A 72089-nucleotide genomic window follows, 5' to 3' on the forward strand; every position below is an offset into this window, starting at 1 on the left:
TGGTGGCCAAAATCTAAATTACACCTAGACTCCTATCTGAAAGTATGTCCTTTCTATTGCATTTCAAAGATGAAGAAAAATAGAACTAATGTTTTGTTTCTATTATCTTTTACCAGATCTAATGTGCTTAAAATTCTCCAACATTAATTTCACATTTCCACAAACTTCAAAGTGTTTCCTTTCAAATGGTATCAGGAACATGCATATCCTTGCTTCAAGTCCTGAGCTATAAGCAGTTAGATTTGGGTTTGTCATTTTAGGCGAAAATTGAAAAAAAGGCTATGATCCTTGAGGATATTATAGCCGTTTCACCATTTCAGTGAAAAATACAAAATTCCATCCATGAGAGCAGGCTGAAAAACAAGACACAGAAGACCTATTGTAAAATGAAAGCCAAATTCAGAGCTGGCTTTGTAATCCAATTAAACAGTAAACTATGCTAATATTGTTAAAACTCACTGCTCCTTTGCCTCTCCCACATAATTATAACAGACAATGTGACAAGGCATTACAAGAGATAAAAAACACTTTATTTACAAATTTGCCTGCCTGTTTTCTCATGACTAATACGGAATGGTATCGCTCTCATACAGTGTGGGTATTCCTTTGATATTTTTACACAATCCTGTCATCCTGTATAATAGATATGGACAATTTGTCCATCAAAGGAATATACTTTTTAAGCACTAAATAAACAGCTGCTGAACACTGACACTCTTTTAGGATTCAAATCGAGACAGAAAACAAAATCCATTTGTAGCACACAGTTACAGAAAAAGACTTAAAATGGATTGTTTAAACAAATCACACAATGCCAAAACAGTTGAGCTAATTCTATCAAAGGGTTTACTAGGCCATGCTTCTCACGGTTGAAAACCCAGCGACTGCTCCTGTAGACTCTAAAGCACTGATGCTACACACATGATACATTCTACAGAATCCGGCTAGGTTTAAATGACATCCTGTGAGTGAAAACCTTGTGGTAAATATTCACCATAGACTTACCACCACTCACCACAATTCGTTACATTTTATAGGCCTAATAAAGAAAACAGGGCCTAAAGATCGATTCAGAGTAGATGGTGAAGAGGCAATGTTTTGTCGACATCTCGGCAGGAAACCAAGAAAGCTCTCAACTCCTCCTCATTTTAACGCAGCACAGTGAGTGTATTTGTGTATGTACAGTACAGGAGGGTTCTAGAAGGCATAGCGTGTGCGGATGTCCTCCAGTTTCTTTGAGACCTCAGGGGGGGTACGGTCCAGCTCCTCAGCAACACTCTTCTGCTTGTGGGGGTCCATGGAGTTGAACTGCTCACACAGATCTCCATCTATCACATTCTGCACACACACAGACAGGAGAGAGGGTCAGACACAGTAGGTAAGACTGTCTGGATGGCCAAAGAACAAGGCTTCCGATTTCCGCAATCATGTTCAGAGACCGCATGCAATCTGTTAATAATTCACAGCATGTCTACAGTCCCCAAGTCCAGAACAGACTATGGGAGGCGCACAGTAGTACATAGAGCCATGACTACATGGAACTCTATTCCACATAAAGTAACTCATGCAAGCAGTAAAATTAGATTTTTTAAATACACCTTATGGAACAGCGGGGACTGTGAAGCAACACAAACAAAGACACGATAAGACAAACGCTATAGATATGTGGTAGTAGAGTAGGGGCCTGAGGGCACACTTAATATGTTGTGAAATCTGTTATGAATGTATTGTCATGTTTTTAAAATGTATAACTGCCTCAATTTTGCTGGACCCCAGGAAAAGTAGCTGCTGCCTTGGTAGGAACTAATGGGGATCTATAATAAACCCCAGGAAAAGTAGCTGCTGCCTTGGCAGGAACTAATGGGGATCTATAATAAACCCCAGGAAGAGTAGCTGCTGCCTTGGCAGGAACTAATGGGGATCTATAATAAACCCCAGGGAGAGTAGCTGCTGCCTTGGCAGGAACTAATGGGGATCTATAATAAACCCCAGGAAGAGTAGCTGCTGCCTTGGCAGGAACTAATGTGGATCTATAATAAATATAATACTGATCCAGCCAAATGTATGTCAGGAACCACATGCAGTTGGTTCCTGGCATAACTTTTCACCCAAAATATTTGGTATCAGATTCCATTTGTTAATAGTGGTGTCCTCTGGACACATTCCCTCTACATCGCTGGAAGTATAAATTGTGGCTTTCTTTGCCTCCCCATCCTAGGGGAATAGTAATGCAACCTAATCAGGTAGTACCCACCTTTACAGGGAAGTAGTAGGAGCGGAAGCTGAGGTGGTCCCTGCCACACAGAGGGGGGAACTCTGAGCGCATATGCATCTCTAAGTGCTGGAAGAAGTCATGATCCTGAAGACAAAGGCACACCATAGATTAATTTTTGACATCAATTAGGGCTGTCCCGACCCCAAAAGATATTTTGACCAATCGATTGGTTGACATTTTAAAAACATGTGTTTTTCCATATATACAGCGCATTCAGAAAGTTCAGACTCCTTGACCTTTTCCACATGATATGTTACAGCCTCATTCTAAAATTGATTAAACATTTTTTTTCATCAATCTACACATAATACACCATAATGACAAAGCATTAACATGTTTTTAGAAATGTTCGCACATATAATACAAATAAAAACTGAAATATCACATTTACATAAGTATTCAGACCCTTTACTCAGTACTTTGTTGAAGCACTTTTAGCAGCGATTACAGTCTCGTGTCTTCTTGGGTATGACACTACAAGCTTGGCACACCTGTATTTGGAGAGTTTCTCCCATTCTTCTCTGCAGATCCTCTCAAGCTCTGTCAGGTTGGATGGGGAGTGTCATTGCACAGCTATTTTCAGGTCTCTACAGAGATGTTAGATCGGGTTAAAGTCCGGGCTCTGGCTGGGCCACTCAACGACATTCAGAGCCTTGTCCCGAAGCCACGCCTGCATTGTCTTGGCTGTGTGCTTAGGGTAGTTGTCCTGTTGGAAGGTTAACCTTAGCCCCGGTCTGAAGTCCTGAGCACTCTGGAGCAGGTTTTCATCAAGGATCTCTCTGTACTTGGCTCTGTTCATCTTTCCATTGATCCTGACTAGTCTCCCAATCCCTGTCGCTAAAAAACATCCCCACAGCATGATGCAGCCAGGTGATGGTGGCAGGCCATTTTTTATCAAAATGATTTTTTTGGTCAGAAATGCCTTCTGGAACATGTGAACTTCCATGTGCCTTAATATTAAACTTGTATCCCATCCGTAAATACAAATAACATTGCTAAATTACGAGCCTATTTTAGCCACGGAAGAAGACAGGAACCTTCCCACTAGTCATGATTGGCTGAGATAATGGATGGGCTGGACATGCCGAGAGATGAGTTTGGATTGGTCTGCCATGTAGCAGGCTTCTGTTTATAACATGAGCTGCTCAGTATGTGTTGATAGCCATCGAGAAATGCAAACGTTTTGCTACTTTTCTCAACAACATTGATGCCCTGAATTTAGCAGGCACTATTGACAGATCAGTTGGATATAGTTATATGCTACTTTCTGCACACGCCACGGTCAGTGTGAACCGGAGTGACTTGACAACGCTGGCCAAATAAGATGTTGCTACAAACAAAACAGAGTTAAATGGTTCCAGTCTGCCGTGAAGCATTCCTCCATGTATACTGGTAAGAGTCTAGCTACATTTTCAGTTATTACACGTTTCTAATTTTGGCAGAAAGTTGTTTTCAATGCAAGTTAAAAGCATACTGTTAACTAGCGAACGCTAGCTCGCTCGCTATGTAACGTTAAACATATGATCTGTGTCGTAATATCATTCGAATCAGAAATCCATTTGCATTCTTTGTTTTTGCCTAATGTTAGCTATCTAACATTGAACCTGGTTGGTTAGCTTTAGCTACCTGCAGATTCATACTACAGCTATGACTGTTTGTATTGGTTGGTAGTAGTAAGATTTGGGATTATGCCAGTTCAGCTAGCTAGCTAGCTAGCTAGCTACATGTCTAAACAAAATATTTCTAAAATATTTTTATCTGGACACTTTCTATTTTTGATATTGCTACTATGCTATAAAAAAAAATGTTTAATTGAACCTTTATTTAACAAGGCAAGTCAGTTATAACACATTCTTATTTACAAGAAACCATTTCACTGTACTGTTTACACCTGTATCCTGTGCATGTGACATACCAACTTTTTATTTGATATAGTGTGGGTTTACAAGAGACTGTAATGTGAAGAACAATATGACATGCAAAGTCAGATTAGCATATAGGCCAATGACTAGATAGTGTGTTTTTCTTTATTGTAGGCTACTACTTTCACCAATTTTAGTCTTGAAATCTTCAGTTGTGAACTGAACTAATATTTCGGTTTAGCAAATGGCCTCACATGAATCCTTAAAGAAATGGGTGGTGCTACGGTTTAAGAGTGTGTGAAAAAGGCTGAATGGGTGTAGACAAAGAGCTCTCCAGTAGGTGTACCAAAACATTAAAACAACCATTTTCTTAAAAGTGGGGTTACAAGTTAATCAACTTTCAACGCAGAATTACTTAACCAGTGTTCAACTGCAGTGTATAATATACAATTTTCTAGCTCTGAGTCTCTACTTTTATCCAATGTAAAAAAACACCATTTCAAATTTTGCTACATAAGACCGAATCGAGGCAGTCGGTCACATAGACAGTTGTATGCCTTTCCAATCATGTCCAATCAATTGAATTTAAAACAGGTGGACTCCAATCAAGTTGTAGAAACATCTCAAGGATGATCAATGGAATCAGGGTGCACCTGAGTTCAATTTCGAGTCTCATAACAAAGGGTCTGAATACATTTTTTTTTATACATTTGTAAACATTTCTAAAAACCTGTTTTTGCTTCGTCATTATGGGGTATTGTGTGTAGATTGATGAGGAAAACAATTAATGTAATCTATTTTAGAATAAGGGTGTAGCGTAAAAAAAGGTAGAAAAAGTCAAGGGGTCTGAATACTTTCCGAATGCACTGTAGACACACCTTGTGTTTTAATCAAATGAACTAGATATGCATTGAGCTTGTCTGATGCTTTAATTGCACTGTTTAATGAAAGACACAAATTACTAGAGATATATCTTCAAGATAACTAGAAGAGAAAAAAAAGTAATCTGACCATCCTCGTCCAGCTCCTACTGGCTTCACCCTCCTGAATTTGCAGATAATATGCACGCGGAGTCCGCAACCTTTCTCATGTGGATTTCCAATTTGAACAGCAATCTTAAAGTTGATCCACAGATTTTCAATGGTATTCAAGTCTGGGCTTTGGCTGGGGCCACACAACGACTTTCACATTCTTGTTCTGAAGCCATTCCAGCACTGCTTTGGCTGTATGCTTGGGGGTCATTCTCCTGTTGGAATGTAAATCTTCTCGCCAGTCTACAGTAGTTTGCACTATGAAGCAGGTTCACATCAATCATGTGTCTGTATTTGGCTCCATTCATTGTTCCTTACCAGTCTCCCAGTCCCTGACGCTGAAAAGCATCCCCATAGCATGATGCTGCCACCACCATGCCCCACAGCAGGGATGGTGTTAGACAAGTGATGATCTGCCAGACAAAGCACTTTGCATTCAGTCCAAAGAGGTACATTTTTGTCGCAGACCACAGAATCTTTTGCCACTCAAGGACATTGAGACTTGTCCCGAAGCCACTCCTGCAACGTCTTGGCTGTGCGCTTAGGGTTATTGTCCTGTTGGATGGTGAACCTTCGCCCCAGTCCGTGGTCCTGAGCACTCTGGAGAAGGTTTTCATCAAGGATCTCTCTGTACTTTGCGCCATTCATCTTTCCCTCGATCCTGACTAGTCTCCCAGTCCCTGCGGCTGAAAAACATCCCCACAGCATGATGCTGCCACCACCATGCTTCACCGTGGGGATGGTGCCAGGTTTCCTCCAGACGTTACGCTTGGCATTCAGGCCAGAGTTCAATCTTGGTTTCATCAGACCAGAGAATCTTGTTTCACATAGTCTGAGAGACTTTAGATGCCTTTTGGCAAACTCCAAGTGGGCTGTCATGTGCCTTTTACTGAGGAGTGGCTTCCGTCTGACCACTTTACCATAAAGGCCTATTTGTTGGAGTGCTGCAGAGATGATGGTTGTCCTTCTGGAAGGTTCTCCCATCTCAACAGAGGAACTCTGTCAGAGTGACCATCAGGTTCTTGGTCACCTCCCTGACCAAGGCCCTCCCCCGATTGCTCAGTTTGGCTGGGCGACCAGCTATAGGAAGAGTCTTGGTGGTTCCAAACTTCTTCCATTTAAGAATGATGGAGGCCACTGTGTTCTTGGGGACCTTCAATGCTGCAGACATTTTTTGGTACCCTTTCCCAGATCTGTGCCTGGACACAAACCTGTCGTCTCTGAGCTCTACGACAATTCCTTCAACCTCATGGCTTGGTTTTTGCTTTGACATGCACAGTCAACTGTGAGACCTTGTATAGACAGGTGTGTGCCTTTCCAAACAATGTCCAATCAATTGAATTTACCACAGGTGGACCAGTCAAGTTTTAGAAACATCTCAAGGATGATCAATCAAAACAAGATACACCTGAGCCCAATTCCAAGTATCATAGCAAAGGGTCTGAATACGTATGCAAGCAAAGCATTTGTTTTTTATTTATAATACATTAACAAAATTTTCTATAAACTTGTTTTCTCTTTGTCATTATGGGGTAGTGTGTGTAGATTGATAAAGGGGAAAATTAATTTAATCAATTTTAGAATAAGGCTAAAATGTAACAAAATGTGGGAAAGGTCAAGGGGTCTGAATACTTTCCAAATGCACTGTATGACTCATCACAATTCTATCTAGAAGATGTACGGACAGATCCTTTAACCTAATAGTTTCGGTATTTCATTATCAATACATTTGCAAAACTTTCTCAAAACATATTTTCACTAGTATGGGGTGTTGTGTGTAGATTGGTGAGATTTAAAAAATATATTTTATCAATTTTGAATTCAGGCTGTAACAACAAAATGTGGAGTAAATCAAGCGGTATGAATACTTCCTGAAGACACTGTGTGTGAGTGAGGTACCTCGTGGGAAGTGAAGGGCACCAGGATGCCGATGCCTCCAGACAGAGTTGTGTAGACCAGAGATTCCGAGCCTCCGGGGATCAGTGTGGTCTTCTGCAGTGACAGCACCGTCTCCCCAATGTGGTAGTTCATGATCACTTCAGCCTGACACAGGGGAACAGACATGGTACAGGGTCAGGCAGACAGGGCATTACAGAGCAATTCTCACCCATGACACACACCCAGAAAACATTGCTTATATGCACCTTTTTTACCAATTGCCCACAATAAATCCAAGCGGAGGGAATTTCCCACTGACTACCTAAACATCTTCTAGCTCTTAAAAGCTTCCAATAAACAGCTAAAAGGAAAACAGCATATTTAACTTCTTTGGGATAGGTGGCAGTATTTTCACGGCCGGATAAAAAACGTACCCGATTTAATCTGGTTACTACTCCTGCCCAGAAACTGGAATATGCATATAATTAGTAGATTTGGATAGAAAACACTAAAGTTTCTAAAACTGTTTGAATGGTGTCTGTGTATAACAGAACTCATATGGCAGGCCAAAATCTGAGAAGATTCCATACAGGAAGTGCCCTGTCTGACAATTTGTTGTCCTTCTGTTGCATCTCTATCGAAAATACAGCATCTGTGCTGTAACGTGACATTTTCTAAGGCTTCCATTGGCTCTCTAAAGCCGCCAGAAAGTGGAATGGGGTGTCTGCTGTCTCTGGGCAAAGAACAACAGCTCTGTTTGTGAGTGGTCAGCCTGGGGACAGTGAGACATGAGATGCGCGTTCACGAGACTACGTCATGTTTTTCTTTCAGCCTTTGAATGAATACAACGTTGCCCGGTTGGAATATTTTCGCTATTTTATGAGAAAAATAACATACAAATTGATTTTAAACAGCGTTTGACATGCTTCTAAGTACGGTAATGGAATATTTTGAAATTTTTGGTCACAAAATGCGCTCGCGCGTCACCGTTCGGATAGTGACCTGAACACACGAACAAAACGGAGCTATTTGAATATAACTATGGATTATTTGGAACCAAAAAGTCCTGGGAGTGCATTCTGACGAACAGCAGCAAAGGTAATCCAATTTTTCTAATAGTAATTCTGAGTTTAGTGAGCCCCAAACTTGGTGGGTGTCAAAATAGCTAGCCGCGATGGCCAAGCTATGTACTAAGAATATTGCAAAATGTGCTTTCGCCGAAAAGCTATTTTAAAATCTGACACCGCGATTGCATAAAGGAGTTCTGTATCTAATTGAATTGTGGTAATTTAGTTGGTTTTGTATTTTGCGCCGTGCGATGCCATTGGCTGTTGGCTAGGGGTTCCGCAGGCGGAACGGGGTTCCACCCGCGGAACGTCTGTCCTCAACAGGTTAACAGCAAATTGGCCTGGAAAGCTGCCAAGATTTGGAGAGCAGGTCTGGCCTCGGATGAGGCAAACTACAACATCACCAGGACAAACAGTGATCCACAGAGCGAGAGACAGACAACAAGTCTCTATAGAGCTGTGATGCTGTGACAGAAGAGCAGAAAGCTTGTACCTTCTGAGAAGCTCCGTTCAGCAGACCTCTATCCCACAATGCTTTGTTCCCAGTTGGGTCCTCATCCACATCGTCACTGGTGTTAGGGGGAAGGCGCACCTGAGGGGGTACAAAATGTAAGTGTAAAAGCCTTCAAGATGTTTGTGGCATCATTGAAATATCATAAATTGGATAAAACTATTAGTATGACGCATCTGGCAAACACTTCCTTTTAGAGAAAAGGTTGTATCCAATATAATACCCAACACCATTGTCAGAAAGGAACAATAAAGAGCGACCACATACAATGCTGATGTTGCCAAACTTGTCGGCTGAAGCCATGGTGTCGTAGTCCAGCAGGCAGGCGGTGGTGACCCAGCGAGGGTGGGTGTCGTCAGCGAAGATGATCAGCTGATTCTCGTTGCGCTTGTAGCGCACCCAGAACAGACTCTCCTGTACATCAGTCACTATGACCCGCTGACCGATGGTGTGGATACCAGTCACCAGGTTGGGCACATGCTGCAAACGAGACAGATGACATCAACTGAACACCTCTGTCCTCAATGGTCTGCCATATGGATTTTATTTGGAAGGTCTGGAACCTAAACAAGAGGTGGACAGTGGTAAATTGTCCTTTGGTACAATGGATGGATGATGCTGTGGCCTTTTATCTTTGATTTTGGAAGGAGATTCTTACAAATCAATCTTCTCCTGAACTTGATTACTGCACTTAGATCGCTAACAATTCTATAGTGGCTAACTTCATTCCTTTGAGACCTTAACCTGAAGTATTTGAAATTAGTCTTAAACTAGGCTGAGTGGTAAACTGTATTTTACTATATACACCGGTATCTATCCACACAATGCTGTGGATAGATGATTTGTTCCATTAAATAATCCACTAATGACGCAAAAAAAATACAGCAATCATCAATTTTATCAGCAGTAAGAAACTGCTCTTCAGCTGAGAACAACTAGCAAACTTGCAAGAACAAGTCAACAACTTCGGGAGTAGAGACCCCTGGAAAACGTCATACTGCCGTCACGTTGCGAAAGTAAAAACTGAAATTGAATAGAGGTCAAATAGAATGATTATTCTGATAAAGAAATAAATAAGAGGCATACTAAGACAAAATAAATGTGACAGTGTATACATGATAAACCACTGCAGGAAATTAACTGATTACAATTCTTGAAGTTAATGCTGGAATTAAATAACTATGCAAATGGTAACCACTGGTCAAGTACCAGAGTTTGTGGCTACAAAGGAGGATTTATATTCAATGTTCTACAAATAAGACTACGTCAACCTAAAATAATAGGATAAAAACTGACAGTGAAGTTTGGTTGAAAAGTATAAAGCAATCAGAATGAAGAATTTAAACAACTTACAATTAATTTGCACTACTCAAAGCATATTTAGAACTATTAATATTGAGAAACATCAAATACCATCATAAATGGACATAAATAAATTCACTAAATGTCAATGTCATAAATCTTTTAAAAAACATTAATATGGCAGTTGTTACCGAAGTCTAAAAATACTAATACCGTAAGTTATAAACCGTACACGACATGATTGCAAATGTAAAGCAAGTGCCGTGCTAAGCACTTTCAACTCTTTGCGACAGCCCTTTTTGTGAAAACCGCAAAAATCGGTGTTCGTATTTGCTCTTGGTGGAAGGTATTGGTCAACCTACCAGAGTAAGATCGATGTGATATTGTATTGCTAAAAAGTATTGGGAAGTCCTGAGGTTGTTTCACGGTCATTGGACATCCTTGGACTGAAATAAGGTAAAAAGTTTATTTCGGCTACATCAATGAATGTTTAAATCAGAGAAAAGGGAAAGAAACACATCAGGTTACAAAGTAGAGCTTCATAGCTACGTTTTAATGTATGGGTTGACAGGGATTGGTCCACATTTACATTCCGCCATCCCCATTTCCACGACGAGTGCTAGCTTGCTAGCTGTGGGGGAGTGATTGACGCCGTTTGCTGAAGCAGCTGTGGCGAGAGGCGGCGTGCTTGCCATTGGCTGTATTGTGCCAGCTGAAAATGTTGTGATTGATGGTTGAAAACTACGAGAATTCTGTGGCTACAGCCCTACAATCGACAAAAAAAAACATAGCTAAATACCAGTGAATTGAGAGCACTTTGACAGAGTCCTCTGTATAGAATGTTTACAAATAGTGACAGTTATATCCATTTGAATCCCACTTTGTAACAACAGAAAAAGTAAAGTGGTGCGATTACCAAAGACAGTCGCAGGAGCATCAATCTGACCCCTTGACACTTCCTGGTCTGAGAGCTTGTTAGCCTTCCTAACCAGCCACTTACCACACCGCCGTCTGGTCTTGTGTTTACACAGTAGAGTCGATTGTTTTTTATACATCCTTGTGTATTTGTATTTTTTTGTGTGTGTGAAACGTCAGGCTCCTGTCTCACCTTGTTCTCACACTTCCGGAGCAGCTTCTTCTTGCCCAGGTCATAGATGCGCAGCAGTTTGCCAACGCCCACCAGCACACGGCCCTGGAACGGAGCGATTGCCAGAGGAACGTCCTCCACTGGAGTCTGTCAAAACAACATTCCTTTACCATGTCAACAACTGATCGTAAAGGTCAGTAACATACTACCTTGAAAGGACATTCTGCAGAGCATGTCAAAGCATACACATTTCTTTGAGTTTGGGTGGATGAGAAGTTGAACTTCATCACCCATATAGAGAACCTTGTCTGGGAACTCAAGCTGCGTATTGGGTTTTATTACCGGCACAAAGCTGTTTTTTCCTTCCCGCCAGAAAATAGGTGATTCGTTGTACTTTTCTCTCTGTGTTGCTCTACACTGAAGGCTCTTAACTCTGTATCATGCAGCCTTTCGTTTTGTCAACAATCAGAGATGTCCAAATCACCATTGTGATCGACAGTGCTGTCGGGTGGACATCACTAGCAAAACGCAGGCCCAAACATTCTTATACGTAAGGCCATTTTAAGTATCCTTTCTTGAGCACAACATTTTGCCTCTTGCCAGGCCATCATCGTAAATAAGATGTTGTTCTTAATTGACTCTAGAATACTGATAAGACCCACTGAGACTGGAAAAAGGGCAGCCTGCTCCAACAAAGTCACCATTGTCCCTCAGGGAGTTGGGTAAAGGGGGAGGGTAAGAATGATGGTACTCTGACTTTCAAAGGGCAATTATGACCATTCAGAAAATAATGTCTGTGGTAAACACAGGCTTAAGAGATCTAATACATATTTTGTTCCATGAGAATCTTTGTCAGCCAATTTGTGAATTTTGAAGCATTTATTTTTTTATTTCACCTTTATTTAAATAGGCCATGGTGATGAAGTAAATACAATATAGCAATTAAAACATTGGAATGGTAGATTTGACAGTAGATCAGTGTGCAAAGTAGAAATACTGGGGTGCAAAGTAGAGGTCGACCGATTAATCGGAATGGCCGATTAATTAGGGCCGATTTCAAGTTTTCATAATCGGACATTTTTGGACGCCGATTTGGACACTTTTTTTTTTTTTCCCCCTCGATTGTTTTTTTTTTAGACCATTATTTAACTAGGCAAGTCAGTTAAGAACACATTCTTATTTTCAACGACGGCCTAGGAACGGTGGGTTAAACTGCCTTGTTCAGGGGCAGAACGACAGATTTTTACCTTGTCAGCTCGGGGATTCAATCTTGCAACCTTATGGTTAACTAGTCCAACGCTCTAACCACCTGCTTTACATTGCACTCCACGAGGAGCCTGCCTGTTACGCGAATGCAGTAAGAAGCCAAGGTAAGTTGCTAGCTAGCATTAAACTTATCTTATAAAAAACAATCAATCATAATCACTAGTTAACTACACATGGTTGATGATATTACTAGTTTATCAAGCCTGTCCTGCATATAATCGCTTAGGTACACGTTGCTCCAACCATAAACATCAATGCCTTTCTTAAAATCAATACACAAGTATATATTTTTAAACCTGCATATTTAGTTAATATTGCCTGCTAACATTAATTTATTTTAACTAGGGAAAATGTGTCACTTCTCTTGCAAATAGAGTCAGGGTATATGCAGCAGTTTGGGCCGCCTGGCTCATGGGGAACTGTGTGAAGACTATTTCTTCCTAACAAAGACAGCCAACTTCGCCAAACGGGGGTTGATTTAACAAAAGCGCATTTGCGAAAAAAGCACAATCGTTGCACGACTGTACCCAACCATAAACATCAATGCCTTTCTTAAAATCAATACACAGAAGTATATATTTTCAAACCTGCATATTTAGCTAAAAGAAATCCAGGTTAGCAGGCAATATTAACCAGGTTGAAATTGTGTCATTTTGCGTTCATTGCACGCAGAGTCAGGGTATATGCAACAGTTTGGGCCGCCTGGCTTGTTGAACTAATTTGCCAGAATTTTAAGTAATTATGACATAACATTGAAGGTTGTGCAATGTAACAGGAATATTTAGACTTAGGGATGCCACCCGTTAGATAAAATACGGAACGGTTCCATATTTCACTGACAGAAAAAACGTTTGGTTTTCGAGATGACAGTTTCCGGATTCGACCATATTAATGACCTAAGGCTCGTATTTCTGTGTGTTATGTTATAATCAAGTCTATGATTTGATAGAGCAGTCTGACTGAGCGATGGTAGGCAGCAGCAGGCTCGTAAGCGTTCATCCAAACAGCACTTTCGTGCGATTGCCAGCAGCCCTTCGCAATGCATTGCGCGGTTTATGGCTTCAAGCCTGTCAACTCCCAAGATTAGGCTGGTGTAACCGATGTGAAATGGCTAGCTAGTTAGCCGGGTGCGCGCTAATAGCGTTTCAAACGTCACTCGACTTGGAGTAGTTTTCCCCCCTTGCTCTACATGGGTAACGCTGCTTCGAGGGTGGCTGTTGTCGATGTGTTCCTGGTTCGAGCTCAGGTAGAAGCGAGGAGAGGGACGGAAGCTATACTGTTACACTAGCAATACTAATGTGCCTATAAGAACATCCAATAGTCAAAGGTATATGAAATACAAATCGTATAGAGAGAAATAGTCCTATAATTCCTATAATAACTACAACCTAAAACTTTGCCTGTTTGTTGTTACAAAAAAAAAAAAAAACATACAACTGTGACCCAAACTGGCCAATGTTTTAACAGAAATAATATGGCCGTTTATAATGTCCACTTATGTACATAAGATGCTGTATATAGCATTAAACATAAAAACAAAATAGATCAATAATATTTGTCCAGCCTTTGCTACTATGCTTGCAAATGTGCATAATATGCTGTAAAAAAAAGTATTTAACTCCAAATAACAAAACCGTAGATAGGTTGTTGTAACACTAATATTTTTTTTGCACTGCATGAATCACCGGTGCGGTTGAAGTCAGCATTTCTGTATGGTGCACTTAAAATGTCTTATAGTTGAGTAGCCAGGCTAGGCTACTGCTGTAACAGGCATGCTTGGTTCTCCTCCGCATGCTGTTTTGTTGCAGTTTTTTTTTTTTTGTAATTCGTTGTCAAGCTTTAAAAATAAAAGCCAGGCTGCAAACTTTTAATAGCCTAGCGAGGACTGTGGTATGGGTCTGTACAATTTCCCTCCGCTGGGTGCGGTAAACAGGACACACAATAGCAGCGCATCCGGCTGTAGTTTCAGAAAATAGATGACTCAGCTGTCAATTTATACCTGCTTGTAAATCCTACATTTATTGTAGGCTACAGTTGAGCAGATAATTATTTTGGATTTCCACACATGGGTAACATAATTTAGCAGAGCCCGAAAAATGTCAACCCTTTAAAAACTGATTTCACGTAATTCTACATCATTTCCATGACAGAAGACATTAGCTTTATCTTGAATTCAAACAATAGCCCAGGCCAATAAAGCGACACACAGATTGTACAATATTACAAAGAAATATACAGTATACATGATATACAGTGGGCTCCAAAATGACTGGCACCCCTGACTGGCAATGCACAAACAATACCTAAAAAAAATAAACAATATAATTATAGAGAAACTCAAAATACCAACATGTGAAAAATACATTAATGTTTCAATGGAACCCGCCAAAATAATTTATTGATTTAATGAAAAATCAATGTCCTCCAAATCAAGGTTTCACAATTAATGGCACGCTTAAATATTATTGTAAATAACATCTACCAAAATTAAACCAGGAATTATATTCCACTTATTTAAGTTTATCTAAGTGTTAAGGAACTATATTGAGCCATTACATCACTTCCTTTTTCACTAGGGTATAAAAATGAGGTAACACGCATGCAATATTCCTTTGTCATCCAACACCATGAAGAAAAGAAAAGAACTGGCAGTTCAAAAGGGACAGATGGTCGTAGACCTTCATAAGTCTGGTAATGGCTACAAGAAGATCCACAAACGATTGAATATACCACTGAGCACTGTCAGGGCAATTATTAGAAAATTCAAAAGATATGGAACAGTTGAAAACCTCACGGGTAGAGGACGCAAATGCATTTTGCCCCCCAGGATAGGGAGGAGGTTCGTGAAAGAAAATTCCCAAAATTCCCAAGAATCACTGTGAAAGAATTGCAGGCCTCGGTGGCGTCTTGGGGTCGCCAGGTTTAAAAAAGCACCATCAGATGCCACCTCCACAACCACAGGCTCTTCGGAAGGGCTGCCAGAAGAAAGCCCTTAATGACCCCAAGACACAGACGCAAGCGCTTGGAGTTTGCCAAATGTCATTTAAATTATGATTGGAAGAAGGTGCTCTGGTCAGATGAGACCAAAATGTAACGTTTTGGTCAGATACAGCATCGGCATGTTTGGCGTCGAAACAGAGATGCATACAAGGAGAGGCACCTCATACCCACGGTGAAATATGGTGGTGGGTCAGTGATGTTTTGGGGCTGTTTTAATTCCAGAGGGCCAGGGGCACTGGTTAAGATTGATGGCATAATGAATTCCACCAAGTATCAGGCAATTTTGGCTGACAATCTGGTTGCCTCTGCCAGATGGCTGGGACTTGGCCGTATGTGGACTTTCCAACAAGACAATGACCCAAAACAGACCTCAAGAACCACACAGAAATGATTCTGTGACAACAAAATCAATGTTCTGCTATGGCCATCTCGGTCGCCGGACCTCCATCCAATCGAAAACCTGTGGGCTGAGTTGAAGAGGGCAGTTGATAAGCGCAAACCCAAGAATGTGAAGGATCTTGAAAGGATCTGCATAGAGGAATGGTCCAAAATCCCTACAAATGTGTTCCTTAACCTTGTCAAACATTACAGGAAAAGACCATGCTGTTATCCCTGCCAGAGGTGGTGGCACTAAGTGCTAAATGAGGAGTGCCAATAATTATGAAACCTTGATTTTGGTGAAATGTATTTTGTATTAAATAATTATATGATTTTGGTGGGTTCCATTGAAACATTAATAAAGTACAGTATTTCTCACATGTTGGTATTTTGAGTTTCTCTATAATTATATTGTTTATATTTTTTAAAGTATTGTTTGTGCATTGCCAGTCAGGGGTGCCAGTAAATTTGGAGCACACTGTATATCATAGGCTACAGTAGGCTACTAAATACAATTTCAAGTGATGAAGCTATAGGCTACTCACGGTGATGGCCGAAGCGCTCGTCGTGGCAACAGCCTATCTGAAGATGAGGTACTTTGAAAAACGGTGCTGCGGTTAGCTAAAAATTGTTTTCATTGGTTCAGACGGATAAGTCTTCTCTTTTCAGTAGTAGGCATTTGCTTTTAACAACCGTACATTTTTCCCACGATTGTATTTTTAAATCTGCACAAGGATAAACCGACAGCCGCAACCAACATTAGAAATATAATCCATAGATGGCAGTAGGGTTGCACATTTTGGGGAATACTCAGGAGGTGGAAACTTTCCGTTGGAATTAATGGGAATTAACAGAAATATATGCAAATTAATATTAATACCATTTAAATGTTATTTTTTTTGCATTGGATAAATTTACCATATCATATGGGGACAGAAACAAACATTTTACCTTATCATAAGTAGACAATTGCAAATGATTAAATCCTTCCAATATAAATAAAAAAAACTATTTAGTTACGATTTGAACTTGAATTAAATTAGTTGACTCATCACATGGAATGATTTCACTGAACAACAAAAGGGAATATTGAATGATCCTCAATGATCCATCGCATCTCCCAAAAACATTTTCAACATGCATCTGTAAAATGATAGTCTAGAAACTAAAGCTTTGTATGTCTTCCTCTCAGGCTTCCATGTCTTGTCCCTGGACCTCCTCAATGTCCACCTCTTGAACATCTGACTGAGGCCTCATCTTCACTGTCACTTTCCAACCTTGTTGAGAATGGCTTGTTGTTGAGCCTCAAATTTGCACAGATGGCCACCAATTTGTCAACCCTTGTATTGGTCAGCCTGTTGCGTGCTTTGCTGTATGTGTTCCCAAACAAGGACCAGTTGCGCTCTGAGGAGGCTGATGTTGGTGGGATTAGGAGGATGATGGAGGCAACAGGGGAAAGAGCCTCAGATCCAGAAAGTGGCTGATGAGATGTTGGCACGACTGCAATATTGCATCTCCATCCCAAAGCCCTTGCTTGGAAGTGTACTTTGCCAGACTGCCAAGAACCTTGCCCTCATCCAGGCCAAGGTGGCGAGACATGGTAATGATGACACCATAGGCCTTGTTGATCTCTGCACCAGACAGGATGCTCTTGCAAGCATACTTGGGGTCCAAAATGTACGCGAAGGCGTGTACGGGCTTCAGGCAGAAGTCTTCACGCTTTTTGATGCATTTCAGAACTGCAGTTTCCTCTGCTTGGAGCAACAGTGAAGTGGGCAGGGCAGTACGGATTTCTTCTCTTACATCTGCAAGCAGAGTCTGAACATCAGACAGGATGGCATGTCTCCCTCAATCCGTGCAATGGCTACTGCTATAGGTTTCAGGAGTTTCAGGCTGCTTACCACTCTCTCCCAAAATACATCATCCAGGAGGATCCTCTTGATGGGGCTGTCCATATCGGCAGACTGTGATATGGCCATTTCTTGGAGAGACTCCTTCCCCTCCAGGAGACTGTCAAACATGATGACAACACCACCCCAATGGGTGTTGCTGGGCAGCTTCAATGTGGTGCTCTTATTCTTCTCACTTTGCTTGGTGAGGTAGATTTCTGCTATAACGTCACATATCTAACCATTTCCTTGGCTCTCTTGTAGAGTGTATCCATTGTTTTCAGTGCCATGATGTCCTTGAGGAGCAGATTCAATGCATGAGCAGCACAGCCAATGGGTGTGATGTGAGGGTAGGACTCCTCCACTTTAGACCAAGCAGCCTTCATGTTCACAGCATTGTCTGTGACCATGGCAAATACCTTCTGTGGTCCAAGGTCATTGATGACTGCCTTTAGCTCATCTGCAATGTAGATACCGGTGTGTCTGTTGTCCCTTGTGTCTGTGCTCTTGTAGAATACTGGTTGAGGGGTGGAGATGTAGTTAATTCTTCCTTGCCCACGAACATTCGAATCTCTATGATTTGCTTGAACTCTGCATCCAGCAAATGAGTAGATAATACATGTCTGGTTGGAGGGGTGTATGCTGGGCGAAGAACATTCAGAAATCTCTTCCAATAGACATTGCCTGTGAGCATCAGAGGTGAACCAGATGCATATACAGCTTGAGCAAGACATTCATCATTTCCCTGACCACATTCCTCCATTGAGTCAAAAGAATTCCAGGAGGACCATGAGCTGTTGCTATCGATAAGGTGTCTGATTTATCATTTTCACCTCAAATATAAGTAGAGGGACTTTTGTCAGAGGTTGCTTGTTGTGAGCGCTGATGGAACTGTATGCACTTGGCCATTTGATTCGGCATCTTTGTTGCATTCTTCACATATGATTTGGCACAGTATTTGCAAATGTACACAGCTTTTCCTTCTACATTAGCTGCAGTGAAATGTCTCCACACATCAGATAGTGCCCGTGGCATTTTCCTGTAAAGATTAGGAAAAAAATTGTAAAACCCCAAAAACAATTCCATGTACAGACAAATAGTTAAGCAGTTAGATTAATCAACTCCTTTCTAAGAAACATTTTTTAAATGAAACATGGAAACAGGTTATTTAACAGTCCTCAGTTGGCAGGCTCAAGCAAGCTAAAACCCATATGGTTGCAAAAACTAACTAGCAGAAATTGTTAAGTTGGAAATGATTTAAACACTTTGCTGTAGGCTACTATTTACTAGTTAACCTGTTGGGGCTATGGGGCAGTATTTGCACGGCCGGATAAAAAAAAACGTACCCGATTTAAACTGGTTACTACTCTTGCCCAGAAACGAGAATATGCATATAATTAGTAGATTTGGATAGAAAACACTAAAGTTTCTAAAACTGTTTGAATGGTGTCTGTGAGTATAACAGAACTCATATGGCAGGCCAAAAACCTGAGAAGATTCCATACAGGAAGTGCCCTGTCTGACAATTTGTCCTCCTTCTGTGGCATCTCTATCAAAAATACAGCATCTCTGCTGTAACGTGACATTTTCTAAGGCTTCCATTGGCTCTCAGAAGGCGCCAGAAAGTGGAATGACGTCTCTCCAGTCTCTGGGCGAAAAACAGCAAGAGATTTTGTGAGTGGTCAGGCTGAGAACAGTGACACTGGAGATGCGCGTTCATGTGAATTCTCCATGTTTTTCTTTCTCTCTTTGAAAGAATACAACGTCGCCCGGTTGGAATGTTATCGCTATTTTACGAGAAAAATAACATAAAAATTGATTTTAAACAGCGTTTGACATGCTTCGAAGTACGGTAATGAAATATTTTTGCGCTCGCGCGTCACCCTTCGGATACTGACCTGAATGCACGAACAAAACGGAGCTATTTCAATATAACAATGTATTATTTCGAACCAAAACATCATTTGTTGTTGAAGTAGAAGTCCTGGGAGTGCATTCTGATGAAGAACAGCAAAGGTAATCACATTTTTCTTATAGTAAATCTGAGTTTGGTGAGGGCCAAACTTGGTGGGTGTCAAATTAGCTAGCCTGTGATGGCCGAGCTATGTACTCAGAATATTGCAAAATGTGCTTTCGCCAAAAAGCTATTTTAAAATCTGACACCGCGATTGCATAAAGGAGTTCTGTATCTATAATTCTTAAAATAATTATGTATTTTGTGAACGTTAATCGTGAGTAATTTAGTAAATTCACCGGAAGTTTGCGGTGGGTATGCTAGTTCTGAACATCACATGCTAATGTAAAATGCTGTTTTTTTATATAAATATGAACTTGATTGAACAAAACATGCATGTATTGTATAACATAATGTCCTAGGAGTGTCATCTGATGAAGATCAAAGGTTAGTGCTGCATTTAGCTGTGGTTTTGGTTTTTGTGACATATATGCTTGCTTTGAAAATGGCTGTGTGATTATTTTTGGCAGGGTACTCTCCTGACATAACCTAATGTTTTGCTTTCGCTGTAAAGCCTTTTTGAAATTGGACAATGTGGTTAGATTAACGAGAGTCTTGTCTTTAAAATGGTGTAAAATAGTCATATGTTTGAGAAATTGAAGTTATAGCATTTGAGGTATTTGTATTTCGCGCCACGCAATTCCACTGGCTGTTGACTAGGTGGGACACAAACGTCCCACCTTGCCCAGGGAGGTTAACAAAAAATCATATATGTCATAAAATATATTCAAAACTTACCAGAAACCATGTAGTCCTTGGCTCAGACAGTGTAGTAGTGTGGGCTCAGTAGCATCTCATTAGTGTGCAAGATCTTGAGAATCAGCTGTACATGTGATGGAAGAATGCACTGTGCTTGCAGAGGGTTGCAATTCCATTGAATTGGGGGTAGTTTAACCAAAATATGCCACAAGACCTAGAATTGCCTTATGTGTATCCCACAAAAAAAGGTTCACTGCTATAAGCTAACTTTATGATGAATTTAAGCAAAGTTCCCCAAATTCCAGGGCTTAACATCCCATTGAACATTTCAGACCCTTTACAACCCTAGATGTCAGTTCCCATTCAAGTCATACTAGCATCCATTGCTATTGTTTCTATCAATTTAACAGTCAAATTGCCAGGGTAAGAGGTTACAAAACCCTTCTATGGATTGCGTGTCTATGGCCACAACGCAACAAGCTGTATATTTGACACGCATGCTGCCCAAACTGCGGCCTACCCGAATGTAGACATACCGGTAACTGCCCAAACAAATGAAACACTTCAGTAAACGAGGGATATAAAGTATATGTTATGGTGTGGTGTGTATTTTCCTGGCATGGTTTAGATCCACTTGTAGAATCTATGCCAAGGCGCAGTGAAGCTGTTCTGGCAGGCCATGGAAGCAGGCCAAATTGTTTTGAATGAGAATTTGTTCTTAGTTGACTTGCCTGGTTAAATAAAAGGTTTTTCCTGGTTAAATGGTTAAACAAAAAATGTAAAGCCTAAAATACTGATAAGACCCGCTGAGACTGGAAAAGGGACAGAAAGTCAGAATGCGTCAACAAAGTCACCATTGTCCCTCAGGGAGTTGGGTAAAGCGGAGGGGTGGAAACAAGAAAGAGTACTCTGACTCTCAAATGGCAATTATGACCATTCAGAAATAACAGCCGGGAAATTCCTGTGCACACAGCTGTGGTCAACAAGACCAGGAAACCACTGGATTAGTCATATCCTCTGTCACTCACTCACCTTGTGCATAAACTCCAGTTTGTCCCCTCCCCCTCCCAGCCGATAGGTGTAGATAAAACCGCCTCCCACAGAGCGAGGGTTAAGGATCATGTCCCGGGCCACCCCCACCAGCACATACCAGTCCTCACCTCCGCTGGCAAATCGACAAACAGTCACACTGCAGGGACAGAACACAAAGGGAAAGTAGGAGAGCAGGAAGGGATAAGTGTTATTCCCTGTGTCAATCTCTACCTTTTGCATGTGAACTGTGTAAAATGCTAAGATTAGAGGTGTTTAAAGCATCTTCAATTTTTACTAAATCAAGAGACATGAAAATTCTTCACTTCAATAGCACAACTTCACTCTCCTCAAACCTTGCCTTAAATGACCTAAAATGTCTCTGTAATTGCATAAGAGCTGGTAATCTGAACAGGAAAACCAGCAGAGCCAATAATAACATCTCCCTACAGAGAGCAATAATGTCTTTACGTTGGCACTAACACAGGCTAACTCCGCTATGGCTTGATGGCCAAAGCTGTGGCTCAGTTGGTAGAGCATGGTGTTTGCAACGCCAGCATGGTGTGTGCAACACCAGGGTTGTGGGTTCGATTCCCACGGGGGGCCAGAACAAAAAAAAAAGAAGAAAAGAAAAAAAAGAAAATGCATTAAATGAAATGTATGCATTCACTACTGTAAGTCGCTCTGGATAAGAGCATCCGCTAAATGACTAAATGTATGTTTTTTTTTTGACAAACACCGAAAATAAGGTTTGTGTTAAACACAGGCTTAGGAGATGTTATACATTTTGTTCTATAAGATCTTCATCAGCAAACGTCACTTGTACATTTCAGAAACATGTATGTAAATCAAAACAAGCACAGGTCATGTAATCTGACTGATATTACAGGGCCTTATTAAATCTGTTACATTTTTTGCCTCTTTCTGTTTGTAGTTTTTCCCCCCCGATTTGGCTTTTCCAGGTTTCTGTTTCTCCCAGGTTTTTGCTCTCAAAATCACACCTGTTTAATAGAAAAACAACTCAATTGGATGTTCTAAGTCCACAACAATGCTTTAACCACATCAGGAGTCCACTTTTGTGGTCTGGGAAAAATCGAAGAAATGTAGAAATGTGAGTGCAGTTATCCTTTAATGCAAGTGTGCACTAGCCAGAAACCTTGTTTGGGTAGCAGCGTTTCTGTAGCGCTCATGTGATTTGCAGAGATCTCAAAATAAATTGCCACTTGATTGATGCAAATACGCATTCTGTCAGGTAGGCATACATAAATCAATGTTAATTTGTAGTTAACATGTAATTGATAAGATTTTGGGAAATTATTTCCATCTGCCAGCAGCACAGCATTCCTGTGCTGCTTCAGGAAGTTCCAGGAAAATATGAATCAGTAGCTAGGTTTCCATCCAATTGGTGATTTTCATGCAAATATTATAGAATCCACATTTTCACCAAATGGACTTGTTGTGGATACAAATCAGTGTGTACCCACAAAACATAACTTAAGAGAAAGTTTCATGCACCGAATAAAATCTAAAGTTCAATGCTTTTTCATCGCATTTTTGTCAGTTAAATATAAAATGTGCCACTCTGGTCTCGGCACCTGTGCTCAAGCTAACAGTTGGCAGATGCAATGCAATGCAGGTAGGTTGTGCGGGTTGTCTAGTCTACATGACGAGGTTATTCATTCAAAAAAGCAAGTCCTGCAAGCTCTAGTTTTGTCTTATCTTGATTATTGTCCAGTCGTGTGGTCGAGTGCTGCAAGGAAAGACCTAATTAAAACCTCTTAAAACCCTTTTTTCCCCCAATTTTCACCTAAAATGACATACCCAAATCTAACTGCCTGTAGCTCAGGTGAGGCAAGGATATGCATATTCTTGGTACCATTTGAAAGAAAACACTGACGTTTGTGGAAATGTGAAATTAATGTTGGAGAATATAACACAATAGATCTGGTAAAAGATAATACAAAGAAAAAAATATATATATTTAGTCTTTTTTTTGTACCATCATCTTTGAAATGCAAGAGAAAGGCCAAAATGTATTATTCCAGCCCAGGTGGAGTATATATTTTGGCCACTAGATGGCAGCAGTGTATGTGCAAAGTTTTAGACTGATCCAATGAACCATTGCATTTCTGTTCTAAATTTTGTATCGATACTGCCCAAATGTGCCTAATTTGTTTATTATTAACTTTTCATGTTCAAAATTGTGCACTCAAACAATAGCATGGTATTATTTCACTGTAATAGCTACTGTAAATTGGACAGTGCAGTTACATTAACAAGAATTTAAGCTTTCTGCCAATATAAGATATGTCTATGTCCTGGGAAATGTTCTTGTTACTTACAACCACATGCTAATCGCATTAGCCTACGTTAGCTCAACCGCCCCGTGGAAGGGACACCGATCCCGAAGTTGTTTAAGCTACAGCTGGCCCAGAACAGAGCGGCACGTCTTGCTCTTCATTGTAATCTGAAGGCGGATATAAATAGTACGCATGCCAGTCTCTCTTGGCTAAGAGTTGAGGAAAGACTTCTTCTTTTTATAAGAAACATTGTGTTAAATCCCAAATTGTTTACATAGACAATTTACACACAGCTCTGACACACACACTTACCCTACCAGACATGCCACCAGGGGTCTTTTCACAGTCCCCAAATCCAGAACAAATTCAAGAAAGCGTACAATATCATATAGAGCCATTATTGTATGGAACTTCCTTCCATCTCATATTGCTTAAATGAACAGCAAACCTGGTTTCAAAAAACAGATAAAGCAACACCCCATGGCACAACACCTCTCCCCTATTTGACCTAGATAGTTTGTGTATGTATTGGTATTGATATGTAGGCTACGTGTGCCTTTTATTTTTTATTGATGTAGTACTGTCCTTGAGCTGTTGTCTATTAATGTTCTGTATTATGTCATGTTTCATGTTTTGTGTGGACCCCCGGAAGAGTAGCTGCTGCTTTTGCAACAGCAGATTACCGGGGATAGGAGCAACAACATTTTTATTTGTCAAATGGCAGCCAAGCATCGATCATCATGTCACCAGAATAAGACCCTCGATATCTTTTGGAAAGAAGCATCAAGCTCGACACTGTGCACTTTCACCACCCTGTGAAGTTCATCATAACTTAATTCATTTGTAGCCTAATAGGACCACACAACACATCATCGCATGACTCCAAATGTACTTTGATATGGTTATTACATCAATATTTGCGCATAAAGGCATTTCCACTGCCATTTCCCACATAATGATTTTTGTTTCACAAAAGTTCCCACCATGTCAAACAAACAAATTATTTGACTGCATCCATCACAGACGTTGTAAAAAAAATATTTTAGACAATGACTTTACTCGTATATGGTTCATGATGCATTTTGTTCACGTCTTATGTTTAACTTGAGCTAATTAATACATTTTCATAAGTTGATTTCCTATTAACTTCAATAAAAAAAATGTATGTTGTTGAATTCCGTTTAAATGTCAGGATTCTGTGATTCCGTCTGCTTTTTTTGCAGCGCAGACTTTATAGGGCCATAACATTATCTCATAGAACAAAACGTATAAGATCTGACCTTATTTTGGCATTTATCCCAAACCCCATTCTTTCTCCATTAAGTTCCCCCATAGGAATGGCTAAACGAACCAGAATTCATTCATTTTGTTTTTTTAGGACTACAAGCTGGGGAGCTCTTTTCCATTCATCCATCCTGTCCTCACCTGAAGGCAGCCTCATTCTGCTCCAGTTGGACAAGGTCCAGAGTGGTTCCCTGGATGGGGTTGACCAGACGCACCAGAGAGGCCCACTGGCCAGACCCGGCCTTGGGCGCCCCAAAGATGGCCTCTGGCAGGTTCTCATTGAGGAAGGCAGCAGCCATCTCTGCTGCCAGCTCCCTCTCATCCTCACCAGCTGCCTCAACCATCTCCTATAGAAGGGAACAACACAAAAGTGGTGTCAGCATCAGTTACAAACAGAGAGAAAGAAAAGTAGGGAGGAGGGGGTGAGAGATATCTACATAAGTGTAAGCAAAGTATTAGTCTAATTCCCCATGTCAATCTCTACACTGTGTGTAATCTCTGTATACATGCTGAGATCAGAGATGTTTAAAGCTCTCTCCATTATTCTGTCAGAGAAGAGACATGAGAAACTCATCACGTCAACAGCATAAAACTCCTCGCCTCAAACCCTGCCTTCAATTAAGCCTCTTCGGGTTTTAGAAAAGTGCTATAAAAAAAAAAACAATTGTAAATTATTTACATTGAAGTCTTGCCTAACTTATATCTACGCTTTCATAATATCAGCCCACACAATCTACACAGCCTGGGTGTACAACACGTAGCCTCAGCCCTCTCCCTCTCCCTCTCCCTCTCAGTCAGAACAGAACCATACCTCTGCCATCTGCTGCTTGCGCTGGGCCTTGGTGGCCTCTGTGTAGGCATTGTGATCAGTCTCTATGAGTATCAGGTTGTTTGTCTCTGGGTGAATGACAAACTTGCGAGGTGTGTACTGCAGGGGGAAGGCCACCTGGTTGAACACGGCACCCAGCTTCTCCAAGGCCAGAATCCTAAGAGGGAAACAAAGGCAGTGTCAGAAGATGTGTACCACGTAACAAGTGTGCCATGCCACAACTCAGCCATAATGGGAACAGAAATAACATTTCAAAAAGTAAATGGGACATATCCCTCATAAGATAAATATCAGCATTATAATTGAGAATGAGGATGGTTGAGGGTGAATGAGAGAAAATGAGATGTGATCTGTGAATATGCTGAGATCAGAGATGTTTACACTCTCTCCATTGGTTTGTCAGAGAAGAGACATGAAGACTCATCACTTCAACAGCCTAACTGCTCTACCTTCAAGCCTTGTCAATGAAAACATTTCCTCAATAGACACGGAGTGTACACAAAACAATAAGGATACCTTCCTAATATTGAGTTGCCCTACTTTTGCCCTCAGAACAGCCTCAATTTGTCTGGGTATGGACTCTACAAGGTGGCAAAAGCGTTCCACAGGGATGCTGGACCATGTTGATTCCAATGCTTTCCACAGTTGTGTCAAGTTGGCTGGATGTCCTTTGAGAGATAAACCACATGACACAAACCAGTGCACCTGGCACCTACTACCATAACCCATTCAAAGGCACTTAAATATTTTGTCTTGCCCATTCACCCTCTGAATGACACACATACACAATCCATGTCTCAATTGTCTCAAGGCTTAACTTCTTTGGGATAGGGGGTGGTATTTTGACGTCCGGATGAAAAGCGTGCCCAAAGTAAACTGCCTGCTACTCAGGCCCAGAAGCTAGGATATGCATATTGGTAGATTTGGATAGAAAACACTAACGTTTCTAAAACTGTTAAAATAATGTCTGTGAGTATAACAGAACTGAAATGGCAGGCGAAACCCCGAGGACAAACCATCCCACAAAAAAAAAGAAATTCAGCCTACCGCTGATTTCAATGGCTGGCATTTTTATTATAAGGCGAAACCCTCCCAAATTGCAGTTCCTAGGGCTTCCACTAGATGTCAACAGTCTGTTTAAAGAAAAATGAGGGAGAAGTTGTAGTTTTTCTAAGTGGCTCCCATTTTGGCTGTAGTGTTTCAAAGCGCATGGCCGAGACAGTGCGTTCTTTTTGTTTGTCTCCGGTAAAGACAATAACGATTCAACGTCTTAAATTGTATTGTTTATTTGCGTATTAGGGTACCTATTGTTTGATTATAAACGTTGATTGACTTGTTTGGATAAGTTTATTGGTAATGTTTGGGATTCATTTTGTATGCATTTTGAAGGAGGGTAACCGAGTGGATTATTGACTGAAGCGCGCCAGTTAAACTGAGTTTTTATGGATATAAAGAAGGACTTAATCGAACAAAAGGACTATTTGTTATGTAAGTGGGACCTTTTGGAGTGCCAACAGAAGAAGTAAGGCATATATTATATCGCTATTTCTGACTTTCGTGTCGCAACTCCCTGGTTGAAAATGATTTGTTATGCATTTGTGTGCTGTCCTCAGATAATCGCATGGTTTGCTTTCGCCATAAAGCCTTTTTGAAATCTGACACGGCTGGATGGATTAACAACAAGTTAAGCTATATTTTGATGTATTGCACTTGTGATGAAGTGGATAAGAGCGCCTGGATAAGAGCGTCTGCTAAATGACGTAAATGTAATGTAAATGATGAAAGTTTAATATTCATAGTAATTTAATTTGAATTTGGCGCTCTGCAATTTCACCGGAAGGTGTCGAAATGGGACGGGAGCGTCCCACTGATCCGCAAGAAGTTAAATATCCTTCTTTGACCTGTCTCCTCCCCTTCATCTACACTGATTGAAGTGGATTTAACAAGTGACGTCAATAAGGGATCATAGCTTTCACCTGGATTCACCTGGTCAGTTTATGTCATGGAAAGAGCAGGTGTTCCTAATGTTTTGTACACTCAGTGTAGATGTGTTTACTTTAGTTCTCTCTGTGTTTGTGTGTGTACCTCAGGGTGTTGGTGGAGATTGCCACAATGCCCTCTGGACACTGTTCAGAGGCGAAGCCAGAGGCATATTCCAGCGTCTCATAGGACAGGGGCGTCAGATGGAATCGGGACTGGTAGGAATAACTCAGCCAGGAGCGACTAGACATGGCCAACACCTGAAGGAGATGGAGAGGTCAGAGAGGATACAAATACACACAGCCTCAATGTTACGTTTCAGCTCCATAAAGCTGCAAAAACATACCAACTAATAGGATTTCACTTACAGCTTCCTGTCCCTGCATCCTGACGCGGAAAAGCTTCACAGGTCGCGACCCCAAGTACCGAGTACGAGTATCAGACAGGTCTCCAGTCACTGGGTCCAGCACGGTCCTGAGCAACACACCATTCTGAGGAAAGACAGACATGTTAACGTCACAAATAAAAGCTCTAGTATGTGTTCCAACAAAGCACAAAATATCAAGTAATACACTGGCAGAAGTAAACAGGCAGTAACTGATAGTGTAGGTGTGAAAATATATACTGTATGCTGAGATCAGAGGTGTTTTAAACTCTCCATTATTTGTCAGAAAAGAGACATGGGAAAACTCATCACTTCAACAGCACCACAATATCCCTCTACTCAAACTCTTCCTCAACACAGAGAACATATACACTCTATATACAGACAAAAGTATGTGGACACCCCTTCAAATTAGTGGATTCGGCAACACATGTTGCTGACAGGTGTATAAAGTCGAGCACACGGCCATGCAATCTCCGTAGACAAACATTGGCAGTAGAATGGCCTTACTGAAAAGCTCAGTGACTTTCAACGTGGCAACGTTATAGGATGCCACCTTTCCAGTCAGTTTGTGAAATTTCGGCCCTGCTAGAGCTGCCCCGGAACAACTGTACTGTTATTGTGAAGTGGAAACGTCTAGGACAAACAACCGCTCAGCCGCTGACATGTAGGCCACACAGGCTCACAGAACAGGACTGTTGCAACACTCACTGCCGAGTTCCAGACTGCCTCTGGAAGCAACATCAGCACAAAAACTGTTCGTCGGGAACTACATGAAATGGATTTCCATGGTCGAGCAGCCGCACACAATCCTAAAATTACCATGCGTCGGCTGGAGTGGTGTAAAGCTCGCCACCATTGGACTCTGGAGCAGTGGAAACGTGTTCTCTGGAGTGATGCATCACGCTTCACCATCTGGCAGTCCGATGGACGAATCTTGCAAGGAGAACACTACCTGTCCGAATGCATAGTGCCAACTGTAAAGTTTGGTGGAGGAGGAATAATGGTCTGGGGCTGTTTTTCATGGTTTGGGCTAGGCCCTTTAGTTCTAGTGAAGGGAAATCTTAACGCTACAGCATTCTAGACGATTCTGTGCTTCCAACTTTGTGGGGAAGGCCTGTGGTGGTTAATTTCTTTACTATCAAATGAGGAGAGAAACTTAGCACATAAGTCAGAGTTATACTTAACTAAATCTTTATTCACTTGTTAATAAGGGAGCAGGTCAATACAACACACACACATAAAGTGAATCGATTGAGTGCTCCACGTTAATAATGGCTGGTCAACGAATCGTTCAGAGCCCCGAGTCAAAAACGTAAAGGTCTTTTATAGCCAAGATTCACCCCCTTCAGGCTACATGACAAACAGATTTATGGAATGGGTCACAAGGTTAAGATTAGTATGAAATATACTTATAATTCACAGCAGACAGTATCTCATTGTGTAGAGACCAGGGTCTGGCCCCAGAGTCATCTCCCCCTGGTACCCCAGTACAGAAACATTTACTCATGCTCTGGAATGCGGTATCACCCAAAGGCATCGTAAATCTCTGAGGGCCATCCTCAGTAGAACACACATAGATGAGTGTTCTAACAACCCCTTATTCTGTTACATAAAACACCAATTTGATGCAATAACAGCATTATTACATACTCTTGTAATTTCTGTTCTGACAGGCCCTTTCCTGTTTCAGCATGACTATGCACCCATGCATTGTCCATACAGAAATGGTTTGTCAAGATTGGTGTGGAAGAACGGGACTGGCCTGCACAGAGCCCTGACCTCAACCCCATTGGACACCTTTGGGGTGAATTGGAACGCCGACTGCGAGCCAGGCCTAATCGCACAACATCAGTGCCCGACCTCACTAACGCTCGAGGCTGAATGGAAGCAAGTCCCCGCAGCAATGTTCCAACATCTATTGGAAAGCCTTTTCAGAAGAGTGGAGGCTGTCACAGCAGCAAAGGGGGACCAAGTCTATATTAAATGACCATGATTTTGGAATGAGATGTTCGTCAAGCTTTTGGTCATAGTGTATTTTACCTGCAGTCCGATGTTGAGGTAGAGGAAGCCGACAGTGCCCTTCACTCCTAGCTCATCTTCCTTCTCCACTCCTCCCATCTCCACTATACACAGAGACTCAGGCTGTGCTGGCAGGGCCTGCATACTGAGGGGCTGGAGACAGTCCTACACCACAAACACACAGAGGGGTTAGTGGCTACAAACGCAGCTTTGAGAGATAAACGCATGCTAAAAAGAGGGCAAATATTCACAATGTGTTATTTGGATTTGAACTTTGTTTTTTCCACCCTGGCTGGAAATGCAACAAAAAAAACTTGAGCAGAGAAAACGAGCTCTAGAAGAGTTTCCTTGTAATTGTCCAAGAACATCTGGTGCTTGTTACCAACTCGCAGAGTAGTCAGTATGAATCAGATCCATCCTAAACAGACAGACAAACAGATCGCACGGGCTGGACAGAGTACGGTGAGAGTCGTACCGAGGGGTCCAGTGAGATGATGCGGACGGTGTTATCCACCAGCCCCACCGCCAGGAAACGGGAGCGCTGCTCGCCAGGGGGGACATTGGCCAGGCTCATACACACCACGTCAGCTGACATCTCCTTCCTCTCTGTGTACTCATTCAGCTGGCCAGACTGGGGGGAGAGACAGAGGGGAAGGTTATCATGAACATTTACTGTCAGAAGAAATATAACCTTTACACTGAGCAGGAGAGACTTCTGGATATTTGCAAAAAGCAGATGAAACTGGGTCAAACTCAAAGACCGAACTAGACACCCAGGGGATGAAAGTATACTCACAGGGTCCATCTCAAAGTAGACCAGCTCTCCTCCGGTCAGAGCGATGACCACCTGCCTCTGGTTGACTGCACAGCGCACAATGGTCTTCTTCCCTGGAGTCTTCCACTCATTCACACGCTTATCAGCACGGATGTGACGGATCCCATCAGGATACACCTATACAACAGGGTTATTCAGTTTACACAGGGCTGGGGAAGGTGCCTGGCCAGGGTGTCTAATGTTTGTGTATCTGAGATCAGAGGTGTTTATGCTCTCTCCATTGTAATGTCAGAGAAGAGACATGAAGACTCATCACTTCAACAGCAATATTAAATCTGTCATATACTTCATCTTCACTTCTACCATTAGCATTGTATTCCGTCCAGAACATAACATCAGGCCACTGTGAGAGGCGTGCGTAGTGTGGGTGACTGACCTGCACAAGAGCATCCTCCCCCAGCAGAGAGCAGGAGAGGGTGGGGGTGGTCCCCAGGAAGCCAGAGTCTGTCACTTCCTCTACGGTCTCACCGATAGATAGAACCAGGGTAGCGTTGACGAAGGAAACGATGATGTATGCGTCAAACTCATCTGGAGGAGAAGAGGTGTTTAAATGAGTAAGAGTTTCACACGAAGGGGATTTCTGGACCCTTCCTTTCATTCAATAAACCTATGGTTTAGTGTTAATCTGATGCATGAAGCAATTATCAATAACAAACCACATTTAAACTCACCAAAAAAAGAAATGTCCTCTCACTGACAACTGCGTTTATTTTCGGCAAACTTAACGTGTAAATATTTGTATGAACATAAGATTCAACAACAGACAAACTGAACAAGTTCCACAGACATGTGGCTCAGTTGGTAGAGCATGGTGTTTGCAACGCCAGGGTTGTGGGTTCGATTCCCACGGGGGGCCAGTACAAAAAATAAAAAATAAAAAATAAATAAAATGTATGAAATGTATGCATTCACTACTGTAAGTCGCTCTGGATAAGAGCGTCTGCTAAATGACTAAAATGTAAAAATGTAAAATGTAACAGAAATTGAATAATGTGTCCCTGAACAAAGGGGAGAGGATGAAAATCAAAAGTAACAGTCAGTATCTGGTGTGGCCACCAGCTGCATTAAAAACCTCTTGACGTTACCCTAGGATAGGGGGCGCCACAGCGCATTTTGGAAAAAATCCGTGCCCATTTTCAACGGCCTACTAATCAGACTCAGAAGCTAGGATATGCATATAATTAATACCTGTGGATAGAAAACACCCTAAAGTTTCTAAAACTGTTTGAATGGTGTCTGTGAGTATAACAGAACTCATATGGCAGTCAAAACCCCGAGACCGATTGAAACAGGAAGTGGAATTCTGAATTGTGGACTCAACTTCACGTAGTCGCCTATAATTCACACCGCGAACTATCGTTATTTGAGCACTTCCTATTGCTTCCACAAGATGTCGCCAGTCTTTACAAAGTGTTTTGAGCCTTCTACTGTCGAAACTCAGTCAATGAGACACGTTGGAAATTGGTCACAGCGGGAGGGCCATCACCATTATGACGCCAGCGGCCCTGTCTACCCCCACCTTTGGAAACGTTTTGAAACACATTGAAATCGTCCCCCTCGAATCTTATTGGCTCTCTTGTTGAAACAGGCCCTGAAGATTTATGTTATACAACGTTTGACATGTTTGAACGAACCTAAATGGGAAAAAAATAGCTTTTATCCGACACGGCTGTCCCGCGGCCGGCAGAGCTTTTGGATACTGCCTAACAGCTTGCTAATGGAACATAAAGGATGGACTTTTTCGACCGAAAATACATCTGTTGTGGACCTGGGATTCCTGGAAGTGCTTTCTGATGAAGACAACTAAAGGTAAGGGATTATTGACAATATTATACAACATAAGATGTGATCTGCGATTGTTCCAAGATGGCGCCGAGCTGTATTTACTAGGTCATTTTCTGAGTATCGCATCCCCTTTTATCGCTAAGTGTGATTACCCAGTAAAGTTATTTTTAAATCTGGTATGACAGGTGCTTTCAAGAGATATTCATCTATAAATCTTAGAATGACAATATTACATTTTAAACATGTTTTCGAATAGTAATTCAGTAAAATGTAGCACTGTTTCATCGGATGCTTTTGACGGGAAAATAGTTAGTCAACGTCAGACGCCGATGTAAAATGCTGTTTTCATATATAAATATGAACTTTATTGAACAAAAGAATGCATGCATTGTGTAACATGATGTCCTAGGTGTGTCATCTGATGAAGTTTGTAAAAGGTTAGTGCTGCATTTAGCTGTTTTTTGGTTATTTGTGATGCAAGTGGTTGGTCGGAAAATTGCTATGTTGCTGCTTTTTACGATGGACTCATCTAACGATTTGCTTTTCCTGTAAAACCGTTTTGAAATCGGATGACGTGGGTCGATTCAGGAGAGGTGTATCTATAAAACAAAAACAAATTATTATTATTATTTTTTTTTTCAAATTATTAAATTTTGTTATGCTAATTGGCGATATGATTTTTCGCTGGATTTTGATCCCGCTGACGGGATGAGACGCTGAAGAGGTTGCAGTGGATCTCCTCCTCATGGACTGCACCAGATTGGCCAGTTCTTGCACCAAGGCACCTGCAAGTTCCCGGACATTTCTGGGAGGGGAATGGCCCCAGCCCTCACCCTCCGATCCAACAGGTCCCAGACGTGCTCAATGGGATTGAGAGCTGGGCTCTTTGCTGGCCATGGCAGAACACTGACATTCCTGTCTTGCAGGAAATCATGCACAGAACGAGCAGTATGGCTGGTGGCATTGTCATGCTGGAGGGTCATGTCAGGATGAGCCTGCAGGAAGGGTACCACATGGAGGAGGATGTCTTCGATGTAACGCACAGCGTTGAGATTGCCAGCAAGCTCAGTCCGATGATGCTGTGACACACCGCCCCAGACCATGACGGACCCTCTACCTCCAAATCGATCCCGCTCTAGAGTACAGGCCTCGGTGTAACGCTCATTCCTTCGATGATAAACGCGAATCCGACCATCACCCCTGGTGAGACAAAATCGCGACTCGTCAGTGAAGAGCACTTTTTGCCAGTCCTGTCTGGTCCAGCGCCGGTGGGTTTGTGCCCATAGGCGAAGTTGTTGCCGGTGATGTCTATTGAGGACCTGCCTTACAACAGGCCCACAAGCCCTCAGTCCAGCCTCTCTCAGCCTATTCCGGACAGTCTGAGCACTGATGGAGGGATTGTGCGTTCCTGGTGTAACTCGGGAAGTCGTTGTTGCCATCCTGTACCTGTCCCGCAGGTGTGATGCTCGGGTGTACCGATCCCGTGCAGGTGTTGTTACACGTGATCTGCCCTTGCGAGGACGATCGCCTGTCTGCCCTGTCTACCTGTAGCGCTGTCTTAGGCGTCTCACAGTACAGACATATTGCCCTGGCCACATCTGCAGTCCTCATGCCTCCTTGCAGCATGCCAAAGGCACGTTCACGCAGATGAGCAGGGACCCTGGGCATCTTTCTTTTGGTGTTTTTCAGAGTCAGTAGAAAGGCCTGTTTAGTGTCCTAAGTTTTCATAACGGTGACCTTAATTGCCTACCGTCTATAAGCTGTTAGCGTCTTAACCTGTCTGGGCTAGGGGGCAGTATTTTCACGGCCGGATAAAAAACGTACCCGATTTAAACTGGTTACTACTCTTGCCCAGAAACGAGAATATGCATATAATTAGTAGATTTGGATAGAAAACACTCTAAAGTTTCTAAAACGGTTTGAATGGTATCTGAGTATAACAGAACTCATATGGCAGGCAAAAATTTTAGAAGATTTCATGCAGGAAGTAGCCTGTCTGACAATTTTTAGTCCTTCTGTTGCATCTCTATCGAAATTACAGCATCTGTGCTGTTACGTGACACTTTCTAAGGCTTCCATTGGCTCTCTAAAGCGTTCAGAAAGCAGAATGATGCGTCTCCTGTCTCTGGGCAAAGTACAGCAGCAGAGTTTATAAGTGGCCTGCCTGGGGACAGTGAGACTGAGATGCGCGTTCACGAGACTTCTAAATTTTTTTCTTTCACTCTTTGAAAGAATACAACGTTGTCCGGTTGGAATATTATCGGTATTTTACGAAATGCGCTCGCGCGTTACCCTTCGGATAGTGACCTGAACGCACGAACAAAACGGAGGTATTTGTATATAACTATGGATTATTTGGAACCAAAACAACATTTGTTGTTTAAGTAGAAGTCCTGGGAATGCATTCTGACGAAGAACAGCAAAGGTAATCCAATTTTTCTAATAGTAATTCTGAGTTTAGGTTGCCCCAAATTTGGTGGGTGTCAAATTAGCTAGCCTGTGATGGCCGAGCTATGTACTCAGAATATTGCAAAATGTGCTTTCGCCGAAAAGCTATTTTAAAATCTGACATAGCGTTTGCATAAAGGAGTTCTGTATCTATAATTCTTAAAATAATTGTTATGTATTTTGTCAACGTTTCTCATGAGTAATTTAGTAAATTCACCGGAAGTTTTCGGTGGGTATGCTAGTTCTGAACATCACATGCTAATGTAAAAAGCTGATTGAACAAAACATGCATGTATTGTATAACATAATGTCCTAGGAGTGTCATCTGATGAAGATCAAAGGTTAGTGCTGCATTTAGCTGTGGTTTTGGTTTTTGTGACATATATGATTGCTTTGAAAATGGCTGTGTGATTATTTTTGGCAGGGTACTCTCCTGACATAATCTAATGTTTTGCTTTCGCTGTAAAGGCTTTTTGAAATCGGACAATGTGGTTGGATTAACGAGTCTTATCTTTCAAATTGTGTAAAATAGTCATATGTTTGAGAAATTGAAGTTATAGCATTTGAGGTATTTGTATTTCGCGCCATGCGATTCCACTGGCTGTTGACTAGGGTGGGACATAGCCCAGAGAGGTTAACGACCATTCCACAGGTGCATGTTCATTAATTGTTTATGGTTCATTGAACAAGCATGGGAAACAGTTTTTAAACCCTTTACAATGAAGATCTGTGAAGGTACTTGGATTTTTACTAATTATCTTTGAAAGACAGGGACCTGAAAAAGGGACATTTCTTTTTATGATGAGTTTATTTATTCACAAAGTATGTATAATGCTGAGATCAGAGGTGTTTTAAACTCTCTCCATTGATATTTGTCAGAGAAGAGACATGACAAACTCATCACTTCAACAGCACAACAAACCCTGCCATGAGACATCAGAGGATTGTGCCCTAATCTGATACATTAAGAAATTACAATCAATCTCATACCCTTATTTTGTTTTTTCACTAACCTAGAGCATGGCATCACAATCTTGAAATCTACATCTGTAACCCAGTGTGTAGAAGTTACAATATCTGACTTGTGCAGGCTAACCAGTTGGATGAGCCAAGTGTTGTATAATGGATGAATGCTAGAGTGAAAGTGAAGCCACATTTGAACAGGTCTCTCTCTAACAGGCAGCTACAGTGGAACTAGGCCACTACACCATGACAGGAAAAATCTCTGAAATCACATGACTTCTGGGAATAGTCTGGCTGAGTGACTTTCCCCAGAATGCACTCTGATGCCAGACTACAACATGAGACTTGACAGTATTAAGATAAAACAATGCCACTTTACAACCATGTCATACGCAATAACTGCAAACAAATACTGCAGAAGTGGACTGTAATGAGGTAGAAGGGAGAATAACTTGCAACTAGTTGATGTATTCATAAAAATTAAATAAAAAGAAGAAGCACCTTCAATGTGTCGGCGCACAGTCCACACAGCATTGGGGTTACCGGGCAGCTCAGACACAGCCATCTCTGATACCTGGAGGGAACAATCACTGATCAGACTTTCATTGTAATCTAACCTAAGCATTTACCAGTCTGTTACCTCTGCATTAACATGTTGAGATCTACTGAGATCAGAGGTATACTACACACTCTCCGGTGCTTTGTCAGAGAAGACATGCATATCATCATTTCATCCAGCTTCTTCAACACCTCAAACATGAGCTGGTGTGTGAGAAAAGCAACAGCACAAGAAACTTAAAACCCAAACTCTGTCCCAACTCTGGTTTCCGGTGTGCATGTGAGTGAGTATTCGCATGACTTTGTTAAAATGTTGTCATTGTTCAAATAATACTGTGGCATGTGCCACACCAAGAGAATGTGCGCGTGAGCACTTTCTGGGATGTGAATGTGTGATGGGAGGTGGAATAGCAGTACACATACCTCCAGTCCATGTCTGAGGACTCGGAGGGTGGATTTGGGTCCCCTGCCACAGGCCACATACAGCTGAGGAGTGTCCTCATTAGCCAGGTCAGCAATCTAACAGGGAGAGAGAAACAGATGAGGTGAGTGGAACAATGAGCCAGTGGTGAGTAAGAGATCCGTATGTATTCTAAGAGGACAGAATTTAACAAGTAGTACAGCTCCAAAAAGAAACAAGGCAGTCTCACATTTGGTGTCTGCGTCACGTTATAACGCTGAGATCAGAAGTGTTTAAACTCTCTCCATTGATGGGTTTGGATTTGTGAGCTTTAACTATTATGAATCATTAGTTCTAATAGAGACATGAGGGGTGCCGTAGCCCAGGATCTACACCAGGAGCTGTCTGTAGGACGAAGGGTTATGGTGGGTGCAATTAAGCTTGGGAGGAGCTGAGAGCAGGGAAAGCGGTCACATGGCAGTACTGATAAGGGGAGAGAGCCGTGGATAAGGGGGTCGAGGACAGGTCACTAAGGGAAACGGAACCGTTTATCATTTAGTTTCCTGCCTAGCAAAAAAAGATGCAATGTTTAGCAAGGAGGAGGAGACTCCACCCAAAGTGGGGTACATATACCACCACTATCGTAATCATGTCTTTGTCGGTTCAGCTGTTCGATCCTTTGGGAAGAATAAACTTGGTTTAAGCTTTCATAGTGTCTGTTGAGTTCTTACTCTGATAAAATCTAGCAATTATTTAGTCAGAGAAGAGACATGAGAAACTCATCACTTCAACAGCCTTCTCCTCAAACTTGCCAAAAGACTTCAGAAGAATCTGTGTGCGTGTGTGGACAGAGGGTTAACATGAACGCTACTTATAAAAATGGGAAACAAATAAGACAAGAATCTTTGTACTCCAACTAACCCGCATTCAAGTAAAGTCAAAATCAGGTTCATTGTGCTAAAAATAGTGGGAAAACACATCTACCCCAGCTAAAGCTGTTACAATTCGGTTCAGTAGAACAGAGGGAAAGGTGTGGCACCTCACTAAGTTCATCCACTACACAATCCATGGGAATCAAAAGCTAAAACCGTTGCACGCACACCAAACATACAACACAAAGAGATTCTCACACACCTGGCAGGACATGATGGGGGAGAGGTTCTCCTGCTCGTCCACCAGCACCAGGTTCTTGAGGGGGCGTGGCTGGAAGAAGAAGGTATCTCCCTCCTCCAGGGGCATGGCAGAGGAGAACTCTGGCTCTTCATCGTCATCTCCCAGATGGGCTATCTGGTACAGGTAACTAGCAGAGAGAGAGAAGAGAGAAAACAATGAACACAAGAGAGCAAGAGGCATGGACATAGATGGGATGTGTGAGGTATTGCAGTGTAATGAATGACTTACTGGTTACCAAACTCTGAGGACACAAATAAGAAGCCGGTCTTCAGCACGCACATGGATGTGGCTACAGGGATGGTGTCAAAGTACTTCATCCTGATCTCTGTAACCTGGGGGATACAAACGTTTATTTGAAATAGAAGGAATCCCAGAATATCCCATCATGTGAACACTGACCAGAGTTAGTGTGTGTGCATGCTGAGATCAGAGGTGTTTATGCTCTCTCCATGTTTTTTTCAGAGAAGAGACATGAAGACTCATCACCTCAACAGCACAGTTCTATTTCCCACACATCAGATGAACACCTCTGCCACCCTCCCCCAGTTCCAGTCTCAGACTGCACCCTGCTGGCCTCACCATCTCCTCATCGGTCTCCAGGGTGACCTTGAAAATGTCACCCTGCTCCGTCTGGGCCAGGAAGAAGAACATGGACTTGGTCTTGTGGGTGGCTGAGCAGACAAAGATCATGCCTCGCTCAGGGTCATCCAGGTCATTCTGTGTTCAGGCAAAAGAAAAAAAATTGAGGGCACAGTGCAGATGGTATCAAATCAACTGTGATCCATACAAACTGTTAACAGGTTTGACCATGTCTTGTTAGCCAAGTTATTTGAAATCTGTAATCACGTTTATAAAACATAAGAAACTCACCCTCCTACGTGGGATGGGACAGCGAATGTCAGGCTGGTCCCCAAAGTTTTTGTAGGTGATGTAGTTCTCTGAACAGATGAGAACTCCACTGGGCCCATCAGAGCCTCCAGGAACTGGAGAAGAGAGGGGGAAAGGGTGATGATCACACAATAGGTTTACACCTAAGTGTAAAAAATATATAAATAATCCAGCCTGCAAACAACTCATAACCTGGCTCTGACTGCCCTCTACTGGAAATAATGTACACTGAACTAAAATATAAATGCAACATCTAAAGTGTTGGTTTCATGAGCAGAAATAAAAGATGCCAGAAATTGTGCACAAATTTGTTTTACATCCCTGTTGGTGAGCATTTCTCCTTTGCCAAGATAATCCATCCACCTGACAGGTGTGGCATATCAAGAAGCTGATTAAACAGCATGATCATTACACAGGTGCACCTTATGCTGGGAACAATTAAAGGCCATTCTAAAATGTGCAGTTTTGTCACAATGCCACAGATGTTACAAGTTGCGGGAGCGTGCAATTGGTATGCTGACTGCATGAATGTCCACCAGAGCGGTTGCCAGATAATTTCTCTACCATAAGTCGCCTCAAGTTGTTTTACAGAATTTGGCAGTATGCGTCCAACACGCCTCATAACCGCAGACTACGTGTAACTATGCCAGCCCCGGACCTCCACATCCAGCTTCTTCACCTGAGGGATCGTCTGAGACCAGCCACCTTGACAGCTGATAGAAACTGTTAGAAACTGTCTCAGGGAAGCTCATCTGCGTGCTTGTCGTCCTCACCAGGGTCTTTCGAAGTCGTAATCCACTGCAGCGGGCTAATGCTCACCTTTAATGGCCACTGGCACGCTGAAGAAGCGTGCACTTCACAGATGAATACTGGTTTCAACTGTACCAGGCACAAGGCAGGACAGTGTGTATGGCGTCATGCGGGCGAGCGGTTTGCTGATGTCAAAGTTGTGAACAGAGTGCCCCATGGTGGCAGTGGGGTTATGGTATGGGCAGGCATAAGCTACGGACAACAAACACAATTGCATTTTATCAATGGCAATTTGAATGCACAGATATATCGTGACAAGTCCCTCAGGCCCAATGTCGTGCCATTCAGCCGCTGCCATCACCGCATAATAATGCACGGCCCCATGTTGCAAGGATCTGTACACAATTCCTGGATGCTGAAAATGTCCCAGTTTTTCCATGGCCTGCATAATCAGACATGTCACCCATTGGAGCATGTTTGGGATGCTCTGGATTTACGTGTACGACAGCGCGTTCCAGTTCCCACCAACAGCAACTTCGCGCAGCCAATTAATATATTTCAATTGACTGATTTCCTTATACATGTGACTAGGTGTATGTTGCACAACACTACTTCACAGGAAAACTAACTTTTTTTATTTATCAAAATGCGTTTTCTTTTTGGCAGAAATGCCTTCTGGAACATGTGAACTTTCATGTGCCTTAACAACAAACTTGTATGCCATCTGTAAATACAAATAAAAATGTTAAATTACAAGCCTAGTTGCATTGGCCATGGAAGAGCAGCAACCTTCCCGCTAGCCATGATTGGCTGAGATAATAAATGGTCTGGACATGCCGAGAGATGAGTTCAGATTGGTCTGCCATGTAGCACGCTTCTGTCTATAACATGAGCTGGTCAGTATGTGTAGGCAATCCTTTCTAACAAGGATTTTTTTGAAAGATGTCACGTAGTAGAACTGCGTAAGTGTTCCTCTCCACTTTCTATTGGACCGAGTTTTGAAATCAGTGGAATTAGAGTATGACAGCTAAGGAGATGGAGAACATTCTGGCATTTGATTGCAAAGTCGAAAAGAAAACACCCAGAATGCGGTTGTATAAAACACCTGTCTCCGGATTACATTGTCAAACTAAGGGCAACCATGGCATCCGTGACACAGAGGGAGAAGTGTCCATCCATGTATACGGGTAAGAAAGTCTAACTAGCTACATTTTCAGATATTATACGTTTCCAATTTAGTCAGAACGTTGTTTTCATGTCAAGTTAGTGTACTGTTAGCTAGCTAGCGTTAGCTGGCCGGCTCGTTAACTTTACATGTATGATCTGAGTAGTAATATCACTTGCATCTCAGAGCCATTTGCATTGCTAGTTATAGCCTAATGTTAGCTAGCTAACATTGAACCTGGTTGGTTATCTCCCTGCAGATTCTTGCAGGGTAGTAACGTTATGAGTTGGGATCATGGTTCATTGTTTAGCTAGCTAGCTACACGTCTAAACACTATGCATTTCAATAGAATGTTCATGTCACTGCGACAACTGTCAATAGACGTAGCTGGTAAATTCGCTCTGGCTATCTAATACGATTTCAGAGCACTCACCTCTGTGTGCCAGAGCGTAGAATAACTGACCTGTTGCAGAGGGCACGACAAAGCCTACTTCCCCTCAGGAGACTGAAAAGATTTGGCATGGGACCTCAGACCCTCAAAAAGTTCTACAGCTGCGCCATCGAGAGCATTCTGACTGGTTGCATCACTGCCTTGTATAGCAACTGCTAGTAGGCACTACAGAGGGTAGTGCGTAGGGCCCACTACATCACTGGGGCCAAGCTTCCTGCCATCCAGGACCTCTATACCAGGCGGTGTCAGAGGAAGGCCCTAAAAATTGTCAAAGACACCAGCCTCCCTAGTCATAGACTGTTCTCTCTGCTACCACACGGCAAGCAGTACCGGAGCGCCAAGTCTAGGTCCAAAGGCTTCTTAACAGCTTCTACCCCCAAGACATAAGACTCCTGAACAGCTAATCAAATGGCTACCCAGACTATTTGCATTGTCGTCATCCCCTTTCACGCTGCTGCTTCTCTGTTTATTATCTATGCATAGTCACTTTAACTCCACCTACATTTTCTTTTATTTAACTAGGCAAGTCAGTTAAGAACAAATTCTTATTTACAATGACGGCCAAACCCAGACGAGGCTGGGCCAATTGCGCGCCGCCCTAAGGGACTCCCAATCTTGGTCGGTTGTGATACAGCCTGCAATCGAACCAGGGTGTCTGTAGTGAAACCTCTAGCACTGAGATGCAGTGCCTTAGACCACTTGGGAGCCCTACATGTACATATTCCCTCAACTAACCTGTGCCCCCGCACATTGACTCTATACCGGTACCCCCTGTATATAGCCTCGCTACTGTTATTTTACTGCTGTTCTTTAATTATTATATACAGTCGTGGACAAAAATATTTGAACCCTTGCACTTTCTTCAAATAATGCACAATTTCTTCCAGAAAACTGTTGAAATTAAAACATATTTTGGTATCCACATATGTGGCTCAGTTGGTAGAGCATGGTGTTTGCAATGTCAGCATGGTGTGTGCAACACCAGGGTTGTGGGTTCGATTCCCACGGGAGGCCAGTACAAAAAAAAATGTAACATTTTTTTTTTTTAAAGAATGCGTGAAATTAAATGTATGAAATGAATTCACTACCGTAAGTCGCTCTGGATAAGAGCGTCTGCTAAATGACTAAAATGTAAAATGTAATGTATGTCTTCGGTATGCAGTTGTACAAAACAAACAAATCTGAATAATTTACTAAATCTTAGCTAATTCCACAAGAAAATGGCCCTAAAATGGCACTGTCTAGAAGCAGTTAGAATTCAAGAAGGTGATTATCATTTACTTTGGAATTGAACTCACCTGTTGTGAGTTGAAGGTGCAGGCAGTATAAAAATCACATATTCAACCAGTTTGAATAGAGAAAATGACTCATTCTCCTGTTTTGTGTCACTGTGTGTACCGCAATGAGCATGGACAAAAGAATGAAAAAAACAGAGAATTATCTGAGGTCAGACACAAGACGAACCGCCCTTGCTGTCTCTGCCTGGCCGGTTCCCCTCTCTCCACTGGGATTCTCTGCCTCTAACCCTATTATGGGGCCTGAGTCACTGGCTTACTGGTGCTCTTCCATGCCGTCCCTAGGAGGGGTGCGTCACTTGAGTGGATTGAGTCACTGACGTGATCTTCCTGTCCGGGTTGGCACGCCACTCGGGTTTGTGCAGTGGGGGAGATCTTCGTGGGGTATACTCGGCCTTGTCTCAGGGTAGTAAGTTGGTGGTTGAAGATATCCCTCTAGTGGTGTGGGGGCTGTGCTTTGGCAAAGTAGGTGGGGTTATATCCTGCCTGGTTGGCCACAGTGTCTCCCGACCCCTCCTGTAATTACGCGGCAATAGTTTGTGTGGGGGGGGGGGGGGGGCTTGGGTCAATCTGTTATATCTGGGGTATTTCTCCTGTCTTAGCCGGTGTCCTGTGTGAATTTAAGCTCTCTCTCAGCCCTAGGACTGAGATCTTATCTGTCGGAAAGATATCAGTTTGTCAATAGACGTAGCTGTAAATGGTCTGTCCTCTGACAAATCAACTGTAAATTCCGGTGATCCTCAAGGTTCCGTTTTAGGACCACTATTGTTTTCACTATACAGTGGATTTAAAAAGTCTACACACCCCTGTTAAAATGCCAGGTTTTTGTGATGTAAAATAATGAGACAAAGATAAATCATGTCAGAACTTTTTCCACCTTTAATGTGACCTATAACGTTAACAATTCAATTGAAAAACAAACTGAAATCTTTGAGGGGGAAAAATTAAAAATTCAACTCACAATAACCTGGTTGCATAAGTGTGCACACCCTTAAACTAGTACTTTGTTGAAGCACCTTTTGATTTTATTACAGCACTCAGTCTTTTTGGGTAGGAGTCTATTAGCATGGCACATCTTGATTGGCAATATTTGCCCACTTTTTTTTGCAAAAGTGCTCAAAATCTGTCAGATTGCGAGGACATCTCCTGTGCACAGCCCTCTTCAGATCACCCCGGAGATGTTCAATTGGATTCAGGTCTGGGCTCTGGCTGGGCCATTCCAAAACGTTAATCTTCTTCTGGTGAAGCCATGCTTTCGTGGATTTGGATGTGTGCTTTGGGTCGTTGTCGTGCTGAAAGGTGAACTTCCTCTTCAGCTTTCTAATGGACGCCTGAAGGTTTTGTGCCAAAATTTCCTGGTATTTGGAACTGTTCATAATTCCCTCCACCCTGACTAAGGCCCCGGTTCCTGAAGAAAAACAGCCCCAAAGCATGATGCTGCCACCACCATGCTTCACTGTGGGTATGGTGTTCTTTGGGTGATGTGCAGTGTTGTTTTTGCGCCAAACATACCTTTTGGAATTATGGCCAAAAAGTTCAACCTTGGTTTCATCAGACCATAACACATTTTTCCCACGTGCTTTTGGGGGACTTGATGTTTGTTTTTGCAAACTTCAGCCGGGCTTGGATGTTTTTCATTGTAAGAAAAGGCTTCCGTCTTGCCACCCTACCCCATAGCCCATTCATATGAAGAATACGGGAGATTGTTGTCACATGTAGCACACAGCCAGCACTTGCCAGAAATTCCTGCAGTTCCTTTAATGTTGCTGTAGGCCTCTTGGAAGCCTCCCTGACCAGTTTTCTTCTCGTCTTTTCATACATTTTGGAGGGACGTCCAGTTTTTGGTAATGTCTCTGTGGCGCCATATTTTCTCCACTTGATGATGACTGTCTTCACTGTGTTCCATGGTATATGTAATGCTTTGGAAATTATTTTGTACCCTTCTGACTGATATCTTTCAACAATGAGATCCCTCTGATGCTTTGGAAGCTCTCTGCGGACCATGGCTTTTGCTCTGAGATGCAACTAAGAAAATGTCAGGAAAATCCTACTAGAACAGCTGAACTTTATTTGTGATTAATCAGAGTCACTTTAAATGATGGCAGGTGTGTAATGACTTCTATTTAACATGAGTTTGAATGTGATTGGTTAATTCTGAACACAGCCACATCCCCAGTTATAAGAGGTTGTGCACACTTATGCAACCAGGTTATTGTAAGGTTTTTATTTTTCATTTTTCCCCCTCGAAGATTTCAGTTTGTTTTTCAATTGAATTGTTCACATTATAGGTCACATTAACAGTAGAAAAAGTTCTGACATGATTTATCTTTGTCTCATTCTTTTACATCAAAAAACCTGGCATTTTAACAGGGGTGTGTATACTTTTTATATCCACTGTATATTTTACCTCTTGGGGATGTCATTCGAAAACAATGTTAAATTTCACTGCTATGCGGATGACACACAGCTGTACATTTCAATGAAACATGGTGAAGCCCCAAAATTGCCCTCGCTAGAAGCCTGTGTTTCAGACATAAGGAAGTGGATGGCTGCAAACTTTCTACTTTTAAACTCGGACAAAACAGAGATGCTTGTTCTAGGTCCCAAGAAACAAAGAGATCTTCTGTTAAATCTGACAATCTTGATGATTGTACAGTCGTCTCAAATAAAAAAAACTGAAGGACCTCGGCGTTACTCTGGACCCTGATCTCTCTTTTGAAGAACATATCAAGACTGTTTCAAGGGCAGCTTTTTTCCATCTATGTAACATTGCAAAAATCATAAACTTTCTGTCCAAAAATGACGCAGAAAAATGTATCCATGCCTTTGTTACTTCTAGGTTGAACTACTGCAATGCTCTACTTTCCGGCTACCTGGATAAAGCACTAAATAAACTTCAGTTAGTGCTAAATACGGCTGCTAGAATCCTGACTAGAACCAAAGAATTTGATCCTATTACTCCAGTGTTAGCCTCCCTACACTGGCTTCCTGTTAAGGCAAGGGTTGATTTCAAGGTTTTACTGCTAACCTACAAAGCATTACATGGGCTTGCTCCTACCCATCTTTCTGATTTGGTCCTGCCGTACATACCTACACGTACGCTACGGTCACAAGACGCAGGCCTCCTAATTGTCCCTAGAATTTCTAAGCAAACAGCTGGAGGCAGGGCTTTCTCCTATAGAGCTCCATTTTCAGACTCTGTCTCAACCTTTAAGTCTTTACTGAAGACTCATCTCTTCAGTGGGTCCTATGATTGAGTGTAGTCTGGCCCAGGACTGTGAAGGTGAACGGAAAGGCACTGGAGCAACGAACCGCCCTTGCTGTCTCTGCCTTGCCGGTTCCCCTCTCTCCACTGGGATTCTCTGTCTCTAACCCTATTACAGGGGCTGAGTCACTGGCTTACTGGTGCTCTTCCATGCTGTCCCTAGGAGGTGTGCATCACTTGAGTCACTGACGTGGTCTTCCTGTCTGGGTTGGCGCCCCCCCTTGGGTTGTGCCGTGGCGGAGATCTTTGTGGGCTATACTCGGCCTTGTCTCAGGATGGTAAGTTGGTGGTTGAAGATATCCCTCTAGTGGTGTGGGGGCTGTGCTTTGGCAAAGTGGGTGGGGTTATATCCTTCCTGTTTGGCCCTGTCCGGGGGTATCGTCGGATGGGGCCACAGTGTCTCCTGACCACTCCTGTCTCAGCCTCCAGTATTTATGCTGCAGTAGTTTATGTGTCGGGGGGCTAGGGTCAGTCTGTTATATCTGGAGTATTTCTCCTGTCTTATCCGGTGTCCTGGGTGAATTTAAGTATGCTCTCTCTTTCTCTCTCTCGGAGGACCTGAGCCCTAGGACCATGCCTTAGGACTACCTGACATGATGACTCCTTGCTGTCCCCAATCCACCTGGCCGTGCTGCTGCTCCAGTTTCAACTGTTCTGCCTGCGGCTATGGAACCCTGACCTGTTCACCGGACGTGCTACCTGTCCCAGACCTGCTGTTTTCAACTCTCTAGAGACAGCAGGAGCAGTAGAGATACTCTCAATGATCGGCTATGAAAAGCCAACTGACATTTACTCTTGAGGTTCTGACTTGTTGCACCCTCGACAACTGTGATTATTACTATTTGACCATGCTGGTCATTTATGAACATTTGAACATCTAGCTGTTATAATCTCCACCCGGTACAGCTAGAAGAGGACTGGCCACCCCTCATAGCCTGGTTCCTCTCTAGGTTTCTTCCTAGGTTTTGGCCTTTCTAGGGAGTTTTTCCTAGCCACCGTGCTTCTACACATGCATTGCTTGCTGTTTGGGGTTTTAGACTGGGTTTCTGTACAGCACTTTGAGATATCAGCTGATGTAAGAAGGGCTATATAAATACATTTGATTTGATTTAGGACCATGCCTCAGGACTATTATTTGACCCTGCTGGTCATCTATGAACATTCGAACATCTTGGCCATGTTCTGCTATAATCTCCTCCCGGCACAGCTAGAAGAAGACTGGCTACCCCTCAGAGCCTGGTTCCTCTCTAGGTTTCTTCCAAGGTTCCTTCCTTTCTAGAGAGTTTTGTCTGGAAGTAGCTAGCAAACTTGCCAATATTAGACAGTTAGCTTGGGTTCTTGACTGGTCAGAATGCTCGGATCAACCCTACTCCTCGGCCAGAGCGTCCAGTGTGTGCTCTGAACACTCAGAGAGCGAAACGCTCTGACTTTACGAACGCCCAGAGCACACTGTCACTCCCGATTAAACTTACGAACACACCTCTAGTATAAACCAGCCTTTAGTTTTGAAATCTTTGGTTGTTTAGTACATGGCCTCACATGTGAATCCTTAAAGAGATGGGTGGGGCTAAAGCTTAAGAGGGTGTGAACGATGCTGAATGGGTGTAGACAAAGAGCCCTCCAGTAGGTATACCAAAACATTCAAGGGCCATTTTATCAAAAGTGAGGATACAAGTTAATCAACTTTCAAACCAGAATTACTTCCCTTGTTCCTCAACTGTAGTGTGTGATATACTATTTTCAAGCGCTGAGTCTCTTCTTTTATACAATGTACATTTTTTCCCCCGCTATATAGGACCAAATCGAGCTGGTCAGTCACATATGAACTGTAACTCACGTAAAAGAAAATTGCTGCATGTTGCGTTTACATTATTGTTCAGTGTAGCTACCTGTAATGAGGAAGTTGCCGTGCTCCTCCAGGGCCTCGCTGTACTTGCGCACAACGTGGTTCAGACCCAGGTCCAGCTCATAGAAGGTCAGGGTTTGCTGGGTGTTGGCTGCAGCCTCACCAGTGGGGTCATTGTCAGCTTCCTGGAAGGAGGGAGAGGTCATAGGCCACACACCGTGGGTCAGTGGAAATGAAAAGGACAGGATGAGGATTTACAGGACATCTTTAGTAGCAAAGCAGCTACAACAGTGGGATTGTGTTGGAATCAGAGGTGTTTAAACTCCCTACAGTGGTTTGTCAGAGAAGAGACATGAAGACATCATTTCAACAACACTTTGGTGTATAGAGAATAAAACAGAAGCAAATCTGAGCCTGTGTGTAAACATAGATTAGGTCCATTTCTTCAGTCTGTAACAAGACCAAATTCACAAATCATAGCGGTCAGTGCTAGGCTCTCACCTCATAGTCCATCTCCAGACAGGCGAACATGGGGTTTTCAAAACCCACATCAACTCCTACCACATGGTAGACCAGTGTGTTGGCCTTGTGAGCCTCCAGGGGAGAGGAGATGGTGAGACGCGCTGCTGCATCTCTGTTCAGGATGTACACCAGCTTCTGCTTCTCAATGGCACCTGGAAACAGAGGTAATCAGTACACTACAACACCTGGAAACAGAGGTAATTAACAAACTACAACAGACAAAAAACATGTCCATTGCAACAGGGACATCTCATCAAGTCAAGGATTTGTCAACTTGAAACTTTGTTGAATTTTCAAACTATTTCCAACTCTTTCCACAACATCATATCTCTCAGTTCTCTGAGCTTCTTTACCTATCATGACTGCTCTGCCCTTGGGGTCGACGGCGAGGAACTGTCCAGGGACGATGCGACGACATCCACTCTTGCCAAAGGTCTCCTGATGGATCTTCTCGAACATGTTCTTGGAGGGGTGGTACTCCAGGATGACGATGCGGCCTGAGTCACTGCCCACCACAATATAGTCTGGGGATCAAAAGCACAAATGTCTCGAATTTAAAATACGAGCTTTTCAACCACACACAGAAAACTTGCATCTACTTCACACTAGGATTGGGCGAATGTCAACATTGGTCCTATCGTGATTATGTATCCATAAAATACGATGTAATCGCCTACTATTGGCCAAAAAAATATTTCATAATAATAATAATAATTTAAAACCGCTAAAACGATCATTGGGCTATAGCGGAAAAATGTATTGCTACAACTGGATGAATCATGACGAAAGACAATATTGTTGAAAGCCTGGGCAGAGGCTAAGTACAGGCTCATCTTTTCAAATATCCTTTCTGGTGGAAGAGCTTCAGCATGGAGCAGGTTTGTGTCTGTGTGAACTGGGACAATTTCAGCTTCCAGGAATTGTGTACAGATACTTGCGACATGGGGCTGTGCATTATCATGCTGAAACAGGGGTTGTCATGTTTGTCCCCAGCGTAATTATCTTTTAACCAGGTGAATGGCAAAGGAGAAATGCTCACTAACAGGGATGTAAAAAAATGTGGGCACAACATTGAGAAATAAACTTTGTTCATATGGAACATTTATTTTAGCCCATTTTACATGTTGCGTTTCTATTTTTGTTCAGCATAGTTAATAGACCAATAAGAAAGAGTTCCATACCTCTCTGCCAATAACAGTTATCCCCTCCCCACTCAGATCACTCCCAGACAGTCCTGGCAAAAGTCTTGCTTGAGGAATTGCTCGATAACACTTTACTTAACACCAGCGTCATGTTACAATAACCTGTTATAATATGACCATAACACTATCATGACACACAGTATATTTACACCTGTTGTGACATATATTGCTTGATTTTATGGCTGGTTATGACACCTACATAAGAGTATCAAAACCTACCACACATTTCTTTATTTATTGAGCATGCAAAATGCTCATTGTAATTGCGCACACATTGATGTCAGACATGCACCTACCCCAATGCCCAGTTGCTGATGACTGGGTTGAACGCAGGAGCAGATTGCAGGACAAGACACACTCTTTTTGACTGATATAAGGGCTTGTACGTGAAAGGCCTATCTGGCTTATATGATTATGGTGGTCATAGTGTGTCTTAAAGTGTATTTTCTTAGTCAAGTAAAGTGACACAGAATGATCATAATGCTTCATAACAGTGTTATAAAGCGGATTTTCTACAAGTTACAAAAAAATACTGGAAAAAAACATGACTAAAGAATTCATTACAACAAAAACAAAGGACTTAAGAGAAACTTTAAGGAAAGGAAACTTCTTGGCAGGTGAAAATATATTGGTCATGACAGTGTTATGACCATATGACCTGCTTAGGAACCGTGTAATTAACATGTTGACGACACTGATTACCAATTGCTCTTTGCTAAGAAGCTTTATTTTTTTTTTTACCAATTTCATTGAAAACTATCAAAGTAAGGTACTTCCTTATTACCCAGAAATGATTTGATATTGCGATAACTGCGGCATTAGACCATAAACTTGTCTTAAAACTTTTGATAGGCCTAGGAGGAGGATAGGTTATTGGTAATTTGGTTTTCAATGGAGGGATATTCCTTAGATTTTTCTGTAGGCTATTGTTGTTTGTGTACTCTCATTATTAGTCCCCTGGCTACCTTGTGATTTTAGGCAATTCAAACTACTTTTTGAGATGGAACTAATCATTATATACAGCGTATTTGGAAAGTATTCAGAGACTGTTATCACATTTTGTTACGTTACAGCCTTATTCTAAAATGAATAGTTTTTTCCCCTCAAACAGACAATACCCCATAATGATGAAGCAAAAAAAGGTTTACACATTTTTGCAAATGTATTAAAAATAAAACTGAAATATCACACTTAAATAGGTATTCAGACCCTTTACTCAGTACTTTGTTTTAGCACCTTTGGCAGCGATTACAGCCGAGTCTTCTTGGGTATGACGCTGCAAGCTTGGCACACCTGTAGTTGGGGAGTTTCTCCCATTCTTCTCTACAGATCCTCTCAAGCTCGGTCAGGTTGGATGGGGAGCGTCCTTGCACAGCTATTTTTAGGTCTCTTCAGAGATGTTTGATCAGGTTCAAGCCTGGGCCCCTCAAGGACATTCAGAGACTTGTCCCGAAGCCACTTCTGCGTTGTCTTGGCTGTGTGCTTAGGGTTGTTGTCCTGTTGGAAGGTGAACCGTCGCCCCAGTCTGTGGTCCGGAGCATTTTTTTTTTTATCAAGGATCTCTCTGTACTTTTCTCCATTCATCTTTACCTTGATCCTAACTAGTCTCCCAGTCCCTGCGGCTGAAAAACATCCCCATGGCATGATGCTGCCACCACCATGCTTCACCGTGGGGATGGTGCCAGGTTTCCTCCAGATGTGACGCTTGGTATTCATGCCAGAGCTCAATTTTGGTTTCATCAGACTAGAGAATATTGTTTCACATGGTGTGAGAGTCTTTAGGTGCCTTTTGACAAACTCTAAGCAGGCTGTTATGTGCTTTTTACTGAGGAGTGGCTTCCGTCTGGCCACTCTAGCACAAAGACCTGATTGGTAGAGTACTGCAGAGATGGTTGTTCTTCTGGAAGGGTCTCCCATCTCCACAGAGGAACTCTGCCAGAGTGACCATCAGGTTCTTGGTCACCTCCCTAACCAAGGCCCTCCCCCGATTGCTCAGTTTGGCTGGGCGACCAGCTCTAGGAAGAGTCTTGGTGGTTCCAAACTTCTTCCATTTAAGAATGATGGAGGTCACGGTGTTCTTGGGGACCTTCAATGCTGCAGACATTTTTTGGTACCCTTTCCCAGATCTGTGCCTCGACACAAACCTGTCTCGGAGCTCTACGACAATTCCTTCGACCTCTGACATGCACGGTCAACTGTGGGACCTTATATAGACAGGTGTTCGCCTTTCCAAATAATGTCCAATCATTTGAATTTACCACAGGTGTACCAGTCACGTTTTAGAAACATCTCAAGGATGATCAATGAAAACAGGATGCACCTGAGATCAATTTCAAGTCTCATAGCAAAGGGTCTGAATAAGTATGCAAGTAAGGCATTTGTTTTTTTTATTTGTAATACATGAGCAAACATTTCTAAAAACCTGTCTTCGCTTTGTCATTATGGGGTATTGTGTGTAGATTGATGAAGAAAACAATTGAATCAATTTTAGAATAATGCTGTAACGTAACAAAATGTGGGAAAAGTCAAGGGGTCTGAATACTTTGCAAATGCACTGTATATACAGCAAAAGGCAATCTCAGGTGTACATACAGACACACATATATGCTGACACACACATACATCTCATAACACACACACACACCTTTAGTTCCTCCTGTCAGCCTGAAGGCCATGAGGGAGCGAATGATGCCAAACACCTCCATGGTAAGCAGGGTGTGAACCTTCCCTGTGTTGGCATCTGGACGCAGCAGCTCAATGATCTTCCCCCTGGAAACTACTATCTCCTGCATCTTGGTTCCTGCAAGGCAAGACAAAAATGATAACCAGATCACAGGTTACATTATCCATGTTATATAGACTCAGGGATGAGAGACCCCAAGAGAAGAATGTTATGTACCTGAGAAGTTTCCATGGATGGCGTGGGTGATGCCGGTGGCACGCTGCAGGGTCAGGTTATACAGAAACATAGTGTCGGTTTCTCTACCTTCAGGTGCAGGTAAAAGAGGCCACAGCAACACCAGGTTCTGAGGAAGAAAGGAGGAGTACATTTTTGCATTACCGCAAGCATCTCAGTGTTATAACATAGCTAACTTAGTGCGGTTGCTAGTTAACTATTGCACAGTAATGTTATTGTGGATACTGCAGACACATTATACATCCGCAAGCAAAAACATTGTCGACTCAGTTGATGATAGCTAGTTAAACAACATAGACTACAAACAAAGGCGCTTTCAAAGACACGGGTGCCGCTACTTGTTAGCTAGCTATCTAATTAGCTACTACGTAGAGCCCAGCCTAGCCAACTGTGTAAAGTTGATTCTACACAAACCCATTGGTCGTTGTTGCAACTAGCCAGGTCCAACTTAACCGCAATAATAACAGTAACGTTAGCCCACCATTACAAAATATTTTAACGAAATAGACAATGTAACTTTGCGAAACAAGGCTTGCTTGCTCGAGTTAACTACCCTAGCACTCGCAGTTGTTTCATTCAATCACTCCGTATACCCACAAGCGCCCATCTTCAAAATTCAGGAAGACGTAAAAATATATATATATTGATAGATATTTTGTTTTCTATATTGTATTGTGCGGATATTGTATGAAAATGATTTACCGATGTATCAGTTAGGATGAAACTGATATCAACTAGATTGTGAATTTCAGTCGCACCGTCAATTTGTTGATACTTCTGCGGACAAACGCTTTTCTGTCGAACGCGGGCCCTCTTCACGATCTGCGACGTCATCAAAAGTCGGTCCACAATGTGCCTGAGACCTAGCTACACAATTATATGGGAATAACACGAAACCCAAAGCAGGTACGCCATAGAAGTTTTGTTTGATTTATCTAAAATGGAAAATCTACATGTTACTTGTCTTGAAATTATCATAAAAAATATAATGAAAAGGCGTATTGAATTACAGTTGACGAGCTATTCCACTAGGTGTCGACAATGCCCATGCTTTGCTTAGGTTGGACAAAAGGTGCATGTGCAGCCGTGCAGGTAGTAAGTCAGTGTGGACTGCAGACTCAGAGAGATCATTTCTGATTGTTCATTTTTTATTGTTTTGTTTATTGTATATTTCACTTCCTTCGGCAATGTAAACATGTTTCCCATGCCAAAAAAGCCCTTTGGATTTAATTGAATTGCGAAAGATTTCCCCCAAAAAGCATCCACAACGTGTTAGAATAAAGTCACTATAGCTCACAAAAACGACATGATGTAAAGATTCTGAACTGAAATATGTCTAGCAGCATATACATTTTTGGGATAAGTCCATGTGCATAATAAAGAGTCCCCTACAGCAGTGGTTCCCAAACTTTTTATAGTCCCATACCCCTTCAAACATTCAGCCTCCAGCTGCGTACCCCCTCTAGCACCAGGGTCAGCACACTCTCAAATGTTGTTTATTGCCATCATTGTCAGTCTGCCACACACACACACACACTATACGATACATTTACTAAACATAAGAATGAGTGTGAGTTTTTGTCACAACCTGGCTTGTGGGAACTGACAAAGAGCTCTTATAGGACCAGGGCACAAGTAATAATATAATAATAATCAATCATTTTGCTCTTTATTTAACCATCTTACATATAAAACCTTATCTGTTCAACGAAAATTGTGAATAACTCACCACAGGTTAATGAGAAGGGTGTGCTTGAAAGGATGCACATAACTCTGCAATGTTGGGTTTTATTGGAGAGAGTCTCAGCCTTAAATCATTTTCCACACACAGTCTGTGCCTGTATTTAGTTTTCATGCTAGTGAGGGCCGAGAATCCACTCTCACATAGGTATGTGGTTGGAAAGGGAAACAGTGTCTTAAAAGCTAGATTTGCCAAGGCAGGATACTCTGAGCGCAGCCCAATCCAGAAATCTGGCAGTAGCTTTTGATTAAATTCAATTTTCACAGAACCGCTTGTTGCAATTTCAATGAGGCTCTCTTGTTCAGATATCGGTAAGTGGACTGGAGGCAGGGCATGAAAGGGATAACGAATCCAGTTGTTTGTGTCATCCGATTGCTGCCTCCCAGGTGTCTTTTATACAGGTAACGAACTGAGATTAGGAGCACACTCTTAAAGGGTGTGCTCCTAACCGCAGCTCGTTACCTGTATAAAAGACACCTGTCCACAGAAGCAATCAATCAATCAGATTCCAAACTCTCCACCATGGCCAAGACCAAAGAGCTCTCCAAGGATGTTAGGGACAAGATTGTAGACCTACACAAGGCTGGAATGGGCTACAAGACCATCGCCAAGCAACTTGGTGAGAAGGTGACAACATTTGGTGTGATTATTCGCAAATGGAAGAAACACAAAAGAACTGTCAATATCCCTCGGCCTGGGGCTCCATGCAAGATCCCACCTCGTGGAGTTGCAATGATCATGAGAACGGTGAGGAATCAGCCCAGAATTACACGGGAGGATCTTGTCAATGATCTCAAGGCAGCTGGGACCATAGTCACCAAGAAAACAATTGGTAACACACTACGCCATGAAGGACTGAAATCCTGCAGCGCCCGCAAGGTCCCCCTGCTCAAGAATACATATACATGCCCGTCTGAAGTTTGCCAATGAACATCTGAATGATTCAGAGGACAACTGGTGAAAGTGTTGTGGTCAGATGAGACCAAAATGGAGCTCTTTGGCATCAACTCAACTCGCCGTGTTTGGAGGAGGAGGAATGCTGCCTATGACCCCAAGAACACCATCTCCACCGTCAAACATTGAGGTGGAAACATTATGCTTTGGGGGTGTTTTTTCTGCTAAGGGGACAGGACAATTTCACCGCATCATTTGACGGGGCCATGTACTGTCAAATCTTGGGTGAGAACCTCCTTCCCTCAGCCAGGGCATTGAAAATGGGTCATGGATGGGTATTCCAGCATGACAATGACCCAAAACACACGACCAAGGCAACAAAGGAGTGGCTCAAGAAGAAGCACATTGAGGTCCTGGAGTGGCCTAGCTGTCTCCAGACCTTAATCCCATAGAAAATCTGTGGAGGGAGCTGAAGGTTCGAGTTGCCAAACGTCAGCCTCGAAACCTTAATGACTTGGAGAAGATCTGCAAAGAGCAGTGGGACAAAATCCCTCCTGAGATGTGTGCAAACTTGGTTGCCAACTACAAAAAACATCTGACCTCTGTGATTGCCAACAAGGGTTTTGCCACCAAGTACTAAGTCATGTTTTGCAGAGGGGTCAAATACTTATTTCCCTCATTAAAATGCAAATCAATTTATAACATTTTTGACATGCATTTTTCTGGATTTTTTGGTTGTTATTCTGTCTCTCACTGTTCATATAAACCTTCCAATAAAATGATAGACTGATCATTTCTTTGTAAGTGGGCAAACGTACAAAATCAGCAGGGGATCAAATACTTTTTTCCCCCACTGTAGGTGTGTGGAGATATATCGTACTCTATATGAGGAGGATATTATAGTCATAAAAATGCTTTTCAGTTTCACTGACTCACCCAATGATGCTCAGCTGGTAATGGCCGATGTACTCGTGCCAAAAGCCTATCTCTCTCTTTTTGTAAAACAATATTTGGAAGTTTATCAAATATTTTGGCAGCCTACAGCATAGAGTCTTCTCTTTTCAGCAGGAGTCATTTTCTTACCAACCGGTGTTTTCCCTCGATTGTATTTGAAATATTGCGAAAGGCCTGTTTTGTGTGGGTGCTGTTTTTTAACTGACAGATTTGCATTGCATTCCTGACTGTAGGCTATTCCTTGTTATAAACTGAGGGGTTCGAGCTCTGAATGCTGATTGGCTGACAGCCGTGTACCACAGGTATGACAAGCCATTTATTTTTACTGCTCTAATTACGTTGGCAAACAGTTTATAATGGCAATAAGGCACCTCGGGGTTTGTGGTATATGGCCAATACACCACCGGCTGTATCCAGGCACTCCGTGTTGCGTTGTGCATAAGAACAGCCCTTAGCCATGGTATATTGGCCACATACCACATCCCGTCGAGCCTTATTGCTATTATAAACTGGTTGCCAATGTAAATTGCAGTAAAAATAAATGTTTTGTCATACCCGTGGTATGCGGCTGTCAGCAGTGGCGACAAGCGGATAAGAGGCAATCCGTAATTTCGATTAAAACATTAATGAGCGAGAGAAGACGGAGGTAGTCAATATAACTATTTGTTCAGCACTTTTGAAATGTATAGTGATAGAATTCAGAACATGGGCGTTCTTACATATAAACAGACAATGAAAACTCCAGTTCCCAGTTGTCTTGAACTCACAGTTAGCCACTGATACCTTCCCATTGTTGAATTTGGCCGATGAGCACCAAGACATTTTATCTCTAATTTCTCTTCATATGACAAGGATTGAAAAGGAGTTGATTGTCGACCTGATTAATGGTGACGACTGCTTGCTTGCTAGCTAAGATTTTGAAAGTATGATGTTGACATGATCAGTCCAATCAAAGCTACTGTAGATATAATGTGATTTGATGTCATTCTATCTGTGGCCAATGACCTTGAGCCTTCATGGATGGGCACTTCTAATAAAACTCTATGGCAGAACCACAAGGGGCAAACATTTTCAAGCTCTAACCTTAGAATTGGGTATGACGTACTGTCCCATGAGTGACAGAAAACTGAGTCAATCATGACAGAAAACTGAGCCAATCAGGTGCAACGCTCTATATTTTCTGCTGGCTAGCCCCACCACCACAGAAAGCACTGAGCTAGGCTGAAACACCTGCATTTTGGAGCTGCCTTACTCAACAAAACAAAAGAGACCATGTTTGTATGTGGCTCAATTACATTTTTTTAACATTGTTTGCAAACTGCTATGTGACAGGTATTAATGCCAAAATAACAAGCAAAACAGGCAAGCCCCCCCCCCCCCCTCCACCAAAAAAAGTATATATATTTTATTTATTTAAAAGTGTGGTGTTTAGCCCCACCTGCCTTGAATGACGGGTCGCCACTGTATGAGAGACATAATGATGCGCATCTCACACAGCCAGCGCCAAGCAATGGTCTCATACACTGGTTCGTTACAATCTTTTGCCAACCATAAACCCGGGAAGACCCAACCCAAATCAACTCTTATAATATTAGGCCCCGGCTTAAAATCGACTTTTTCACATACGTTTTTTTGTGGGCAAGGAGAATTAACTATTAGGCAACTAGAATTAACATTGATCGCTTCTATTCGAATTTTTACATTTACATTTTAGTCATTTAGCAGACGCTCTTATTCAGAGCGACTTACAGTAGTGAATGCATACATTTCATACATGTTTTTCTCAGTACTGGTCCCCCGTGAAAAAAGTGACAATTATTTTTCATGCCACGAGAGGTACAGGATCCGGCCAAACAGGTTCCGGAACAAAACAGTCGAATACGGAGAGCTGCCACAGGATCCGGCTCTAATTGAGCACTGATATGCTACAGATAAGCATGCACAGGGTAGTATAGATCTTGCACAAGTGTTTAATCATAATCAGTCATCTGGCATATGTACGCGTGCCTGTATTTTCGACACAGTGGTCGCGTCTTATTATGACGAAACGACAGTTCCCTTGAAGCACACCACCATGGTTTTGCTGAATTCACCCAGCTGAGGCTATGGTGTTGAAATGGATTTATGACCAGAAGGACTACAAATCCCAAAGCCATTTTAGAGGTTTTGAGAAATGCGGATTACCATTCTCCTAGCAGCAGGATATTATACTGTGGCGCGTTCACGGATTTTATATTTCAAAATAAAAGTCCCCCATGCAAAAACCTGCTAAACTGGGAATATAATTGTACATTTCATTTTACAATCGTTTTTCCACCTTTGTAAAAAATATAATGATAATTTCACCTACTTTTATTCTTTTTTTAACCCCTTTTTCTCCTCCAATTTCGTGGTATCCAATTGATAGTTACAGTCTTGTCTCATCGCTGCAACTCCAAGTACGGACTCGGGAGAGGTGAAGGTCGAGAGCCGTGCATTCTCTGAAACACAACCCAACCCAACCCAACCAAGCTGCACTGCTTCTTGACACAATGCCTGCTTAACCCAGAAGCCAGCCACACCAATGTGTCTGAGGAAACACCATACACCTGGCAACCATGTCAGGGTGCATGTGCCCGGCCCGCCACAGGAGTCGCTAGAGCGAGATGGGACAAGGACATCCCTGCCGGCCAAACCCTCCCCTAATCTGGACGACGCTCGGCCAATTGTGCGCCCCATGGGTCTCCCGGTCACGGCCAGCTGCGACAGAGCTTGGACTCTAACCAAGATTTCTAGTGGCATAGCTAGCACTGTAATGCAGTGCCTTAGACCACTGCACCACTCGGGAGGCCCCATACTTTTATTATTGTATTATTTATACCAGCATTTCTTTAGAAAGTTTTAGTTTACACCAATACTGGTATGTTGACTTGGGACTACTGTCACACCCTGAGTTTCACCTGTCCTTGTGCTTGTCTCGTGCTTGTCTCCACCCCCTCAAGATGTCACCCATCTTCCCCATTATCCCCTGGGTATTTATACCTGTGTTTTCTGTCTGTCTGTGCCAGTTCGTCTTGTTTTGTCCAGTCAACCAGCGTGTTACTCCGTGCTCCTGCTTTTTCCTTTTCTCTGTTTTTTGCTAGTCCTCCCGGTTTTGACCCTTGTCTGCTTTGACTCTGAACCCGCCTGCCTGACCATACTGCCTGCCCTGACCTCAAGCCTGCCTGCCACACTGTACCCCCTGGACTCTGACCTTGTTATGATCTTTTGCCTGTCCACCACCATTCTCTTGCCTGCCCCTTGGATACTAATAAATATCAGAGACTCAAACCATCTGCCTCCCGTGTCTGTATCTGGCTCTCGCCCTGTGCCCTCGTAACTACATGTCGACTGCATGACTTTACTACAATCATGTGATAACTTTTGATTGCAGTCGACTGGACATTTCTGCAGTTCCTCCTCACTAACTGCAACTTGAAGTTGGAAACAAAGCATTTTGGGAGACAACTTTCTTCTGTTTTATTGGAAGCAAAAAGCGCTGCATGCTGATAAATGGTTGATGTCACCATCTATCAATAGGCAGGTTTCCATTGACCCAGGTTTATTCAACAAAATCAATGTCAGCAAAAAAAATGTGGAAACGGCAGATATAAGACATTTTCTAATGATCGACATTGTTATCCGTTTGACAGGCGTTGATTTGTCTTTTGTCCAACTTTCTTTATTGCGACAAACAATGATGGATCTGGGTTTTCCGAATAAATGAGGATTGCCGAATAATTTTGAAGGTACACGGGGCACATGATGTCAACACTTACCCCTAGCTATGAAGCGCCACTCATTTCATTCTAAATGCCTACTGCCTGATAAATCTATTTTTCAACAATAAAAATGTTTCTTTGCAGGATCCTTATCATGACTTTCAAAAATGGCTGAATTGTTTGGACTTGCTTTTCTGGTTGGCTGGATGCAAGTTCCACCATCCAATTATGTCAAATCTACAGGAGTGCAAGTTTCACCATGTCACGGACTGTGGCAATATGTTGGCACAGAAGAATTATTAGAATATGGCAAAATATTAGTAAATTATTGCATTCTATCGATGCTGGCTTTTGTGGGCAACCTGAGACATGAAACAGATATGTGGGAGGGCATACAGACTGTCGCCAATTTATTGTTCAATTTGCATAAATATTGTCCCATTTGCATAAATGGGTAATGGACACGCATCACCCACTTCATTTTTACTCGACACTGTAGGTCAATTGTCACGGCTGTCGTAGGAAGGAGAAGCGGACCAAAGTGCAGCGTGTGTGTCGTTCCACATTTTATTTACACTGTGAAACTATGCAAAACATAAACTAAAGAACAAAAACAACAAACCGTGATGCCAGGGGCGAAAATCTGATATCAACTTTGGAGGGGACAATTACATGAAATTTTCTCAAGAGCAATTCCTGAGGGGGACACCAAAAGTAGTGCTGTAACACATAGCCTACATTGTAATATGGTAAATGTATATTGAGGAACCAAAGAAATAAGGTGTTTGCCGTACTCCTAACTACCGGTACCCAAAACTACACAACTAATCACAACAGCAATACCATTGCCTTTAACAAATCTTAGTTCAGTCACCAGTTTAAGTTGAGAGTGGGGGTATCCATGGCATTTTCCAATTATGTTCCTATTTTACAAGTAAAAAAAATTGAGAACCTTTCATAATGTTGCCAAACAAAGACTCAACAAACTTACCTGAGACTCCCTGTCTCTGCCAGTCTGTCCCTGCATATCTGTCCCCAACTCTGCTGTCTCTGTGCCATCTTTTGCCTGTTCTGCCCAATGACATCATTGTGAAACATTCAATTAGAATTTCATTTCTTTCTTATGAACATTTTATCAACTAGTCTTTGAGATATTAGGCTACTAGGGTTCTTACTTTGCGTTTTGGTGTACTGAAAAATACTCTGATGTCCGTCTTTTATTTTTCTGCCTTTTTTCTACCTGGCTGGCTGGCTGGCTGGCTACACACACACACAGTGTGTAGGTTATTTACAGTAGGAGATGGGCTTCTATCATCTTATCTTTTATCATTCTATTTGGGCTTCGATCTAAAAGGTAGCTAGCAAATGTGAAACGGATTAAAATGACAAGAGTTGACAGCTGTATGAGTTCACCATTTACACAACATATGCTGCAACCTTTTGTAATTTTAATAGTTTGTTTCAAATTGGCTGGCTTCCAACAATAGCTGAATTTGCAAAGCTAGCGAGCACCAATTCCGTTTCAGTGGTGTTTGCTATAATCTTTGCTACCCGGGTTAAATAAAATAAATAAATAAAAGTTCCCTTGCGACAATTTAGCTTTTGCAACGAGACCATTAAATATATTTAAGACAATGGTAGAAGAGAGTGTAGTTCTGTTCAGTTTGGACTTCAGTTTATCGCTAACCTTATCACAGGGACTTTGAAGCACTAACTTACATCATCTGCATGCTGATCTTGGAATAAATTGACGATAGCAAAGATTCCATCTTTGACGAGGCCACATAAATGGAATAGGTACTAGCTAGCTTAATAGTTAATATCTGCGTGCTAGCTCTGCATATTCAGCAAGTGTGTGTGCGCGATTGACTGGATTAACCTCACGTCAGTTACGTTCGTTGAGTGCCTTTCAGACAGTAGATACGACCCCTCTGTTAGCTTGCCAACTAAGAAACTGGCAGTGGATCAAACCATTGTGAGGCAAAGGGTGGGGGCGTCGCAATCTTTTGAAACTTAAAAACGCGCTATTAAGTGTCTATAATCAGCACAATTGCTTTCATTGCGTATTATTAATATTATTTAAATTACATAGTTATGTTTCAGTGATATATTGGGGAGGGCAAATCATATTTTTCCCAGGATGGGGGGGTCCCGTCCCCCCCGGGATTTCCGCCCCTGCGTGACGCAGAGGTGAAATATACACTACTCAAAAACAATCTCCCACAAACCCAGGTGGAAAAGAACCCTAAATAAGTATGATCTCCAATTAGAGACAATGAGGACCAGCTGCCTCTAATTGGAGATCATCCCAAATAAAACTCAACGTAGAAATACAAAACTAGAACCTGACAACATAGAAAAACTAAACTAGAAAACCCCCTGTCACGCCCTGACCTACTCTACCATAGAAAATAACAGCTTTCTAAGGTCAGGACGTGACAGTACCCCCCCAAAGGTGCGGACTCCGAACGCACCAAAACAACAAAAGAACCAAAAAAAAACAAGGGAGGGTTAGGGAGGGTGACAAATATCTATGGCGGCTCTGGTGCAGTAGGCAGAACCTTCTCATCCCGCGGATCCTCCAACAGAGGAGGCGGCTCCGGTTCGGGGCGTAAACCCCGCTCCGCACCACTGATCCCTCTGCTTTTGTGCCACCAGACCGTGGATCGTCGTCGGAGGAACTGGACTGTAGATCATCGCCGGAGGCTCTGTACTGCAGACCACCGCTGGAAGTTCTGGGCTGCAGGCCGCCGCTGGAGGTTCCGGGCTGCAGGCCGCCGCTGGAGGTTCCGGGCTGCAGGCCGTCGCTGAAGGGTCCGGGCTGCAGGCCGTCGCTGAAGGGTCCGGACTGGGGAACGTCGCTGGAGGGTCCGGACTGGGGAACGTCGCTGGAGAGTCCGGACTGCAGGCTGTCTCAAGGCGGTTCCGGGCTGCAGGCCGTCTCAGGCGGTTCCGGACTGCAGGCCGTCTCAGGCGGTTCCGGACTGCAGGCCGTCTCAGGAGGTTCCGGACTGCAGGCCGTCTCAGGAGGTTCCGGACTGCAGGCCGTCTCAGGAGGTTCCGGACTGCAGGCCGTCTCAGGAGGTTCCGGACTGCAGGCCGTCTCAGGAGGTTCCGGACTGCAGGCCGTCTCAGGACGTTCCGGACTGCAGGCCGTCTCAGGAGGTTCCGGACTGCAGGCCGTCTCAGGAGGTTCCGGACTGCAGGCCGTCGCAGGAGGTTCTGGACTGGGAACTGTCCCCGGAAGCTCCGGACTGGGAACTGTCACCGGAAGCTCCGGACTGGGAACTGTCGCCGGAAGCTCCGGACTGGGAACTGTCGCCGGAAGCTCTGGACTGGGAATGCGCACTGCAGGCCTGATGCGTGGGGCTGGCACAGGTGGCGCCAGACTGGTAACACGCACCTCAGGGCGAGTGCGGGGAGCAGGAACAGGACACCCCGGACTGGACAAGCGCACTGGAAGCCTGATGCGTGGGGCTGGCACAGGTGGCGCCAGACTGGTAACACGCACATCAGGGCGAGTGCGGGGAGCAGGAACAGGGCGTACCAGGCTGGATAGACTCACTGGAGGCCGGGTACGTGGGGCAGGCACAGGATATACTGGGCTGTTGAGGCGTACTGGAGGTCTCGAGCATAGAGCTGGCACAACCTGTCCTGGCTGGATGCTCAACCTAGCTCGACAAATGCGGGGTGCGGACACAGATCGCACCGGGCTGTGAATGCGCACTGGCGACACAGTGCGCATCACCACATAACAAAATGCTTGCTTCTTCCCTCGCTCCCCACGGTAAGCACGGGGAGTTGGCTCAGGTCTCCACTCTGACTCTGCCAATCTCCCCGTGTGCAATTTTTTTTGGGGGGTGCCTCTCGTGCTTCCGTCGTTGCCGTGCTAGTTCCTCGTAACGATGCCGTTCCTCCCTCGCTGTCTCCACCTGCTTCCATGGCAGGGTCTTGTCCCCTGCCATTACCGCCTCCCAGGTCCAGGACGTCCTCCACTCTTTCCTCTCCCGGGCCCAAGATCCCTGCTCCTCCTGGGCACACTGCTTGGTCCTTTTGTGGTGTGAGATTCTGTCACGGCTGTCGTAGGAAGGATAAGCGGACCAAAGTGCAGCGTGTGTCGTTCCACAGAGGTGAAACATACACTACTCAAAAACAAGCTCCCACAAACCCAGGTGGAAAAAAACCCTACTTAAGTATGATCTCCAATTAGAGACAACGAGGACCAGCTACGTCTAATTGGAGATCATCCCAAACAAAACTCCACATAGAAATACAAAACTAGAACCTGACAACATAGAAAAACTAAACTAGAAAACCCCCCTGTCACGCCCTGTAACGCCCTGGACATAGAGAGGGGTTTTTTGTTCTTTATTTTGGTTAGGCCAGGGTGTTACATTGGGTGGGCGTTCTATGTTCCTTTTTCTATGTTTAGGTATATCTTTGTTTTGGGCCGTGTGTGTGTGTGGCTCCCAATCAGGCACAGCTGAAGCTCGTTGTTGCTGATTGGGAGTCACACATAAGGAGCATGTTTTTCCTTTGGGTTTTGTGGGTAATTGTTTCTGTTTTGAGTATTTTCCTAACAGGACTGTTTGCTGTCGTTTTTGTTCATTTTGTAGTGTTCTCTTGTTTTTTTAATTAAAATTCTAATGATGAACACATCTTCTGCTGCACCTTGGTTCCCTCTTCCAGACAGCCGTTACACGCCCTGACCTACTCTACCATAGAAAATAACAGCTTTCTAAGGTCAGGACGTGACATTAATGCGAAAAAGTGTTTATTTTAGGTGTGACATCCTTAGGCCCAGCTATTCTGATCAACATAAGAAAGTTAAATGGAAACGCACGTAGCAAGCATTGTCAAATCTATTTTCTATGCAATCCTTTCAATTGTTGACAAAAAAACAACCTTAGCTATTGCTTACTATCAATGTCAAAAAAAGGGGTAGGGTTGTAGAGAATCGAATGACCATGAATGCTATATGAAACCTTAGGTGCTGGCTTAAGGCCGGTAGCAACCACTACAGAATGTCCGGTCAGAACAAGGATGAGACGGATGTCCAGGTTAAGGGGAATTTAATTGAAGAAGATCTCCACATTCACACATCTGACCACTCATGGTTCAGATAACTGAGAATCATGTCCAGAGAGAACTGACATTAACTATGTGGTCCTGAAAGGAAAGAGGAGAAAGAAACTTAGGCTATAGCACTGCTATAATATGAATGACATGGCTTTATAAACTAGCACAGGAAAGTGTATAACAACAAGGGCTATACACTACAGCAGGCATAAGGCCTAGTCACATGGCAAAACTAAACAGCCTATTGGACTTCTACATATGAAACTCATGAAAATGTGCTCAGGTAAACATTACAGTAATGTTGAAATATACATAATATAATTACAACGAGCATGAGTGATATACAGTACCAGTCAACATGGTCATAGACTAACTGAAACTGAAGTCCCGGGAATCAAAGCCACTGATAGGCGCAAGGAGATGTGGCGATAATAATTTAGCGTGACCTTGACCAATAAGACACTAATAAATGTGGAGGTCCTCTGAATTGGAGACCTAAGCTGCCAGCTAGAACTAACCATGGTCCCGTGTGGCTCAGTTGGTAGAGCATGGTGTTTGCAACGCCAGGGTTGTGGGTTCGATTCCCATGGGGGACCAGTATGGAGATGAAATGTATGCATTCACTACTGTAAGTCGCTCTGGATAAGAGCGTCTGCTAAAAATGACATAGATGTAACCATAAAGGATATAATCAGCTGACTGAAGCCGGTCGTTTTAACACAATACATGTTTACTGTTTTGGGTGGATATTTAGAGCTTAAATACGTCTGTATCCTTACATCCTTACAATCTAATTATAGTTAATCATCTACTTGTTCCACATTTTGTTATGTTAAGCCTGAATTTTAAATGGATTAAATTGATATTGTTTTGTCACTGGCCTACACAAAATACCCAACAATGTCCAAGTGTAATTATTATTTGTTATAATCTTTTAACAAATTAATTAGAAATGAAAAGCTGAAATGCCTTGAGTCAATAAGTATTCTACCGCTTTGTTATGGAAAGCCTAAATAAGTTCAGGAGTAAAAATTTGCTTAACAAGTCACATAATAAATTGCATGGACGCAATGTGTTCAATAATAGTATTTAACATGATTTTTGAATGACTATATCTCATCTCTGTACTCCACACATACAATTATCTGTAAGGTCCCTCAATCAAGCAGTGAATTTCAAACACAGATTCAACCAAAAAGACAAGGGAGGTTTTCCAATGGCTCGCAAAGAAGGACACCTTTTGGTAGATGGGTAAAAAATATTTCTTTGAGCATGGTGAAGTTATTAATTACACTTTGGAGGGTGTATCAATACACCCAGTCACTACAAAGAGATGTCCTTACTAATTCAGCTGCCGGAGAGGAATTTCACCATGAGGCCAATGGTGACTATAAAACAGTTATAGAGTTTAATGGCTGTGATAGAAGAAAACTGAGGATGGATTGACAACATTGTAGTTACTAATTGACAGAGTGAAAAGAAGGAAGCCTGTACAGAATAAAAAAATATTCCAAAAACATGCATCCTGTTTGTAACAAAGCACTAAAGTAATACTGCAAAAAATGTGACAAAGCAACTAACCAAGAAGACAGTGAACGTTGCTTTTTATTTTATTAACCCTTATTTCACCAGGTAGGTTGACTGAGAACACATCATTAACAGCAACAACCTGGGGATTAGTTACAGGGGAGAGGAGGGGGCCAATTGGAAGCTGGGGATGATTAGGTGTGCCATGATGGTATGAGGGCCAGATTGGGAATTTAGCCAGGACGCCAGGGTTAACACCCCAACTCTTACGATAGGTGCCATGGGATCTTTAGTGACCACAAGGAGTCAGGACACCCGTTTCACATCCATTCCAAAAGACTGACCCTTCAACCCTACTTCCAGCAGCATCTGGTCTCCCATCCAGGGACCGACCAGGAACAACCCTGCTTAGCTTCAAAGTGAGTGGCCGAGTTATAGTTTTGACTTAAATCTCATTGAATATCTATGACAAGACCTGAAAATGGTTGTCGAGCAATCCAGGTGTGGAAAGCTCTTAGAGACTTACCCAAAAAGACTCACAGCTGTAATCACTGCCTAAGGTAGCTCTACAAAGTATTGACTCAGGGGTGTGAATACTTAAAGTATGTAAATTAGATATGTCTATATATAATTTTCAATGAATTTGCTAACATTTCTAAAAACATATCTTAATTTTGTCATTATGGGGTATTGTGTGAAGATGGGTGAGAAAAAATATAAATGTAATCAATTTTGAATTCAGGCTGCAGCACAACAAAATGTTGAATAAGTCAAGGGGTATGAATACTTTCTGAAGGTACATAGGCCTACATGTGATCCAAATTTCTAACGTACAGTAAGTAAATCAAATATCCTTCTTGAAACAAATACAGAAGCTAATGTATTTATCTCGATGTTACTATAATGTTGTGTCCAATGTTATAGCATACACTTTATCTTGTCTGTAATATTGTTGTCAGCCAACAAATTCATATTTGTTGATTGTCTATTAAGTGTGCATAAAATGAAATACAGTCGTGGCCAAAAGTTTTGAGAATGACACAAATATTAATTTTCACAAAGTTTGCTGCTTCAGTGTCTTTAGATATTTTTGTCAGATGTTACTATGGAATACTGAAGTATAGTTACAAGCATTTCATAAGTGTCAAAGGCTTTTATTGACAATTACATGAAGTTGATGCAAAGAGTCAATATTTGCAGTGTTGACCCTTCTTTTTCAAGACCTCTGCAATCCCCCCTGGCATGCTGTCAATTAACTTATGGGCCACATCCTGACTGATGGCAGCCCATTCTTGCATAATCAATGCTTGGAGTTTGTCAGAATTTGTGGGTTTTTGTTTGTCCACCCGCCTCTTGAGGATTGACCACAAGTTCTCAATGGGATTAAGGTCTGGGGAGTTTCCTGGCCATGGACCCAAAATATCAATGTTTTGTTCCCCAAGCCACTTAGTTATCACTTTTGCCTTATGGCAAGGTGCTCCATCATGCTGGAAAAGGCCATTGTTTGTCACCAAACTGTTCCTGGATGGTTGGGAGAAGTAGCTCTCGGAGGATGTGTTGGTTCCATTCTTTATTCATGGATGTGTTCTTAGGCAAAATTGTGAGTGAGCCGACTCCCTTGGCTGAGAAGCAACCCCACACATGAATGGCCTCAGGATGCTTTACTGTTGGCATGACACAGGACTGATGGTAGCACTCACCTTGTCTTCTCCGGACAAGCTTTTTTCCGGATGCCCCAAACAATTGGAAAGGGGATTCATCAGAGAAAATGACTTTACCCCAGTCCTCAGCAGTCCAATCCTTTTGCAGAATATCAGTCTGTCCCTGATGTTTTTCCTGGAGAGAAGTGGCTTCTTTGCTGCCCTTCTTGACACCAGGACATCCTCCAAAAGTCTTCGCCTCACTGTGCGTGCAGATGCGCTCACACCTGCCTGCTGCCATTCCTGAGCAAGCTCTGTACTGGTGGTGCCCCGGTCCCGCAGCTGAATCACCTTTAGGAGACGTTCCTGGCATTTGCTGGACTTTCTTGGGCGCCCTGAAGCCTTCTTCACAACAATTGAACTGCTCTCCTTGAAGTTCTTGATGATCCGGTAAATGGTTGATTTAGGTGCAATCTTACTGGCAGCAATATCCTTGCCTGTGAAGCCCTTTTTGTGCAAAGCAATTGTGACGGCACGTGTTTCCTTGCAGGTAACCATGATTGACAGAGGAAGAACAACGATTCCAAGCACCACCCTCCTTTTGAAGCTTCTAGTCTGTTATTCAAACTCAATCAGCATGACAGAGTGATCTCCAGCCCTGTCCTCGTCAACACTCACACCTGTGTTAACGAGAGAATCACTGACATGATGTCAGCTGGTCCTTTTGTGGCAGAGCTGAAATGCAGTGGAAATATTTTGGGGGGATTCAGTTCATTTGCATGGCAAAGATGGACTTTGCAATTAATTGCAATTCATCTGGTCACTCTTCATAACATTCTGGAGTATATGCAAATTGCCATCATACAATCTGAGGCAGCAGACTTTGTGAAAATTAATATTTGTGTTATTCTCAAAACCTTTGGCCATGACTGTACACTTTGTAGGCTACACATGGGTTATTGTAGGGGATTTCTACACTGGCAATTTTAGAGGCTTAATCTGTGTCCAGGAATCCGGCCCTTAATGAGCATGTACCCCAGACACCAGTTGTGGGGTCAATACCAAGTGCACTTGACTGCTTGGCATATTGCTTGTCATATTGTTTACCCAGTAACTTATGTGAACTAATGTACATTTATAGTCTAATCCTTTTCTGTACAGTGAGTATTTTGTCCTTCATGTGATTGAATCAAATTCTGATCTTTACATCCTTACTGACAAAAGCAAAATAAAGGTTTAGAATTAAATAAATACACTCCAGGCTGTAGTGATGCTGACATACAATCAATTACCATACAGTAAGAACCTTTGTGGACTCCATTTAATCACATCTGTTACAATTCCATATTCTACAATCACAAATGATAATGAGGAAGGTACACACGGGCATGAAGTAATGGCAAACAACAGAGCATATCCCATGTGCTGCAAAAACACCTCCTATGTACTCATTCTAGTAGCCTATGCACTCACTCACTTCCTGGTTATATTATGAGAAAACCATCACTAAAATACTAAACAGGTCTTGTGACTAACCAGGTTTCTTCCATGTTGATAAGCATCATGTAGGAGAAGTGGAATTTCGACAGCATCCATTTCATTGGCAATGACAAAGGCCATTGTTGTGTTTCCTAGAAACAACATAAGTTGTCTGACTTGCTGTCAGTGCATATGTACCTTCCCCGACTTTACTTGTCGATTTCAGTCTACAGTCGGCTACTTTCGACATTCCACTCCAAAATGCCCATTGTGTAGACTATATTTAAGTAATAAGGCACAAGGAGATGTGGTATATGTCCAACATACCATGGCTAAGGGCTGTTGTTACGTATGACACAACGCAGAGTGCCTGTATACAGCCCTTAGCCGTGGTATATTGGCCATATACCACAAACCTCCGGGGTGCCTTATTGTTATTATAAACTGGTTACTAACGTAATTAGAGCAGTAAAAATAAATGTTTTGTCTTACCCGTGGTATACAGTCTGATATAACATGGCTGTCAGCCAATCAGCATTCAGTGCTCGAAGCACCCAGTTTATAATTAAAGTCATCCTTTTCCCACTGGGCAAAAACAGGTAGAATCTACGTAGTTTCCACATCATTTAAACCAAATAATTCAACGTCATCAACGGAAGGGAATTTTGTAATTTTCCCACACAACGTTTAGCCTAAATCCAATGACATGGTGAAATTTGTTGTTTATTTCAAACTGAATTAAACTTTGGATGGTTGACAACTCAGCCAAATTTAAATCTAAACTAGACGTTGAACTGACGTCTGTGCCCAGTGGGTTTTAATAAAATGCAAATATATGGAATTGGAATTACTCAATAGAATCTGCATAACTTTAAATGGTATCATGTGCTGACCAATGGGTTTAATACAGAGTGCTGTTGACTCCTTGATCCACCCACTCCATTTATTGCAATGCACTATTTCATTTTATTTATTTAACTAGGCAGGTCAGTTAAGAACAAATTTGTATTTACAATGACGGCCTACCCCGGCCAAACCCTAACCACACTGGGCCAATTGTGCACCACCCTATGGGACTCCCAATCACGGCCGGTTGTGATACAGCCTGGAATCGAACCATGGTCTGTGGTGACGCCTCTTAGACAGCTGAAGCCACTCGGGAGCCCACTGCGCTATATGAACTACATATTGGCTTATAGAGAATCTTTTTTAATATTTACTGAGGTAAAAGTGGGGTTGGGATTACTCAGTTGGGTCTGTAGAATCTATATATGGTGCTATTTCTAGTATTCCCAACTCCACTTTTACCTCGGCACATAGAGTATTTTTTTCTCTACAGCCCAATATTGGGAACATACAAGTCTGAACATTGTATTTTTCGATAGTGGTCCCAACATCCCTTTTTTTTGTTGCATATTTGCAATTGCTTCCATAAATTCCTTGTTGCATTTGCTTATAAGCACAACACAAATGGACGAATGTAGTACATTTTTTGTGTTATTCACATTTCAATGTTTCATAATGTGGGCTTTTATTTTTTATGATTCGTCATTATCATGCAAGGTGATGTTTTCGTTTGTGCTGCTGGCAGAATACTAGTGGAATGCGGGTCTCTATTTTTCGGGAGCTGCCACAGCCATCGGGGTTTGAGCTGAGAAACTGGATCCTTCCTCGCTGAAACACTGCCCTACCTGTCGAATTTAAGGCAGGGATGTGTTTTTACCAGGAAAAGAAACTGCCTCAAAATATTTTGTATTTTACCTAGGCTACATATCACAATATAGGCTCACATCTGGATTCGTCACTGCACAGGCTGAATACGACATATCATGATGAAATTTGCCTAATGCTCGTCAGACTGTTTCCTCTCTCACTTTGATACATTCATTGTAGCTTAGAGTGGAAACTAATTTACATTCCGGCAACGTGAGTACATAGAGGCAAACACATAGCCTACCGTTAGATGCATACGACAAATTCAATTAGAATATTTTTTGGGGGGGGAGACAGCACAAATAGATGATGGCTTTCGAGGTTTAGAAGCTGGCGAAATCAGATTTACAAGGTAAGACTTTCAAGAATACTGCTTGAATTACATTTTCATTAGACTATTCATTAGGATGTGTTGGGGTTGAATTAAAAGCCTAGATTTGTGAAAGAATGACAAGATGTTGGGGATATAGTCTATTTCTGTTTAATGCATCGGTTTGGTGGTCCCCAATGTAGGATATGTCGTTTCTTTGTATCTTGATCTCAGCTCTCAGTTTTAAACAGGGGTGTTGTTCAATTTCTGAACTGCCCCTATCGATCTGCCAGTGTTGCTAAGATACAGCAGTGCCATGAAGGATGGAGGGCAAGTGCTCGGGTGAGGGGTTGCAGGGACACTGCAATTAACAGTAATAACCTATGATGCATGCATCTCAACTGGTTCCTGACTGGTAGGCAACAATGTTTTAGGTCAAGCGTGGAGGCTCCGGCTTGGTT

The 72089-nt window shown here is 42.5% G+C and overlaps 1 protein-coding gene across 1 annotated transcript; it reads right to left on the bottom strand.

Moving 5' to 3' along the window:
- Positions 1 to 508: 508 nt before the first annotated feature.
- sf3b3 (splicing factor 3b, subunit 3) lies at positions 509 to 53530 on the bottom strand. The gene is made up of 27 exons (XM_045688179.2): positions 53254 to 53530; positions 52534 to 52660; positions 52279 to 52434; positions 48786 to 48956; positions 48412 to 48584; positions 47954 to 48095; positions 39121 to 39233; positions 38830 to 38967; positions 38479 to 38582; positions 38212 to 38377; positions 37101 to 37196; positions 36621 to 36693; positions 31300 to 31451; positions 30885 to 31040; positions 30564 to 30719; positions 30110 to 30253; positions 28050 to 28172; positions 27787 to 27941; positions 25684 to 25858; positions 25014 to 25219; positions 21292 to 21448; positions 11035 to 11160; positions 8892 to 9104; positions 8607 to 8705; positions 7068 to 7211; positions 2255 to 2359; positions 509 to 1338 (listed from the first exon to the last, which is right to left on the bottom strand). The coding sequence occupies exons 1-27, from the start codon at positions 53383 to 53385 to the stop codon at positions 1198 to 1200; spliced, it is 3843 nt and encodes a 1280-aa protein (XP_045544135.1). The 5' UTR covers positions 53386 to 53530; the 3' UTR covers positions 509 to 1197.
- Between the last annotated feature and the right edge of the window lie 18559 nt (positions 53531 to 72089).

This window comes from Salmo salar, chromosome 10 (assembly GCF_965601325.2).
Source record: "Salmo salar chromosome 10, fSalSal1, whole genome shotgun sequence".
Taxonomy (NCBI): domain Eukaryota; kingdom Metazoa; phylum Chordata; class Actinopteri; order Salmoniformes; family Salmonidae; genus Salmo; species Salmo salar.

Bases quoted from the DNA above. Each gene is read 5' to 3' on its own strand.
- sf3b3 (XM_045688179.2), bottom strand. From the start codon at position 53,385: ATGACGTCGCAGATCGTGAAGAGGGCCCGCGTTCGACAGAAAAGCGTT. The intron at 30,254-30,563 runs GTACGACTCTCA...TTTGTGGTGTAG, and splicing joins TCATCTCACTGGACCCCTCG to GACTGTCTCCAGCCCCTCAG. The intron at 25,220-25,683 runs GTATGGTTCTGT...TCCCTTCTATAG, and splicing joins GCAAGCAGCAGATGGCAGAG to GAGATGGTTGAGGCAGCTGG.